The 71,598-nt window shown below is 42.8% G+C and overlaps 2 protein-coding genes across 3 annotated transcripts; both read right to left on the minus strand.

Moving 5' to 3' along the window:
* Positions 1 to 289: 289 nt before the first annotated feature.
* On the minus strand, positions 290 to 28,193 carry NKAP (NFKB activating protein). Of its 2 annotated transcripts, XM_080795829.1 has the most exons (10): positions 27,666 to 28,193; positions 24,875 to 24,955; positions 16,790 to 16,860; positions 16,457 to 16,597; positions 14,500 to 14,563; positions 12,986 to 13,095; positions 12,813 to 12,888; positions 11,676 to 11,825; positions 7,806 to 7,944; positions 290 to 402 (listed from the first exon to the last, which is right to left on the minus strand). In XM_080795829.1, the coding sequence occupies exons 1-10, from the start codon at positions 28,049 to 28,051 to the stop codon at positions 361 to 363; spliced, it is 1,260 nt and encodes a 419-aa protein (XP_080651955.1). In that variant the 5' UTR covers positions 28,052 to 28,193; the 3' UTR covers positions 290 to 360. The 2 variants fall into 2 exon arrangements, with proteins under 2 accessions (XP_080651955.1, XP_080651956.1); XM_080795830.1 differs by lacking the exon at positions 290 to 402 and having other exon boundaries at positions 4,963 to 7,944.
* Positions 28,194 to 56,731: 28,538 nt separating this feature from the next.
* Positions 56,732 to 58,329, minus strand: LOC308337194 (uncharacterized protein). Its single transcript, XM_080795300.1, has 3 exons — positions 58,100 to 58,329; positions 57,604 to 57,931; positions 56,732 to 56,997 (listed from the first exon to the last, which is right to left on the minus strand). The coding sequence occupies exons 1-3, from the start codon at positions 58,176 to 58,178 to the stop codon at positions 56,919 to 56,921; spliced, it is 486 nt and encodes a 161-aa protein (XP_080651426.1). The 5' UTR covers positions 58,179 to 58,329; the 3' UTR covers positions 56,732 to 56,918.
* Between the last annotated feature and the right edge of the window lie 13,269 nt (positions 58,330 to 71,598).

Genomic DNA, 71,598 nt, shown 5'->3' on the forward strand with positions numbered 1-71,598 from the left:
GGGAATAGGTACAATTATGTATTGCCAATGGGCACAATTAGTTTATTCTCTCAAGGAACACAATCTGGCAACAGGAATATACAAATAAGTTCTTTATATGAGAAAAGTTGGAAAATCCCCAATGCCTACCACCAAGTTAAAATTATTTTTATAATAAAATAAGACATTGTTAAAAACAAAACAAAACAAAACAAAAAATCTCCAGTGAGCAAAATGACACAAAGTAGAAAATGAAAGCTTCCCTTCGACCCCCACAATACCCAGTTCTACTCCCTCGAGGGTCACTTACCATTGATAAGAGTTTTGGGCATGTACTTCCAGGTGCCTGTTGATTTTGAGTGTCCAATAATATGTAATTGGCTAAGCCATCCATGGGAGAGTAGCACAATGAGAAATTGTTTCCTGGAAGCGAGTATATGAAGCAACGTTATGTAAAAATGACAAAATACAAGATTAACACACACTCACTGGAGCTACGTGAGAATCAGCTGCCTGAACAGTGATAAAACGGGGACCCTTCTGATGGTACAAGGTCTTTGATGGTGTAACAGATTAAACATTAGGGCTGAAGAAATACATTCATATAGGAAGGTTGGAAAGAAAGGCATGCTCCAGTGGGCCGCAAAGGGTTAACTAGCGGGCTCCTTCACTAACAGGAATGACAATCTGTGTAAAATACAATCCTGATCCCCAGGATTCTAGAGTCTGGGGCTCCTGTCTGGGTGACTGAATCAATCAACTTAAGTTTGAAAGAAAGTAAACTGAGGGAGAACGCCAACCTATTTTTTTTTTTTTAAGAGGGCCTGAAATCTTTTAGCCGTCTCCCTCTGACTGGCCCTCTGCACATCACTGAAACTGTTAGACTGGCCCACTTCCTTCCTTCTGTGGCCCTTCAACTCAATTCAGGTTTTTTGTGTTTGTTTGTTTGTTTGTTTGTTTTTTGCTGTGGAAGCTTCCTGTGCCCCCAACCCAAGGCGCTTCAGTCGAATTGAACTTAGGGCGCTGGGGCTGCACTGTGACTTCTCCGGGCCCTAAGCGCTAGTGAGATTTGTGCTTTTGAGAGAAAAACTTCTCCAAGGGGGTCAAATAGGAATCTGAGGGGTCTGGAGGATCCTAGCGCCTGACTCATTCCTTTCCTAAACTTACTTTATATACCACCGATGGCTGCACTGAAGTGAGTTGGATTTTCAGAAACAGCTTGTGAAATTGGCCCCATTACTTTCCAGTCACACCTTTAGGGCTCCCGAGGAGTGAGCAGAACACAGGTTCCGATCACATTCTCATTACTCTCCAGTTAACCACGCTTGTCTCCCAAGTTAAGAGCCCGGAGGGAGGTCACATGTGGTACGTGTGTGTGGCGTGCGTGTGGCGTGCATGCACCCCTACGCATCTGAGCGTGGCCTCTGTGTTCCAAAGCCTGATCTCCAGGGATGTTGCGTTCGACACTCATGAGGGCTCCACCTTTGCTCTCCTCCACTTGTGGAGATAATTGGGAGTTGACTCTAGTTTGAATCCCAATCCAAAACGGTAGAAATGGATTCCCGAAGCCAGGCTGTAACCCCTCCTGTTGTGTGTTGCCTTTACCTAGAGGACTCGAATGGGAAGTTTGCTTTTCTCCGTGTGCTCTTTCTCTTTTATATGAAACAGACGTGGGAGTATCAGGACCGCTGGGTGCACTACACACAGTTTATAGAAAGGGAAGACCTGATTCACAGCTACCACTACATCTACTGTGTACGCTGGAGCATCCCAACCGCTAAGAGACCCATGCCGCCAGTCACTGCCTCTGCCTTCTTCACCATCAAGATCACCAAAAACAAGCCTCCAGTAAGCTCTTCCTTTTCTCCCCCTTTCGCTTAGATGAGACCTCAATGAAAGTGGAGACGTCTCTTGTCAAGGTCATTGATGACCCCTTCTTTGTAAAACTCAAGTCCTATTTCTGTCCTCCTCTTGCTTGGCCCATCTATAGCACTCACCAGAGCTGCTCACTCCCGGCTTCATGAAATGTTCCATTTGGCTGCTAGAACCACACACTATCTGGGTTTTCCTTCTGCCTCACTGCCCATTCCTTCTCAGTCTCTACTGGTCTTGAACCTGTCCTCCGTACTCCTCTCCTTGGTGGTCTTACTGCCTCCTGGCTTTAAATGCCACCTCTAGCTTATGCTTCCCACCTCCAGCCCAGACCTCTGCCACTCGGATGTTTTTGTTTTTGTTTTTTTTTATAATTTTTTTAAAAGATTTTATTTATTTATTTGACAGACAGAGGTCACAAGTAGGCAGAGAGGCAGGCAGAGACAGAGAGAGGAGGAAGCAGGCTCCCCACGGAGCAGAGAGCCCGATATGGGGCTCGATCCCAGGACCCCGGGATCATGACCTGAACTGAAGGCAGAGGCCTTAGCCCACTGAGCCACCCAGGTGCCCCTGCCACTCGGATGTTTAATAAACATCTCACTTAAACTGAACTTCCAATTTTCCCTTCCCAACCTGATCTGCCCACAGACCTCTCATTTCCATTTGTGGCCCAAATCCTTGGCATCATCCCTGACTCCTGTCCCTCATATCCAACACATTAGGAAATCCTATTGGCCCTATCTTCAAAAATAGGTCCTGAATCCAACAACTTCTTACCGCTCCACTTCTACCACCTTGGTACAAGACACCATCATCCCTTACCAAGACTGTTCCAATGGCCTCCTAACTGGTCTCCCTGCTTCCACCCTCGCCCTCGTTGTGTAGCTTTCCAAAACAGCAGACGCCTGCCAGAGTGAGCCTGATAAAATGAAATTATGTCACTCCTTTGTTTAAAACGTTCCCAAGTGTTTCTCTAACTCCAAAGTGCATGCACGTTAGCTGATCTTGTTGAAAAGAAGATTCTGACTGGGCAGGTCTGGGGTGGGGCCCGAGACTCTGCATTGCTAAGAAGCTCCCAGGCGGTGCTGCTGCTGCGGGCCGGGAGTACACTGAGCAATGAAGGCCTACCGGGCCTTGCGAGGCCTGGTCCCTTGTTATTGCTCCTCCCTCTCCTCCCTCCCTCCCTCCCTCTCCTCCAGCTGCTGTGATCTCACGGCTCTTTAATAACCCAGATAGTCCCACCTCGGGCCCTCTGCACCTGCTGTTCCCTCTGACCTTCTTCCCTAGGGATGGGCACACCCCGCTCTCACGTCCTACATCACACTTTCTATCCCTTCCTCCATGCTTTCACTTTTTCTCCCTAACACTTCCTGACCTTCTGACGGTCTACGGAATTGTCTGTTCCACCTGCTAGAACGTAAGCTCCTCAAAGGCAGGAGTTTTTGTTTTTCGTTTTGCTGTAAAACGAGGCCTGGCAAGTAACAGGCACTCGATGAATACTTGAAGAAATGACTGCGTGTAGCCGCCAGGAAGACCATGAATATGAGATAGGCTGATAGCTGGTGTGAAAGGAGTCCAAAGAACATCCACGAATCCAGGGTTAGGATCAGCAGAGAAGCGGGTCTGGTTCCAAGCATGATGCCTGGAATACAGCCGACGTGAACACATTACTCTCCGCCTTGCCGTCCATCCTTTCACAGAAGTTATCTGGGGGCTCTGTCTGCCTCCATGAGCTCTTGCCACTCCCGGTCACCTATCCTGCCATCAGCTGTCTTGCTCACTGGCAAGGTTGGAGACCGGAAGTAAGGCTGCTGGAGGAAAGCAAGACCATGACCAGAGCCTGTACACTCGGGGCTTAGGAGAAAGGCTCTGGCTCGAAATTCCAAGCAGAATTTTGGAAGGGAGTATGGGAGGGGCCCACAGAGACAGTATTATAGCCTCCACTGCTGCTCTAAAAATGTTTTCAAACCTTGCTTATCTGTATTATTTCATTCTTATGCTACTCCCAAGAGGTAAATGCTACTCCCGAGAGGTAAATACTGTCAACTGAGCAGAGTGGAACATATAAAGAAGGTAAATGAGTATTTGCGAGGAGCACACGCCTTTCCTGACTTGTTTCCAATTTTGCAGTGATCCTTCAGGTATTTGTTGCCAAAAGGATCTTTTGGGGAACAGAGATTTGAAGTGACAAAGAACTACCACCTACAGACATCCCAGTAAGGAGGATGAATTCTAGCAACTTGAGAGTATACATAAGGACGAGTGTAGGGATGGAAGGAATTATGAGTTGGTATGACTGGTATAGGCTAACGGTTATCCTTTTCTCTCTTAGGATATGCCCATTGAGATCTCTTATATCTTTGAGGGCCTTTCGTTAGTTCACAGGTAATGAACATTTGGAGACATTTTTTTTTCTTTTGGTAATCTCTACTCCCAACGTGGGGATAGAACTCATGGCCCCAAGATCAAGAGTCGCATGCTCTACTGAGCCAGCCAGGTGCCCCAGGGAGACTTATTTTTTAAAGGGTGGTCACTTTTCTTCTTTGGCCCACCCGTCCCATCAAGATGGGCTTGAGGGATTCTGCCATTGTTCTAGAGAATTTTTTTTAATGTCTCGTTTTTCAGTCATTAGAAACTTGAGGATTAACCGCTAAAGGAGGGTGGGGGCAAAGTGGATCATGTCTATTGTTTCTATGGGAAATTCAGTTACACGGAATTAAGTCCTATATAATAATCTTTGATTTGTACAGCAGCCCTTTTAAAGAATGTTTACATAGAAACTCACTAATCCTTTTACTGATTGGGCCTATGGAATAGAGACAACCTTTGCTCCCCACCCCAAAAGACTTCTTGCTCACTAGGAATGTAACAGAATAAACAGGGAATCCCTGGCTCAATGTTTTATGTTAAAAAGTTTTGGTATGTTTGTTTTCCTTCCTCTGCAGACCAGGAATGACTCGCTTTCGAGAAAAATGGCTGAGGGACATTATTGAGGCCAAAAATATTTTAATGGAGTCAATTCCCTTCTAATTCAATTGTGTCTAATTCTTACAGAATGTTTTAGGATTAGACTTCTAATCAGAATGTATTAAAAATACGATACTGCACATCAAACCACAGAATATTTATTGAATAATAAACTTGTGGCAAACAATCCGGCTGCATTTTGTTGCATTTTCATTCACTTTCCATTTGGCAACTTCCATCACATTAGCAGAGTAACCAGTAAGCTGTTTTCCATTTCTAAGTGGTCTTTCCCATCACTGTCTATATCACTTGAGTCTTACAGGTACAGAAGCCAAGTTTAGAGATTTGCTAAAATTCACCTGTCAGGGTAAAAACTGAGAGTGTTACTTGGCTGCTTATTCCCCCATCTGAGCCTAATTCTCTAGGAGACACTCCTCTTTAATGGGCATACCTGGGGAAAAGAAAAATGGCGACAGTTCTGCAGCTCGTAATACAGCCAGTCTAAAGATTTGCCCACTCACAGACCCCTTCACGCAGGGTGACGTAAGCCTCACGGTTAGCCAGTACACTCCCACACCGACACTGGGTGTGCTGTGCACCACACAGCATCACAGCTGTGATGGCAGCGGGGCGGCTTCCTGACAGGCAGCAATCAAACAGGGAAGGGCTGACTGCCACCCTTCCTTATTTCTGGTCCTCTTTCCTTCCGTCCTCACACCAGATCACCACTTGTTCCTACCATCCCTGGGAGGCTGTCTTGCCTGACTGTAAAGGTTTAAAACACCAAAGACAAGATTACATTGTGGGTGATTACTTACAGGCATGTCAGAATACATATTTATGCAGACAAGCACTGGAAGGGAACACAGAATACTAAAGACAACTGTGGTAAGACTGTGGGTAATTTTTCTTCTTTAACTGTTACATTTGTGCAATAAACATAAAAGAAGGGAAAATCTTATCAGAACAACAGGCAAGGAGGTGGAAAACTAGATAAGTCTTCCTGAAGAACAAAACATACATTTCAAATACAATAGGTCCCCATTGGACTTATGGCTCAGATGACTCAACACAGTCTGAAGCAGTAACTCTCATGAGCTCAAAATAAAATACTTCCAGCCCTTTTATTCTACTCTTTTCTTTGCCAAAGAACATGCTATTGAAGCTGTTCTTTGGCAGATCTTTCCTGAACAAACCCTGATGAAAGAAATGACAAAGTTCTGAAATACATTAATATGCTTTCTTTCAGTTACTGAGTATCTACTCTGTGGAGGACACAGGAAAATCCAATAAAAACCCACAATAATCCTCTATCACAGAGTTGTTGCACTTAAACAGCTTTGCCTACTGAAAATAAGAGTGCAAACTCATTCAGTCTCTAGGAGCCAATAACAAAAAATAATGTTCTTAGAGAACAAAATTCTTAAACAGGGATTATAAATTTAGGTTTTATCATGCAGGGAAGTAGATGGATTATAACTCATAAATTTGGAACTTAGCTTCCTTTTACCTTTTGGAAACAAGATATTTATCAGGTTAGGCAGCAACGATGATAAAGAGAAATCACTTCAGATTCAGGGGTCATAAATGTTGCTACATGCCAAGTGGTTTAGTTCCTCAGCTGTGGGTTAAAGGCAGACACTTTCCTAGAACACATGTTAAATAGTAAAACTTCTTATCTATACTTTGAAATATGACTGCCTTATTTTAAAACTCGGGGGAAAAAACACCTTAAACTATTACAAAGAGAGGGGACGTTTTATAACCACAGAGTTAGAACTTCCCCATCCCCCAGGTAATTTAGACTTACTCTAGATACGTAACAACACAGCTCAAAACAACCTTAACAGGAACAGCCAAAGCTTCCACTGTCCCCTTTCCCTTCACCTAACAACTCAAATTGAACAAAATAATAGGAAGAAAAAAGATCACAAACTGCTAGTCCCATTTCTCCAAAACTTAAGTCAATAGCAGCCATTAAAAAAGTGATAAAGTGAGGGGTTCTATAAAAAGTTAAACCGAATGACAGATGTAAAAAGTAAACTGAAATGTTTAACAATGTTTAAAATGAAATATGCTTATTACATGAAGCACAGTTAAAATATATTTAATATCATTTTAACTTCATCCTTACAAAACTAAATTAAAACCAATGTTTCAGTATATTTTTCCTTATTAAAAGTCCTAACCATAGTTGACTCCCATTTATTTTCAGTATTCAAATCCAAAGCTTAGATGGATAATGTACTTATACTGGCACAACAGTACACCTCCCAATATTTTATATTTGAAGAACCATTTTTAAGAACTTAAAACACTAACATTCACATTTTCAACTCAGTAAGTCTGTGGGTTAGTCTGCTTTTTGGCTTGTTTGTTGGATTTGGGGTAGAGGTAGGGACTAAAACCAAAATACATTACTTCCAGGGCAGACTATATATTATACAAGTCGATTTTCAAATTCCAGATTTGCTTTTTTCAGCAATGCCTTCAACTTGTTAACAAAAGTGGACTCCTGTATGTTTCTATCAAGTCCATTTGTAACACATTCAACAGAGAGGAATGATGACTTCCCACCAGTTGTGTGGGGGTGGGGGTGGGGGTGGGGGACGGGCATCACGTAGAGCTAATAGGAGCACTGTCCCATGATTTGAGAGTTAAGTTTCTGATCTTACTGACACTTTCTCTCAATGCCACCTCCCCAAGTACAGTATGATTTTATTTGTAATTTGGATTTTTAAACCAGAAAGTTATTATGGTCAATCCAAAAATAACCCAAAGAACTTGCTAAAATTATATCAATAAGCAGCTTTTTATTGAAGGACTGAAAGAGTTTAATAGAAGGCACAGGAGCACTATAAAGCTTTTTCAGATCATAGTAATCTTTTTGTATGTATATATGGAACCCAGACTTTTTTGTTAAAAATGTCTGCTGAACAATCAGAAAATGCCTATTTGTCATCTTTCCCTTTAGTTTTTCTGTATACCATCTCTCGAAAACTGGCCAGAATCTTGTTTTCTCTCTTTCGCCTCTCTTCTTGGTTAAAGGACGCCAGGGCTCTCTTCTCATCAGCACTATAGATCTGGTTCTCTTTCCGCAGTCGCACGGCCTCCATTCGGCGATGCCTGCAGATAATTTTATTTTTGGCTTAATTTCTCAGTAATTATTCTCATAGTACTTCTGCACTTACCCTTCTTAATACAGAGTGGTCTATTTAAAGAACTGATAAATAGAAATTGTTTTGGTAATGGGCTGGATTTTCAAAGGATCATGCATTTTATCTGCCAACGTGTGCTCTGATTCGTTTCCAGTATTCAAATAATGATCTATTGTTCTGTCAACATCATGAATGTTATTAATTTCAAATACTAAGGTCATAAGTCTAGTTGTTGTTTCTACTAAAACAACCAGAAACTAGGAAATTATTAAATTTCCTATGTGCTATGTGGAATTTGCCTTTGGGGAATTGACAATAGGACAGAAGAAAGGTTTAAGTTGTCATCAATCAGGTAGAAGTTCCTCATGGTTCTAATTTATTGTACAACCAAAAGGACTAGGTCTAATACCGTAATAGAATTTTTTGATGAGTTTTGTGAGTGGATTTTATTTCCTCAGAATCCAGTAGCAGCTCAAAGAAGAGATTTATCACAAAGGCCAAATCAGGAAAGCATAGGGGGCAGAGGGAAACTATGACATTATCTTCAAAAGGGTCTGCTAAATTAGAGGGAAAACTCCATGAAACTCTTTTAGGTATATGTAACCCAATCCTACAAAGTCAGTTTGATATAAGGCTTGACCTATGTCTAGAAAAATAGAGAAAGCGGAATAAGGAAAAGAGGGGAAACTCATTCAAGATTAGTGTGAAAGTGGGGGAGCAGCAGGATGGAAAGACAAGGAGAGGACACTGTATTTCAGGTTGCTCACTATACAGTGAATAGAGGGGTTTGTTTAGAACATCAAGCGCTATGTGAACAATGTTGTAAAACATCTATGTACGTGTCTCCTAGTACACAGGAAAGATTTCCTCTCGGGTATCTAGGAACAGAGCTGCTGGGACATAAAGCTTACGAATGCTCTACTTTTCAAGATGATGTCAGACTGTTTTCCAGAGTCATTGTACCAATTTATATCACCACTAGCAGTATTTAAGAGATCCTGCAGATTTACATCTTCTCCAACGCTTGGTATTATTAGAATTCTGAACTTTTGTCCATCAAATAAATGTAAAATGGTATTTTAGCATGTTCTTGATTTCCATTTCCAATAATAATGAACATCTTTTTATATACGTGTAGGCCATTTTTCTTCTTCTAACAAATGTTTGTGTCCTTTTCCCATTTTTCCTTTGGGTTTTTTGTATGTATTCTTTAAATACTCTCAATACTAATTATCAGTTTTAAGATCCTATCCCAGCTTAAAACTTGTCTTTTTCTTATTTTAGATGTCTTCCGATAAACAAAAGTCATTTCTTTTAACTTCGGCAAATTATCACTATTTTATGATCAGTAATTTTTGTGGATTTTTCCTAAAGAAACACTTTCTTACCCCAAGATCTATTAGATATCTACTTAGACATTACACTAAGAGTGTTAAAGTTGTTTTTGACATTTAAGTCCTTATTCTAGCTGCACTGATTGTTTTTATTAAAAACATTTTTTTAAAGTAGGCTCCACTCAGTGTGGGGCTTGAGCTCACAACCCTGAGATCTAGAGTCGCATGGTTTAGTGAGCCAGCCAGGCACCGGTAGTAGCACTGGTTTTTAAATATGGCCATGCAGGGTTCTACTTTCATCTTTCTCCAAACAGATAACCATTTCTGTCCTGCTCCATTTACTGCAGAGCTCCTTCTTTCCCCAGTGATCTGACATGCAATCCCTTTCATACAACTAAGTTCACACATGTATGGCTCTGCCCGAGCTTCGTATTTTATCCCACTGAACAAGTCATTTGTTCTCCTATACTTCCTAAAGTTCTGTAAGCTTCATAGTAAGTCTTCATATATGGTAGGCCAAATCTCATCTTCCTGTCCTTCTTCAAAGGTGACAGGGCTATTCTTGGCCCTCTAGTCTAACACAAATTTTAGAATCATCTTATTGGGGCACCTGGATGGCTCAGTCAGTTAAGCATCTGCCTTCACTTCAGATCATGATCCCAGAGTCCTGAGACCAAGTCCCACATCGGGCTCCCTGCTCCACAGAGAGTCTGCTTCTCCCTCTCCCTTTGCTACTCCCCCCTGCTTATGCTCTCTCTCTGTCAAATAAATAAATAAAATCTTTAAAAGAGCCCCAAACCACCTTAAGTTTCACAAAAAGCTCTTCTGGGAGTCTGATTGGAACTACACTATATACAGACCAATTTGGGGAGAAATGATTTTATATACTATCTTCCTGTATGAACATGGTATCTCTCCACTTACGCCTTCTTTAATGGCTCTCTTTTTTTAAAAGATTATTTATTTGAGAGACAGAGAGAGGGTGAGTGGAGAAGGGGCAGACGGAGAGGGCACGAATCTCGGGCAGACTCCCTGCTGAGTGTGGAGCCCGACACGGGGCTCAATCTCACAACCCTGAGATCATGACCTGTCCTGAAACCAAGAGCCAGACGCTTAACCAACTGAACCACATAGGCGCCCCTTTAATGTCTCTTAATAATGTTTTCTAGTTTTCCCTGTAGAGGTCTTGGACATTTCTTGTTAAGATCTATTCCTAAATCCTTCATATTCTCTGATACTATTATAAATGTTGCTTCCTTTTTATTTAATTACATTTCTAACCGTTTCCTGGTACATAGAAAGGCAACTGATTTTCATGTATTAACCTTATATCCAACCATTTATTAAACCCTCCTATTATTCAGAATCATCTGAAGGTTCCTTAGGATTTTCTATGTAAAAAAAAAAAATCACATCATTCACAAAAAATGAGTTATATCCTCCTTTCCAATGCCTATGACTCTCATTTCCTTTTGCCTTTTCAAGATTTTATTTATTTGACAGAGAGATAGAGCCAGAAAGCACAAGTGGAGGGAATGGCAGAGGAAGAGCACTGAGCAGAAAGCCTGACACAGGGCTTGATCCCAGGACCCCAGGATCATGACCTGAGCTGAAGGCAGACACTTTACCATCTGAGCCACCCAGGCGGCCCTCATTTCGTTTTGTCTTACTGTGCTGATCCTCCGAATTCCGACATTCTGGAGGTGCTTCAGGGGTTTTGCAAATACCTGCTTCCAACTTTATTTTAAAATATTTACTTACTTTAAATAATTTATGAAGTTTTAAAAAATCCAAAATTCAGTTTGATCTTTGTACTGATGTCCTATTAGTTTACTCTCCTCATTCTTCCTGGTACTTTGCTTTTTCCTCCACAATTTTATATTCATTTCCCCATGCTGTCATAATCCTTTTCTGCTCTTCATTCTCAGAGTCCACAGAGAATTAGAGTCCATATTCTCTGCCTCTACAGAGAACTAGAGGCAAACTCCGAAAACAGGAAACACTGTCTCATGAAAATGATTTCCTACTACCAGAATGCCATATTCCTCATGGGGCAGTGATAAATAACTGAATTAACTATATCCTCCAGAAGACAAACTGTAAGTACCAAAATACAAACTAGGACAGGACAACAGAAAGACTGATTCTCTGAAGTTGGGAGAGACCGCCGATTTTGAGGCCGAGCTGCACATGGAATTCTAGCCAATCATGTTTGTATCAGTAAAACCAATATTAAACCAAAATTTATATTCTACTTTTCATTAGGAATGACCACTTAATGAAAATCAATTGCCAAAATATAATTATGGTAGTGAGAAAGGAAAAGAGCTAATCATGGAAACTGACCTCGGTGCCAATAACGTACCTGCTACCACTCATTACATAACCCGAACATTCAAATGATGCAATTTCTTCACTTGTCAAGCCAATTTCACCTCTTCTTGGGATACGCTTCCCCGCTTTTACATATTCAGCCATAGCTGCACCCTCACCAGGTAACAGCGCATGGCCATAGCTACAAAGTAATTCAGAAAAGGTTCATTATAAAAAGCTCATCATTATAAAAAGCTCATCATCTAAAGAGAGCACAAAAAGATTTTCTCTCAGAAAACAGCACAAATAACGGCTGCTGAATGGGAGCATCCTGGGAAGCCCAATGTGAATTACTTTAATTAGTGAACATTGCACTCTGATCTGCATAATGAACCCAGGAATACAGACATGCTTTGGAGGAACAAAAGAACTGATGTGAGTGAGTCTAGATTCATGGTTTACAATTATGGATCAATATACCCCTACGGGCACTGCCTATTAATGGCTTCTGCCTCCAGTGAATTCCTTTTTCCTTTCAAGAAAAAAAAGAGAAATAATATATCTCAAATTAACATACTTTTTAGAGTTGTAACGAGTAATAATGCTATACAGTAACAATTACCTATTAACTTTCACTTGAGAGGACTTTAAAAACTACCATCCCTTCCTTCAATTCATTCACTGCATCTTTAATACCTATTAAACTTAAAAGTTTTAACACAAAAATGATCTCTGTTAGTAAGGAATTTATCTACTGATGTGGACATAACTACAATACAAGGTAGAACATAAAAGACACTCACAAAAGAAATAGAAAATACTGTGAGGACTAGAGGATTAGAGAAGGGTAGGAATCCCATCTACTTGTGGAGGGAAGGTCCTGGGAATCAGCACATGACCCCTCCTTTTGAAAAGAGCTTTGAAAGATGGTAAGGATTTTAACAGGAAGAAAATGGGAATAGCAAAGAAACAGGGGCAGGGCAAAGAAGTGAGGGCATGCTGGGGGAAGACATAAGGTGAACAAGGCACCATGTGGGCAAGTGCACAGTCAATACAGGGAAGTCCTAGTTCAGCTCAGCTGGAAGCTGGCATGTAAATAAGGGTGTACAGGGGGATACAGTTGGAAAGGCAAGTTAGGGCTGTACTTTTAGGAAGGAACTTTAGATATTTTAAATACACTGTTACTTACTTCAAAGGTTTATCATCCTGAGAGGCAAGTGTTTTTGGAGCCTCTGGGCCAATTAAGTCTGAGGGTTCTTCAGGCTCTGCAGGAAAGACGTTCAGACACAGATTCACATTTTGACTAATCATTTAATTTAATGTTTTATCTGCTGTGAATCAAAGTCTACCAGAAGAACCTACTTGATCGATCCTTCCAAGGATTCTCCAGTAACTCTTCCTGGGAATCTTTAGAGCTTGAATCACTGGAATCTTTTCTATTCTTCTTAGACTTCTTTTTCTTGTATTTCTTCCTATAATTATAATTTGATATAAATACACTTAATAGTCCCACATTAAAGGGACTCTCATTTTTTAAGGCAATGAAAGACTGATGAAAGATTTAAGTTCTCAGCTGATTACAATTTTTAGAGCAGAATTTTAATTAAAAGATTTCAACTTATTTAACCAAATCATGTTTCACTATAAAAAAAGATCTCTCAAGGGGACAATGAAATAGTTCTCGTGTTGCAGAAAGATAATAAAGCAGTTTAAAAAACAGCTCTTACCAATTTGAGCATCAATAATTTGAAGTGTAATGGGTTAAAATACATCAAATATGTTTGAATCCACGGGTTCATAACAATACTAAAAAAGTCCAACTCATTATTTTGAAAACTCATAAAACAAAAAAAGTTACAAAGAAATTATCCTGCCTTCCCTATACAAACTGTACTTCAGAATAACCAAACAGTTGATGAGGGTAGGTTTCCCTTACAGAATTATTCTACCCAATAAATGAAGAGAGCAAGCCAGAAAGGGGAAAAAAAAAAGCCATAATTAGAGTATCACAACTCTGCAACCCCTAATGAAATAAGGGATCTAGGCAATGACCATCCATGGCTATTAATACGACAAAAGGAGACAACCAGACATTAACTGCCTCCTGACGAAGTACACAGCACTACCTATGCAGTATGTGCGCCAAAGACTCAAATCTGAACCTCATCAAGTCTCTAGACCTTACTATCAATATATAGGAAATAGACAAGACAAAGACTATGTTAAAACCACACCATAAAAATACAGTCAGGAGTGTTTGGCTGGCTGAGACAGTAGAGCACATAACTCTTGCTCTTGGGGTCCTGAGTTCAAGCCCCACATTAGGTGTACAGATTACTTAAAAAAATCTTTAAAAATAAAGAAATAAAAAATTAAATATAATCAGCAAAATCTATACTGCAGGAAATTCTATATGTAAATGATTTGGTTTCTTTAACAAATAAATTGCAAGAACAAAAATGGAAGGGAAACCAACTAATTTAAAGAGATATAGGAGACATACCAACCAATCATAATTTATGGGCATTATTTGGATCCAGATTTAAATGAACTATACGAAAACCTGCTGAGAATTGAGGAATTATTGCTAAATATCTTAGGCATGATAAGTATTGTAGTTATGATTTCTTAAAAAGAATGCCTATCTTTTAGAGAAACATGCCAGTTTATGGACAAAATGATATCTGGAATTGGTTTTGAAATAATGGCGGGGGGCAGTGGAGATTGTCCAAGAGTTGAAATTATTAAGCTGGGTGATGGCTACACAGGGGATCATTACACTATTTTATTTATCATTATTTACTTATTATTTTATCTTATGTAATTATTATATATATTTTAACTTTTCCAAAATAAAAATTTAAAAGAAAACTAACGATCTATGTTTCTTCTTCTTTTCCTTTTTCTTGGCTTTCTTTGTTCTTCTTTTTGTACCTTCATCTGCAAATTAAAGCACATTTTAATTAAAAACAAAAGTTTAATTTTAAAACCCCAGTAATTTTGAGTAAATATCCTACTGCTGGCCTATTTGTTGTTACAGAGAAATTAGCCAATTCAAACATTTATTGCTACTCATCAGGGTATGTACTAGGCACCAGGGACACAGAAATTAAAGTTATACTAAGTCTTCAGTGATACAGAGTATATTGGGGGAGATAATAGTATGGGTAAACAGGAAAATGTCCTTGTTTTTTAGAAATGGACACATTTCTAAATGTGTCCAGGGATATGCCTTCTAGGAGCTCAGTCTAACAGAGGAGACAGAAGTAAAGAGATAAACAGAATCCAGAGTGATACAGGGAAGCATGGGGTGCTCTGGGCATACAGAGAAGTCTCATTATCAGGCTGGTTTGGGGACGGTATTTAAGGAATGGTGACTCTTAAGATAGTTCTTTTTTAAGATTTTTAAAAATTATTTATTTGAGTGAGAGAGAGACGGAGAGCACAACAGAGCAAGCAAGCACAGAGCAGCAGGGAAGGGTAGAGGGAGAGGGAGAAGCAGACACCCCACTGAGTAGGGAGCCCAACGTGGGGCTCGATCCCAGGATCCCAGGGTCATGACCTGAGCCGAAGGCAGATGCTTCATTGACGAGCCGCCCAGGTGCCCCAAGCTAGTTCTCTTTAAAATCAGTTCTATTACAAAAGTACTGCATGCCCACTGTTGAGGAGAGTAAGCCAAGCCGCATGCAGGGAGAGACTGGCACGGCAGGCAGATGGACTCTCTGTATCGAGTCACAGAAGCAAGAGAAAGAACCTGGAAGACTGAGGAGACAGTCGTTCTCAGGCTAAGAGGATGTTGCAAGAGGGACAGGGCATGTGTGATCAGAGAGGGATCAATCAGGGTCCCAACTTTACCCTGAGGACGACAGAGAGCTGCCGAAGGACTTTTAAGTAGGGGACAGATGTGCTCACATCTGCGCTCTCAGAAAGTTCATCAGGGGCACCTGGGTGGCTCAGTCGGCTACGCGGCTGCCTCTTCATTTCAGCTCAGGTCACGATCTCACGGGCTGCGGGATCCAGCCCTGGGTCAGGCTCCATGGTCAGTGGGGAGGTCAGCTCCAGATTCTCTCCATCTGCCCCTCCCTCCCACCTGCACACCTACACTCCCTCTCTCTAAAATAAATAAATCTTTTTTAAAAAAAGGTAGTTTACTCTTCCAGCAGTGAGGAAGAAAAGTAACAACAGGAGCCAGGAAACCCCAGTGACATCAGGGGAAAAGATACCTTTATGTAACGTCCCCAGAGGCGGCACCCCCTGTCAATCATCAGCCAGGAGAGGGCACAAAAAGGTGGCTTTCTGTGAGGCACCACGCCACGGGGGGTGGGGGTGTCCTCCATAAATCAGCTGCCAGCCGGCAGGGGGTCCCCTGCGGTGTGCCTTTTGGAAAATGGCACAGAGGTGCCCCCTGAGTGTGAGGACAACACAAGAGAGCTGCTCCCCGGGCCTGAAGCAGCCCCACGGGGCTGGCTTTGCTGCCACACGTCTCCCGGCCCGACCCCACCTCAGTTCAGTTTGCTGCCACGACGTGCCTTGTACGGCTAGACACCACCCATCTGGGGTCGCAGCGCTCGGGTCTGGATCTCAGCTGTATAAGCCTGAGTGCGGTGTCGCAACCTGCTCTGCACCCCATTTCCCTATCTCTAAGACGTAGTCTGGAGCCACGTGTGGATTGAGCAGCACTGAGAACACCGAGCGCTTAGCGGGGCTCCTGGCACCGAGACAGCCAGTGCTCAACACCTCTCGGCTACTATCCTTAACCTTCCTCTGAAATCAGTTCTACGAAGTAAAACGAGTTTTGGAGCCAGGCTGGCAGAGCGATGCCGGTCTTCTTACCACTGGAGTCTGAGTCAGAGTCAGAGTCACTGTCGCTGTCATCAGAGTACTTCTTGCGTTTTCTTTTAGAGGATTTCTTCTTTCTCTTTTTCTTGGACCTCTCTTTCGAATGACTAGACTTCTTCTTCTTCTTCTTTTCTTCTACATGAAGTACAAACATAAAATTAACTTCTAGGCAAGTATTACGATTATCAATTTTACTGTATCTGAAATACTGAAAAAGAACAGGTGACAGGCAACTTGATTTGTAAAAGCAAAGTCTACTATTTGGCTATTTATAAACATTTTTTTCAACTTCTTAATATAGCAGCTCTGTAGTAGTTTAAAAAATACCTTCTGAAGTAGAAGCTGAACTGGTGCTTTTCTTTGGCTCATCGTCCTCCACTGGTGTGTGTTCATCAGAGCTGAATTTAAAGAAGACGGTTGTAAGAATTAGAAAACGGATAAACCGTGAATCATGGAGTATAAAAATACAGAATCAAAAAATTTCAGTAATGACCCCGGTTGTCCAAGAACCATTAAAAGCAAACACTGGAATAACTTTGTAAAGGTACAGTTCAAGAGTCTACCACCTTCAAAATAAAGTAATAATCATTTACATTTGCATGCTTTAGCATTTACAAAACACTATTCAAACTGAAAGCAACATGTAAGATTTAATTTTCAGAAGCCACAAGATGAATGTAAGGAAAGATGAAAAAACTAGAGACAGGAAGACCAAAGGAAGACTGCATTTTATTGTATGCGTATAAAGGACATATGGTAGAGCAGCAACCGTTCTGTCCCCAGAGCAAGAAGAACCTAACACACTACAATATAAGCAGATTTCATTCTATTATAGAGAATTCTGAAAACGAGTACTATTAAAATTCTATAATTGTTTAGAAGAGGATAGGGAGCCTGGGTGGCTCAGGCGGCTGAACGGCCAAATCTTGGTTTTGGCTCAGGTCATGATCTCAGAGTCCTGGGACTAAGCCCCACATCCAGCTCTGTGCTCAGCAGGGGGTCTGCTCCCTCTCCCTCTGACCCACTTGCTCTCTCTCTTAAAATAAATAAATCTTTGGGGGTGTCTAGGTGACTCAGTCAGTTGGGGGTCTGCCTTTGGCTCAGGTCATGATCCTGGAGTCCTGGGATAGAGTCCCACATTGGGCTCTCTGCTTTGCGAGTACCCTGCTTCTCTCTCTCTCTCATGAATAAATAAATAAAGGGCGCCTGGGTGGCTCAGTGGGTTGAGCCTCTACCTTTGGCTCAGGTCACGATCTCAGGGTCCTAGGATCAAGCCCCCCATTGGGCTCTCTGCTCGGCAGGGAGCCTGCTTCCCCCACCCCGCCTGCCTCTCTGCCTACTTGTGATCTCTGTCAAGTGAATGGATAAAATCTTAAAAAAAAATGAATAAATAAATAAAATCTTTAAAGAATATATAAAAAAATAAATGAATCTTACAAAAATAGTTTAGAAGAGGAATTTTCATATCATATAATCTTAATCTAAAGACCACATCTGGAGTAATTTAGGTATTGCCCAGAAAATTATTTGTAGTATTCCTTCCAACTCACTCTTTTAGTTCAAATTCTTTAATCATTTTCGACGGTATCTATAAGAACAAGTTTCAAATAATAATGCTATCACCCTGTCATAAAACACCAGTATACCTGTCAAGCACATTGTTTCAACTCAAAGTAGACTTGGAAATAGAGGAGAGGGAAGAAGAACCTTAGGAACAGCACCAAGGGGAAAAAAGAAAAGAAAAAAAAAAGAATTAGGCTGTCAGATACTATTTAATACACGAAAACTAACCAGGGGCGCCTGGCTGGCTCAGCTGGTGGAGCTTGTGACTCTTGATCGTGGGGCTGTAAGTCTGAGCCCCATACTGGGCATACAGATTATTTAAAAAAAAAAATCTTAAAAAAAAGAAAACTAAACAAAACTGTATTGGTATATTCATTTTTTTAAAATCCCTGTGGGAACAGACTAGAAAGCCCAAAAATAAACCCATGCATATATGGGCAATTAATCTATGACAAAGTAGTAACGAATATACAGTGAGTAAGAAGAGCCTCTTTATTAAATGGTGTCAGGACAACTGGACAGCCACATACAGAAGTATGGACCTGAGCCACTATCTTACACCATACACATACATTAACTCAAAATGGACTAAAGACTTGAAAACAAAAATTTACCTAGAAGAAAACATAGGCAGTTAGCTCCCTCACCTCTGCGTGGGAGTTGTGCAATGGTTTTCACATTTTTTAAAAAAAGATTTTATTTATCTGTTTGAGAGAGTGAGCGAGAGAGAGAGACAGCACAAGTGGGGTAAGTGGCAGAGGGAAGGGAAGAAGCAGACTGTCCCGCTGAGCAGGGAGCCTGATGCAGGGCTCGACCCCAAGACCCTGGGATCATGACCTGAACCAAAGGCAGATGTTTAACTGACTGAGCCACCCAGGTGCCCTGGTTTTTAGATTTCCCGGTAAGAATAAAGGTAAAGGGGCACCTGGGTGGCTCGGTGGGTTAAGCGTCTGCCTTCGGCTCAGGTCATGATCTCAGGGTCCTGGGATGGAGCCCCACAACAGATCTCCACTCAGTGGGGAGCCTGCTTCCCCCCCACCCCCACCTGCCTCTCTGCCTACTTGTGATCTCTGTCAAATAAATAAATAAAATCTTAAAAAAAAAAAAAAGAACAAAGGTAACAGGGGCACATGGGTGGCTCCATCAGTTAAGCATCCAACTCTTGATTTTGGCTCACGTCATGATCCCAGAGTTGTGAGACCAAGTCTGCTTTGAGCTTCGTGCTGAGTGTGAAGCCTACCTAAGATTCTCTCTCTTCCTCTGCCCCCCAACCTCCACCTCACACACACATGCTCTCTCTCTATTAAAAAAAAAAAGGCAGAGGATCTGAATAGATGTTTTCCAAAAACATATAAATGGGTAACCAATAAATGAAAAAATGTTCAATATTACTAATCATCAGAGAAATGTAAATCAAAATAAAAAATCGAGGGGTGCCTGGGTGGCTCAGTGGGTTAAGCCTTTGCCTCCGGCTCAGGTCATGATCTCAGGGTCCTGGGATCAAGCCCTGCATCAGGCTCTCTGCTCAGCAGGGAGTCAGGTTCCTCCTCCTTTCTCTGTGCCTGCCTCTCTGCCTACTTGTGATCTCTCTGTCAAATAAATAAATAAAATCTTTCTAAAAAAATTGATAACACCTCACCTGTTAGAATGGCCATACTTGAAAAGACAAGAAATAACAAGTGTTGGTGATGATGTGGGAGAGGGAACCCTTCCTTGCACACTATAGGTGGGAATGTAAATTGGTGTAGCCACTATGGAAAACAGTATGGAGCTTCCTTAAAAATTAAAAATATAACAACCACATGATCCAGCAATTCCACTTCTGGGTATTTATCCAAAGAAAACAAAAACACTAACTTTTAGATATATGTACTCCCATGTTCACTGCAACATTACTTACAATAACCAAGACATGAAAACAACCCAAATGTCTACGGAAGGATGTAGAGATGAGGAAAATGTAGTACAGGAGAGGGTAACAACATGGTGGAGTAAGAAATTCCTGAGCTCACCTCCATCCATAGACACACCAAAACCTACCACTACATACAGAACTGTCTTTGAGAATGAACTGAAGACTAGCAGAACAGATCATATGCAACTAAGGATATAAAGAAAAAGCCACACTGACAAAGGTAGGAGGAGCAGAGGCACAGTCTGGTTAGGATCCACACCCTCGGCATGGCGACCAGCAGCAGAAGGGATATCATAACTGTAGAGTCCCTCACTTGGAAATAAGAGATCTCTGTTTCACATCAGCCTCCAGAGCCTGAGGGACCTGTACCAGAAAGACAAGCACCTATAATGTCTGGCGTTGAACACAAGCGGGGCTTATGTCTGGGAGAGCGAGAGGACAGTGGGAAACTGAGACGTCCCTCTTAAAGGGCACGCCAGTGCAGAGGCATTAGTTTGAAAAGCATCTAGGTTAGAGGTGAAGGAGAGATCCAAAGAGACTAAGTTTAGGGATTGTGTGGAGGAGCAGGGATCTGCCTGAACATTCTCCAGAGAAAAGCATTTGCGGGCCCCATTTTCTTTTAACTTCCCTTACATCTAGCTGGTCCAGCGCTGGCAGGTGCCATTTCTGACACTCTCCATCTCCTGTGCTAGCAGTACTGGCACAGCCCAAGCAGACTCACCCCACCCAACCCACCTGCCCTGGCCTGGCACTCCTCTCTAGCAGCTCCGTACCCATCATACCCAGCAGGAATCCTCAGCCAAGACCAGCAGACCTTCCACCCTAGGGCTCCTGCCCTGGAGGCCCAATCTTACACACTAGAGTGCCTGCATCAGTTGCAGCTGGACCTTGCAGCCAGCTGCACGGAAAGCCTGCCCTATTCAGCAGTGTTCATGCCGCTCACAAGCAAGCCTTACAGCCAGCTGTGTCAAGAGCTGACCCCACACACCAGCATGCCCACAACAGTTGCAACCAGGCCTGTCAGTCAGACAGGCCAGAAGCCTGCCCCACTCACCAGCATCCACAAAATAGTCATAGCCAGGCCTAGCAGACAGCTGCACCAGGAAACAGTCCCACATACCATTCTACACCAGTCTACACAAATTATGACCAGCCACAAGAGGGAGCACACGACCTACATAGGAGACACTCCTGGGCTACCTGGCTTGGGTGACCTGGGGGGTTTGTGCTACTGAGCCCCACAGACACCTTTGGCTAAAGCCTCTCCTCCAAGACTGGGACAACAGCTAATCTACCTAAAACAGAAACAAACACTGTGACGCAAATGAGACAGACAGTATGTTCCAAGTGGAAGAAGACGACAAAACCTCAGAAAAAGAACTAAACAAAACGCAGATCTACCAGATGGAATTCAAACTAATGGCCATAAAGATGCTCCCTGAACTCTACTGAAGAATGGATGAACACAGTGAGAACTTCAACAAAGAGACAGAAAATATTTTTTAAATCAATCAGAGCCAAAGAACACAATAACTGAAATGAAAAATAGAGGGCATCAACAGCAGATTACAGGATGCAGAAGAACAGATTAACAATCTGGAAGACAGGATAGTAGAAACCACTGAATCCGAACAGCAAAAAGCAAAAGAACTGAATAAAATGAGGTTAAGTTTAAGGGACCTCTGAGGTAATACCAAGTGTACTAATAGTCATACTATAGGGGTCCCAGAAGGAGAAGAGAGAGAAAAGGACAGAAAGCTTATGTGAAAAAATAATAGCTGAAAAATTCCCTAACCTGGGGAAGGAAACAGACATCCAAGTCTAGAAAGCAAACACCCCCAAATGAGATGAACCCAAAGAGACCAAGACACATTATAATCAAAGTGTCAACAGTTAGAGATAAAGAATCTTAAAAGCAGCAAAAGGAAAACAACTAGTTGCATACCAGGAAACCCTAAGTCTATAAGGTGGTTGTTCAGCAGAAACTTTATAGGTCAGAAGAGAACAGCATGATATACACGAAGTGCTGAAAGGAAAAAACTTACAAGCAAGATTACTCTACCCAGCAAGGTTATCTCTCAGAAGCAAAAGAGAAACAAGGAGTTTCTCAGATAAGCATAAGCTAAAGGAGCTCATCAATACCAAACCAGCCTTACAAGAAATATTAAAGGGACTTAATTTTAAGTAGAAAAGACAAATCATAACTACAACTAAGAAAATTATAAAAGGAGGGGCACCTGGCTGGCTCAATCAGTGGAGTACATGACTCTTGATCTTGGGGTTGTGAGTTTGAGCTCCATGTTGGGTGTAGAGATTATTTAATAATAAATTCTTTAAAAAAATGGAAAATCATGAAAGTTAAAATCTCACTGGTAAAGGTAAACATAGAGTAAAGGTAGTGGATCGACCACCTACATAGCTAGGATGAAGGTTAAAAAACAAAAGCAGCAAAATCAGACCCACAATAATTAGTCAATGGAAACATAAAATAATAAGATGTAAAATATGATGTCAAAAACATAAAACACAGTGGGGGGATGTAGTGTTTTTAGAATGCATCTGAACTTCAGTGGGTGTTAACTTAAAATAGATTGCTATATACGTAAGATGTTATATATGAACCTCATGGTAACCGCTGACCAAATACTTATAACAGATAAACAAAAAATAAAAGAATACAAACATAACATTAAGGAAAGTCACCAGATCTCAAGGGAAGAGAGCAAGAGAAGAATGGAACACAGAAGACCTCCAAAAACAGAAAGGGCGCCTGGGTGGCTCAGCTGGTTAAGTGTCTGCCTCCGGCTCAGGTTAAGATCCCCGGATCCCGGGATCAAGTCCCACATCTGGCTCCTTGCTCAGCAGGGAGACTGCTTCTCCCTCTGCCTGCCGCTCCCTGCTTGTGTGCTCTCTCTCTCTCTCTGACAAATAAATCTTTAAAAAAAAAATCAGAAAAAAAAATCAACAAAATGGCAACAAGTCCGTACTTATCAATAATTTTTTTAACAATAGTTACTTTAAATGTAAACTAAGTGCTCCAATCAACACACACACTGTAGCTGAATAGATTAAAAAAAATACCAAATACCAAAAAAAACCCCAAAACAATTGTTTAAAAAAAACAATATGCTGCCTATAAGAGACTCACTTCAGATCTAAAGACAGAGACTAAAACCGAAGGGATGGAAAAAGATATCCTATGCAAATGAAAACAAACAAAAAGCTGGGGTAACAATACTTATATCATACAAAACATTCTAGAAAACAAAGCCTGTAACAAAACATGAAGGACATTATATATGATAAAGGGATCAATCCAACAAGAGGATATAACATTTGTAAATACCTATGCACCCAACATAGGAGCGCCTTAATACATAAATCAAGTATTAACAGACATGAAGGGAGAAATTGACAGTAATACAATAATAGTAAGAGACCTTAACACCGCACTTACATGAATGGATAGATCATTCAGACAGAAAATCAATAAGGAAACAGTAGCCTTGACCAACACATTAGACCAGATAGACTTAACAGATATACACAGAACATTTTATACAAAAACAGCAGAATACACATTCTTTTCAAGTGCACATGGAATATTCTCCAGGACTGATCCCATGTTAGGCCACAAGACAAGTCTTGATAAATTTAAGAAGACTGAAACTGTATCAAGCATCTTTTCATACTACAACAGTATGAAATTAGAAATCAATTACAAGAAAACTAGAAAAACACAAACACATAAAGGCACAACAACATGGAATTAACCAACCAATGGATGGGGGTGCCTGGGTGGTACAGTCGGTTAAATGTCTGACTCTTGGTTTCAACTCAGGTCATGATCTCAGGGTCATGAGATCAAGCCCCATGTCAGGCTCTCCACTCAGCATGGAGTCTGCTTGAGATTCTCTCTCCCTCACCCTCCGACCCTCCGACTTGTGCATGTGCTCTCTCTCTTAAATAAATAAATCTTTAAAACCAACCAACCAACCAATGGGTCAATGAAGAAATCAAAGAGGAAATCAAAAAATACCTTGAGGCAAATGAAAATGGAAACACAACAGTACAAAACCTATCAAATGGAGCAAAAGTTCTATGAGGGCAGTTTGCAAGCCCAACTAAAGAACCAAGAAAAATCTCAAACAATCTAATATTACAGCTAAAGGAACTAGAAAAAAACAAAGCCCTAAGTTAGTAAAAGGAAGAAAATAATTAAGATCAGAGTGAAAAATAAATGTAAAAGAAACTAAAAAGACAACAGAAAAGATCAATGAAATTAAGAGTTGGGGGCGCCTGGGTGGCTCAGTCAGCAAAGCATCTCCCTTCAGCTCAGGTCATGATGCCAGGGTCCTCAGATGGAGTCCTGCATCAGGCTTCCTGCTCAGTGGGGAGCCTGCTTCTCCCTCTACCTGCCGTTCTGACTACTTCTGCTCTTTCTCTGTTAAATAAATAAATAAAATCTTTAAAAGTAAATACCTCTTGAAAGAACAATTAATATGTTAAAATCCATTAGCAATATGTTTTATTTTTTATTTATTTATTTTTAAAAGATTTTATTTATTCATTTGACACAGAGAGAGAGAGACAGCGAGAGAGGGAACACAAGCAGGGGGAGCAGGAGAGGGAGAAGCAGGCTTCCCGCTGAGCAGGAAGCCCCATGCAGGGCTCGATCCCAGCACCCCGGGATCATGACCAGAGTTGTTAAGACAGCCGCTTAATGACTGAGCCACCCAGGCGCCCCTAGCAACATGTTTTAATTGTTAGGTATGTTCAGTGTTTTTAAAATTCTAAGGGGTAGAATGGCATAAATCACAAAAAGAAGAGAAAATGTGAGCTATACTTAAAAGTTCATTTAACAAAAATTTTGACAACAGTCTTTGGATTTAAACAAATGTTACATTTTTACGAAGTATTTTTTAATCACTTACTCTGGTTCTGGATTCTTTGGAGAAAGTCCCCATACTTCAGGAGCTCCCAGTTCTCCAATTCTTTCTCTCTCACTTAATCTCCTAGAAGATATAGGCATATAAATTATAACTCCATGGCTAAACTGTTTTCCAAATATATAATCAATTCAAAGGAGTCCAGTTAAGTCTTATTTTCCTTTTTTAAAAGTTAAATTAATAAATTAATACTCATTATAATTTGATGTTCTTAGTACAGACTACAGACAGCCTGAGGCCAGGCCAGAAATACAGCTTAAAAAGCCGTCAAGAGCATCTCTTCAGCCTACTGTATGACATAGTTCTTAACTGCTCATTTCATCTTCTGCAATATGTGACACAAACAGTTTACTATTTGGAAATAAATTCCTTTACACATATTTATGAGAGTAAAGAGCAGTCTCTACTTTTGATTTAGTCAAACCCGTTTTCAGAAACTCAGGAATTAATACAGAAAATAAAAATGAAGCATTAGAAATAGAAAATAAAGAGAGGTCTGAAAATGAAAGAAAAGTTTTATTTGACAAAAACTGTCCTCAATGAGATACAGGGTTTGTTTTCTCTGCTTTCCCTTTAGTTCCTTTTTTGGAAAAGGACTATATCCTCTATCTACTCTCGGAGGACAGGAAAAATTTATGTTTGTGATTTTTTAAAAATTTTGCTCACAAAATACAAAAAAAGAAGGCTCAATTCCTCAAAGTTTAGCTGCTTTGATTCCATTTGTTTAAACACACACACCAAACCCTTACAAAATAAATTGGTTTGATTGCTTGAATATACAATTTTTTACTTCTTTATTCAGGAGAAAAGATATAATCATGCAGAACTAGACTCAGGTTTCCCACCTGAAGAGCCTAAAAGGGTTATACTTACCACCCAACTTGGAATCCATATGCAGGGGGAAGAATGACAGGCTGTAAGAACAGTTAAGTTCTCATCCCTGCTGCCACCAGCTTCATCAGCACTGTCTTTTTTTTTAATGTTATGTTAGTCACCACACCATATTCATCTGCACTCTTAAGATAAATTATTCATCTTCTAAAGGTACAAATGCAAATTTCATCCAAGAAGTTCTGACATCTTTTGATGAGGATTGTCCAGTAGGACACTGGCTGCTTAGGAGGTAACTGTCTGAAAAATTTAATTTGGAGAGGTAGGTCTCCAACCTAACTCAGTACTGTTTTTATTGTTTCTGCTTCTATTCAGGAAGCCTAATGGCTAACACTCAAGTACTATTCATTATGTTCCAGGAGCTAAATCATCACAACTCTAAAAGCCTTGGCGCCAACTTTATCCCTTTTTAAATGTTTACAAAATAAAGCTCAGAGAAGTTCAGAAACTTGCTCAAGGTCACACAACCATTAGGCAGCAAAGCGTGGTTTCAAACTCAAGGCAGTCCAATTCTGGAGCCTGTCTTCTTCATCACTATCCTTTACTCCCATTCTTGGAAAAAAAGACTTATGGAGACATCTTCCAGCTTTGGAATCCTAACCTGCCCCTCAATGCCTGTGATACTCTTAAATTTCTTTTCTAACACAGGGGACATGTAGGGGCGCCTGGGTGGCTCAGGTGGTTAAGCCTCTGCCTTCTGCTCAGGTCATGATCCCAGGGTCCTGGGATGGAGCTCCTTGCTCAGAGGGGAGCCTGCTTCTCCCTCTCCCTCTGCCTGCTGCTCCCTTTGCTTGTACTCTCTCTCTGTCAAATAAATAAATAAAATATTTTTTAAAGAAAGAAAGAGAAGATTTTTAAAAATCTTTTTTAAAAAAGATTTTATTTATTTATTTGACACAGAGAGAGAGAGAGAGATCACAAGTAGGCAGAAAGGGAGGCAGAGAGAGAGGGGGGAAGCAGGCTCTCCACCGAGCAAGGAGCCCGATGTGGGGCTTGATCCCAGGACCCTGAGATCATGACCTGAGCCGAAGGCAGAGGCTCAACCCACTGACCCACCCAGGCGCCCCAATAAATAAAATCTTTAAAAAAAAACCAACAACAGAGAGGACATGTAAAGCCCCTAGCACAGTGCCTGATAGAATTTAACACTCAATAAGCATTAGATATTAAAACTTACATGGCAATAATTATAACCCTCTTCCTTTCTCCTCCTTAAACTACCCACTTGTCCACTCCAATACTCATTCACGAGAGTGAATATCTTTTTTCACAGTCGAATTAAGACCATTTAACAAGGCCTTTTTTCAACGGAGCTTAATCAACAGTTTGGCAGATCACTTTTCCCGCACTCAATCATCTGGTCTCAGAGGGTTTTCTCCCCTCGGATTTAAACTCTTCCTCTCCAGCCTTCCCGACTCGCCCCACAACATTTCCACTGTGCACATCCTGTGACCTCAGACCCGTCCGATCATGCAGCAAGCAACGGTGGCACGCCTACCAAGTGCTAGGCACTGCTAATTTTGTGATCAATAAAATAGGTCTCTTCTTGGCCACGAGCTCAAGTGCGAAATAAAAGCGCGCTTCCAAATAATAAAGACACAAGCGAGCGGGTACTGTAATTCGGGCAGGTCTGAGGCTCCCGACAGAACCGCTACAAGCCAGGAGGCAGAAGTAGCAGCGGACACACCGGAGAGCGGTACGAAGGGGCCCGAGGACGAGCGACAACCCAAGGGAAGAAAGGGGCGGAAAAAGGCGTGCTTTGCGGGGGGGGGGGGGGCGCTGAAGGGATGGATAGAAAGGGGCGCTGGGCAGAGGGCGAAAAGCGAAAGTCCGACTGCGAAGTCGCGTGGGCTCCCGCAAGAGAAGGTGTGCCCGCCTCACTCACTTCTGCCGCAGGCTCTCCTCCCTCTCCTTGTCCAGAAGGCTGGGCCACGGCTTGTCGCTCCCGTAGGGGCGCGAGTAGCCGCCATAATATGCTGTCGAGGAGGCTGAAGCGAAGGTGTTGCCCCGCGGCGCCGAGGGCCGCTCCCGGGAGCGGGACCGCGAGCGGGAACGGTAGGACTGGTTTCGCGAGCCCTGACCGAAGCCGCCCAGCTGATGGCTGAGACCATTCCGAGAGCAAGAGTGCGAGCGAGAGCTCGAGCGCGAGCGACGGCCCCGCGGGGAGCGGGCGGATCGGCTGGGCTTAGGGCTCCTGGACGAACTGCGACGCTTTCCCCCGAAGCCCGAGGCCGACCCCTCAGGGCTGCGCGAACCCGACACTGGGGCCATCGCAGCCGCTGGGTCCCCTAAACCGCTAGAGAAGGGGGCGCTCTCGCGAGCCTAGGAAGATCTCGGTCGGTTCGTGTCTCAAACCCGCCGTCGCGCCACCGCCCGAACCCCAGGAAACCTTGGTAACAGTTCCGGGTACGTCGGCAAATCCCTTCCCCCGACTTAGGTGATCCTGCCCACGGGACGGGGATGTGTGTATCGGTATAAAGAAGTCCGTGGAGCAACCGGATCCACTCATCCTTCCGGTCCCGAGTGAGGCTGCTCAAATCTCAACTGGATTTAGAGAGCGTGTCTTTTATCCTCGAGTTGAAATACCTGAAGGGAAGGGCGATAGGCTACAGGAGACCTTTCACTAAGCGGCCGTGTGAATAACAAAGCCAACGTTAAAAAAAAAAAAAATATATATATATATATATATATATATATATATATATATATATATATATCTGTGTGTAGCAGTACACCCACCTCCCCACACACAATTTTTTCTTTTTCTTTTCTTTTTTTAAGATTTTTATTTATTTGAGAGAGTGCACTAGCACGAGCTGGTGGGGGGAAGGCGGGGGGTGCAGAGGCAGAGGAAAAAAAAGCAGGCTCCCCGCTGAGCAAGGAGCTGGAGGTGGGGCTCTAACCCAGGACCTGAGGATCATGATCTGAGCCGAGGCAGTCGCTTAAGGGAGCCACCCAGGCGTCCCCACAGTTTTTTCTTTCTACGCTCAAACAAAATAAGTAGGGTTTATCGAAATTGGTGGTGAGCTATATGATGTCTAAGCCCCATTTTGCTCAGTTAGCTTAGAGGGCACAAATTCTTTGTTAATAATTTGAGCCTGATATGCTACAGTTAAGTTCGCAGCGGAGAGAAAACTGCTTATTTATTCCCCAGAAATTCATCACTACTAATATGCACCAACAAAAGGAATTTGTAACCCCCTTCTTGTCCAGCCCCTTAAACTAGTCCCATCATATGCTAGCTCAGCAATACATGGTTAATGGTTATCTATTCTGTTCATTTTATACTACTTTTATTTTGTTTTTTAAGATTTTATTTATTATTTGACAGAGAGAGACACAGTGAGAGAGGGAACACAAGCAGGGGGAGTGGGAGAGAGAGAAGCAGGCTTCCCACTGAGCAGAGAGCCCCATGTGGGGCTGGATTCCAGGACCCTGGGATCAGGACGTGAGCCTAAGGTAGCTGCTTAAGGACTGAGCCACCCAGGCGCCCTTTATGCCGCTTTTTTTTTTTTAAGATTTTATTTATTTATTTGACAGACAGAGATCACAAGTAGGCAGAGAGGCAGCAGAGAGGGAGAGAGGAGGAAGCAGGCTCCCCGCCAAGCAGAGAGCCCGATGCAGGGCTCGATCCCAGGACCCTGAGATCATGACCTGAGCCGAAGGCAGAGGCTTTAAACCACTGAGCCACCCAGGCGCCCCCTTTATGCCGCTTTTAAATGAAAGAACATTCGAACACTAATTCTATTGACTTTAATTTTTGAAGGTACAATGAGTATGCTACTGAAATTCAGAATCCAGTCTACTAGTAGCTAGATGGCCTTTTGGGCCTTTCCTTGTAAGAAGTAACTTATCAGACCATGAAAACTAATGCCACCAATTATTGGAAATCTCCTTTTTTAGAATTTAAGGGAAAGATGCTAACAGAGTGTAAATAGGAAAAGCGGACCACACTATTGGATATCTTCTATGTAAAAACAATTGATCATGGGATGAGGGCCAAGGACTGAATTGGGTAGGAGAAATTATATGATTTGGGATGGGGATTTGCAGAAATTTCTAATAAGAAATTTAATTAATCTAATTACCTAATCTAATTAATTGATTAAATTAATCTAATAAATAATTAATCTAATAAGTTTTGGATGGGGGCGCCTGGGTGACTCAGTCAGTTAAGCATCTGCCTTCAGCTTAAGTCATGATCCCGGTGTCCTGTGATCAGCCACGCTTCTAGCTCCCTGTACAGTGGAGAGCTTTTTTCTTTCTCGTTTGCCAGTATCTCTGCAGCCAGTATCTATCTATCTATCTATCTACCTATCTATCTCTGTCAAATAAATAAATAAATAAAATCTTAAAAAAAAAAAGAAGGAAGTTTTGGATGGAAAACCTACACCTAACTTTTGTGACACCAGGCTATATACTTTCACACCTACTGCCCACAAAAGCCAGCTTGGCAACGGCTCTTGGTATTACCTGCCCAATGGCTGGTAGGCATGCACTTTAGTTCCAATGACAAAACCCATACCCCAACACCTCTGGTCGGGGTGATACTAAAAAATAACAAAAAAGTTTAAAAAAATAACCCGTTTAGCGTGAAGTGTGAAGCCATCTGGTCCTGGACTTTTGTTCATTGGGAGTTTTTTGACTAGGGATTCAATTTCATTATTAGTAATTGGCCTGTTCAGATTGTCTATTTTATTTTATTTTTTTTAAGATTTTATTTATTTATTTGACAGACAGAGATCACAAGTAGGCAGAGAGGCAGGCAGGGGAGGGGGGAAGCAGGCTCCCCGTAGAGCAGAGAGCCCGACGCGGGGCTCGATCCCAGGACCCCGGGATCATTACCTGAGCCGAAGGGAGAGGCTTTAAACCACTGAGCCACCCAGGCGCCCCCAGATTGTCTATTTATTCATGATTCAGTCTTGGAAGATTGTATGTTTCTAGGAATTTATACATTTCTTCCAGATTGTGCAATTTGTTGACATATAATTTTTTGTAGTACTCTCTTACAGTTCTTTGTGTTTCTGTGGTGTCACTGGTAAGTTCACTTTCATTTCTGATTTGATTCACCTGAGTCCCCTCTCTTTTTTTCTTGTTGAGTCTGGCTAAAGGTTTATCAATTTTATTTATCTTTTCAAAGAACCAGCTCTTGATTTCACTGCTTTTCCTATTGCTGTTTTAGTCTCTATTTCATTTAATTCTGCTCTGATCTTTATTATTTCTTTCCTTCTATTAACTTCAGGCTTTGTTTGTTCTTCTTCTAGTTCCTTTTGGTACAAGCCTGTTTATTTGAGGTTTTTGTTCCTTGAGGTAGGTTTGTATTGCTATAAACTTCCCTCTTAGAACTTCTTTTGCTATGTTCCAAAGTTATCTATCTATCTATCTGACAGAGACAGTGCAAACGGGGAGTGGCAGGCAGAGGCAGAGGGAGAAGCAGGCTCCCCACCGAGCAGGGAGCCCAATGCGGGCTCCATCCCAAGACCCCAGGACCACAGCCCAAGCAAAGGCAGATGCTTAACCGACTGAGCTACCCAGGCACCTCTTTATTTTTTTAATTTTTCCTTTTTTTCCCTAAAGATTTTTAATGTTATTTTTTCACTCAAAGTATTTTTTATTTCCTTTGACCATGCTTTTGCCCTAAAGAAAGTTCCTACAGATGTCTGCCCCTCCAGCACATACCCTAAAATTTGTCAATAAATCCTCACGTAAGGCACAGGTGCTTTTCAAACTGTTGCCTCTATGCTGGGTCTGGGTTTAGGCACCGGGCCTTTAGTAGTAGAGCCTCAGTTTTCTACAGCCCTCTGACTCCCCTAGAGTTATGGCCCTCTGATTTTCAAAGCCAGACATTACATTGGTTCATCTTCCTGGTTCAGGTCCCCAGGGATGGAGGTGCCCGGATGATGGAGGAGCTCTGCACCTGTGATAGCCTCCCACTTGTGGGTCACTGTCCTGGGGGTGTGGGTCCTGAGCACCCTGCATCTCTGTCCTTCCTTCTCTTCTTGATGCGGCTTTTTCTTTATATCTTTAGATGAGCAAAAGTTGATCGGCTGGCCTTCGGGTTGTTCTCAGAGAGCGTAACTCTCTATGTAGATGCAGCCTTGCTGTGTCTGTGGGGGGAGCTGAGTTCAGGATTTCCCTATTCTGCCATCTGGATTCCCCATCCAGGGCACACATTTTTAATTCTAATGAAGTCCAAGTTCTCAGTTCTTCTTTTATGGATTGTGCTGTTGGCGGTGTATTTTTTTTTTTAAGATTCATTTATTTATTTCAGAAAAAGAGACCGAGAGCCAGAGTCCGGGGCGTGGGGGGTGGAGGGGCAGAGGGAGAGGGAGAGAGAAACTTTAGCAGACTCCTCACGCTGAGCATGGAGACCCCTGTTGCTGTTGTATTTAGAAATTCTTTGCCAGGGACACCTAGGTGGCTCAGTCGGGTGAGGCTGGACTCTTGGTTTCGGCTCAGGTCATGATCCCAGGCTCCTGGGATCGAGCCCCACATAGGGCTCCTTGTTCAGTGGGGAGCCAGCTTCTCCCATTCCCCCTGCTTGTGTTCCCTCTCTCGTTGTGTCTCTCTCTGTCAAATAAATAAATAAAATCTTTAGAAATAAATAACTAAATTTTACATTCCAATTGCTCGTTGCTGGTATACAGGAAAGTGACTGACCTTTGCATATTAGCCTCTGCCCTGCAATTTTGCTATATAACCATTTATGCGTTCCAGGAAGATTTGTTCGTTCGTTTTTTTTTTTTTTTAACAATTCTTTGGGAATTTCTACCTAAACAATCATGTCATCTGTGAATAAAGACTGTTTTATTTCTACCTTCCCCATCCACATACCTTTTTTACTCTGTCTTATTGCATTAGCTAGGACTTCCAGTATGATGTTTAATAGAAGTAGTAAGAGAGGACATCCCTGCTTTCTTCCTGATCGTAATAGGGTAAAAGCATCTAATTTCTCACCACTAAATATGTTAATAACCGTAGGTTTTTCATAGATGTCCTTTATCATGTTGAGGACCTTCCCTTATATTCCTAGTTTGCTAAGTGTTTTTTTCTTTTTTTAAGTTTTTTATTTATTTGACTGAGAGAGACAGTGCACATGCACAAGCAGGGAGAGAGATGGGCAGAGGGAGAGGGAGAAGCAGGCTCCCTGCGGGGCAAGAAACCCAATGTGGGGCTGGATCCCAGGACCCTGGGATCATGACCTGAGCCAAAGGCAGTCGTTTAACCAACTGAGCCACTCAGGAGCTCCTTGCTGAGGGTTTTTAATATGAATTGGTGTTGGATTTTGTCAAATGCTTTTTCCACATCTGATAATATGATCATATCAGTCTTTAGGGATTGTTGATGTGATGGATTACATTAATTGACTTTTTGGGTGTGACCTAGCCTTGCATACCAGAGATAAATCCTAGCTGCTCATAGTATATAATTCTTTTCAGACATTGTTGGATTTGATCTGCTAATATTTGGTTGAGGATTTTTGCATCCATATTCATGAGAGGTATTGCTCTTTGGTTTGCCTTTTTTATAATGTGTTGTCTGGCTTTAGTATTAGGGTAATGCTGACCTCAAAGAATAAGTTAGGAAGCATTCCGTTGCTCCTATTTTCTAGACCAGATTGTAGAGAATTCATATCATTTCTTCGTTAAATTCTTGGTAGAATTCCCCCAGTGAACCCATTTGTGCCTGGTGCTTTCTGTCTTGGAAGGTTATTAATTATTGATTCAATTTTAAAATAGATTTAGGCCTATTCATATAGTCTATTTCTCTTTTTATGAGTATTGTTAGATTGTTTTTCAAAGAATTGGCCTTTTGTTTCTAAGTTATCAAATTTGTGGGCCACAGAGTTGTTCATAATATTCTTTTATTATTCTTTTAATGTCAACAGAATCAGAAGTGACGTCCCCCTTTCATTTCTGATGATAGCAATTTGTGTCTTCTCTCTTTTTTACCTTGGTTAGCCTGAATAGATGCCTATCACTTTTATCAATATTTTCAAATACCCAACTTTTGGTTTCATTGATTTTTCTCTACTGTTTTCTTGTTTTCAGTTTCATTGATTTTTGCTCTGATTTTTATTATCTTTTCTTTTGCTTACGTGGATTTAATTTGCTCTTCTTTCTCTAGGTTCCTAAGGTGGAAAGTTAGATTATTAATATTACTATTTTTTAAGATTTTATTTATTTATTTGACAGAGAGAGAGACACAGAGAGGGAGGGAACACAAGCGGAGGGAGTGGGAGAGGGAGAAGCTGGCTTCCCGCTGAGCAGGGAGCCCAATGCGGAGCTCAGTCCAGGGACTCTGGGATCATGACCTGAGCCAAAGGCAGACGCTTAATGACTGAGCCACCCAGGCGCCCTGGAAACTTAGATTATTAATTTTAGATTTTCCTTCTTTTCTAATAGATGCATTCAGTGTGACCAATGCCCCTCTACGCACTAATTTTATTTGCATCCCCAAATTTTGACAAGCTGTATTTTCATTTCCATTTAGCTCAAAATCTCTTTTCCAGATTCTCTTGAGATTTATTCTTTGATCTGTGTGTTTTATGGCCCAGAATATAGTCTATCTTAGTGAATGTACCTTGTGAGCTTGCAAAGAATTTGCCTTCAACTGTTGTTGAAGTATTCTATAAATGTTAATCAGATCTAGTTTATTGATGGTGCTCTTAGTTCAGTTACATTTGATTGCACTGATATTCTATCTGTCGTCTTTGGCAATGAGTAATAGAGAGAGGATGAAGTCCTTAAGTACAAGAATACATTTGTCTTTTTCTCCTTGCAGTTCTGTCCATTTTTGAGTCACGTATTTTGACACTGTGTTGTTAAGCATGTACACGTTAAGGATTGCTGTCTTCTGGAAAACTGAGGCTTTTGCTGTTACATAATGCCCCTCATTATCGCGGATAATTTTCCTTGTTCTGAAGCGTGCTTTGTCACAGATACTCCAGCTTTCTTTTGCTTAGTGTTAGCATGGTATATCTTTCTCAATATCTTTACCGCTAAGCTATCTGTGTCTTTATATTTATTTTTTAAAGATTTATTTATTTATTAGAGAGAGGGAGAGAGAGCACGAGTGGGAGGGCAGAGGGGAGAGAGAATCTCAAGTGTACTCTGCGCGGAGTGTGGAGCCTGACTCCGGGCTCCATCTCACCACCCTGGGATCACCACCTGAGCCAAGACCAAGAGTTGGGCACGTAACTGCATCCCTTGGGCGCCCCTGCGTCCATTTATTTATTTATTTATTTGAGATCTTATTGGTTTATTTGAGAGAGAGAACTCACAATCAGGGGGAGCAGCAGAAGGAGAGAGAGAAGTAGCCTCCCCGCCAAGCAGGTAGGCCGACGTGGGGCTCGATCCCAGGACCCTGAGCCCAAGACAGACGCTTAACTGACTGAGCCACAAGGCACCCTGTGTCTTTATATTTAAAGTTGGTTTCTGGGGTGCCTGGCTGGCTCAGTCAGAGGAGGGTGTGACTCTCGATCTCAGGGTTGTGAGTTCAAGCCCCATGTTGGGTGTAGAAATTACTTAAAAATAAAATCTTTGAAAAATAAAAAAAAATTAAAAATAAAGTAGGTTTCTTGAAGGTGATATATAGTTGGTGCTTATTTATTTATTTTAAGATTTTATTTATTTATTTGACAGAGAGAAAGACACAGCGAGAGAGGGAACACAAGCAGGGGCAGAGAGAGAGGAAGAAGCAGGTCTCCCGCTGAGCAGGGAGCCCAATGCAGGGCTCAATCCCAGGACCCTGGGATCATGACCTGAGCCGAAGGCAGACGCTTAACGACTGAGCCACCCAGGGGCCCCTTATTTATTTATTTTTATCCAAACTTACAACCTCTATCTTTTATTTAGCGTTTTTAGACTATTCACATGTAAAATTGTGATTGGTATATTCTGATTAATATCTACCATTTTTGTAATCGTTTTCTGTTCTTTGTGATTGTTCTTGGCTTCTGTTTTGTCTTCCACTCTTTTTCTGCCTTCTCTGGTTTTAATTGAACTTTTTATTATGATTCAATTTTCTCTCCTCTCTTAACATATCAGTAACACTTGGAAATTTTTTTTAGTGGTTGCCCTAGAATTGGCAATGTACATTTACAACAAATAAGTCCACTTTCAAATAACACAAGATCATTTCACTGGTAGCATAAGTACCTTACGCACAGTATTCCCAGTTCCTGTCTCCTGTCTTTTATAACAGTGCTGTCATTCATTTCACTTATCCGTATGCTATAATCACTGAATACATTTTTGCTATTACTATTTTGAACAAACCATTATCTGTTAGATCAAATAAGACTATTATAAATAGGAGCACCTGGGTGGTTCAGTAGGTTAAGCTTTTGACTCTTGGTATTGGCTCAGGTCATGATCCCAGGGTCCCTGCTCAGCAGGGAGTCTGCTTCTCCCTCTCTCTCTGCCCCTCCCTCTCTCTAAAAATAGATAAGCAAGTCTTTAGAAAAAAGAGTATTATGAATAAAATATCTCATCTTACCTTCACTTATTATTTCTCTAGCACTTTTCCTTTCTTTATGCAAATCTGAGTTTCTGACCTATGTTATTTTCCTTGTCTCTAAGCACTTCTTGTAACATTTCTTGCAAAGCAGGTATATTGGTGACAAATTCAAAAGTTTTATTTGTCCGAGAAAGTCTTTATTTCTCTACACTTTTGAGGGATAATTTTGATGGATACAGAATTCTAGGTTAATGATATTTTCCCTCCAATGCTTTAAATATTTCACTTCACTCTTCTTGCTTGCATATTTTCTGAAGAGAAGTCTGATATGATTCTTACCTGTTCCTGTATAAGAACAAGGGTTTTTTTTGTTTTGTTTTGTTTTCCAATTTGGCTTCTTTCAAAATTTTCCTCCTTGTCTTTGATTTCCTCCACTTTGAATATGATAAGGACAAGTACAGATTTTTTTGTTATTTATACTGCTCGCCGTTCTTTGAACTTCCTGGATGTGTTTGTTTGGTGTCTGCCATTAATTTGGAAAAAGTCTCTGCCAGTATTACTCTTTTATTTTTTTTTTTTGAAGGTTAAAAAATTTTTTTGAGTATGGTTGACACACAACGTTTTATTAGTTCTAAGTGTACAACATAGTGGTTCAGTGCAATCCCTATCAAAATACCAACAGCGGGGCACCTGGGGAGCCCAGTCGGTTGAGCATCAGACTCTTGGTTTCCACTCAGGTCATGATCCCAGGGTCGTAAGATCAAGCCCTAAGTTGGGCTCTGCACTGGACATGGAGCCTGCTTAATATTCCTTCTCTTTCCTTCTCCCTCTGCCCCTCTCCCCTGCTTATGCTCTTTCTCTCTCTCTCTCAAAAGAAAAAAAAATACCAACAGCATTTTTCACAAAACTAAAACAAATAATACTGCAATTTGTATGGAACCACAGAAGACTCCCAGTAGCCAAAGCAATCTTGAGAAAGAAAAACAAAGCTGGAGGTATCTGGAACAGAACAGAGAGCCCAGAAGTAAACCCATGCTTATATGGTCAATTAATCTATGCCAAAGGAGGGGCGCCTGGGGGGCTCAGTCAACTATATGCCCAACTCTTGATTTGGGCTCAGGTCATGATCTCACAGTTGTGAGATCGAGCCCCAAATCAGGCTCCGTACTGGGATGTGGAGCCTGCTTAGGATTGTCTCTCCCTCTCCCCCTCCTCTTTCTCTCTTAAAAAAAAAATCTATGCCAAAGGAGACAAGAATATACAATAGGGAAAATGGTCTCTTTAATAAATGGTGTATGGAAAACTAGACAGCAATGTGCGAAAGAATGATAGGTGTAGAGATTACATAACTTAAAATTTCTTAAGGGACACCTGGGTGGCTCAGTGGGTTAAAGCCTCTGCCTTTGGCTCAGGTCATGATCCCAGGGTCCGGGGATCGAGCCCTGCATCGGGGCTCTCTGCTCGGCAGGGAGCCTGCTTCCTCCTCTCTCTCTGCCTGCCTCTCTGCCTACTTGTGATCTCTCTCTGTCAAATAAATAAATAAAATCTTTAAAAAAAATTTTTTTTAAAAGGTAATTTTCAGGGGCGCTTGGGTGGCTTAGTTGGTTAAGTGTCTGCCTTCAGCTCAGGTCATGATCCCGAGGTCCTGGGATCGTTCCAGGCTCAGCGGGGAGCCTTCTTCTCCCTCTCGCTCAGCCCTTCTCCCCCAACTCATGTTCTCTCTCGCTCACTCTTTTCTCTGTCTCTCTCTCTGTCTCTCTCTCAAATAAATAAATAAATAACCTTTTTTTAAAAAAAGGCCCTTTTCAGTTCTGTCACAGTGTTTTTGATTTTTAGTATTTCCTTTTGATTCTTTCTTAGTGTTTTTATCTCCTGGCTTATATTATTCATCTGTTCTTACATGTCCACTTTTTTCAGGAAAGCCTTTAGCGTATTAACCATAGTTATTTTAATTCCAGATCACATAATTCCAAGATTTCTGCCATATTTGAGTCTGCTTGAGAATGCTTTGTCTCTTTAGAATTTTTTTTTTCGGTTTTTAGCATACCTTACACTTTTTTGTTGAAAGCCACACATGATGTATTGGATAAAAGAACTGGAGAGTTTTCAGGAGGAGGTTTTCTGTTTATCTCGCTGGGAATGAGGCTGTGTTCACTGTTGGCTGTAGGTTTCAGAGGCTAAAATGTCTTTTGGTGGTGTTGGTTTTGTCTCCACTGTCTTGTTTGAGTTTTCCTAGACACTCGTCCTTAGACGGGGCCTGAGGCTTACAGTTCCTTTAGCTGCATCCCACTGTTATTATAGTGGAGCAATATTGATTTTTTGGTGATGGGTTAGGTGTATAGTCCTATGATTAGATCTCCGTCTTTTAGGCAGCCTGTGTCCCTAGGCTGGGGCCGTTATAGTGCTTCTCAGCTTCCCCATGCTTTCCTTTAGCTGAAACAGGAAAGCTAGCGGGGGCCAGAGCTGGGTATTACCTGTCCCCCCACCCCAACTAGGCTTTGGTAAAACCCACGTCCCTGAAGCTCTGGTTAGTTTCCCTTCAGGGCAGGCCTTGGTTGAGAAAAAGAGAGCACTTTAGACATGTTTTAAAATATCTTTCCCCTTGGGCACCTGGGTGGCTCAGCCGGTTAAGCATCTGCCTTTGGCTCAGGTTATGATCCCAAGGCCCTGGGATTGAGCCCTGCATCACGTTCCCTGCTCAGATGGGAGTCTGCTTCTCCCTCCGCCTCTGCCTTTAATTCCCCCCACCTGCGTTATCTCCCTCTCTCTCTCTCTCTCTCAAAATAAATAAATAAGTAATATCCTTAAAATATTTTCCCTCTTGGGGCGCCTGGGTGTCTCAGTTGTTAAGCGTCTACTTTCAGCTCAGGTCATGATCCCAGGGTCCTGGGATTAAGCCCTGCATCAGACTCCCTGCTCAGCAGAAAGCCTGCTTCTCCCTCTCCCACCCCCTACAAACAAATAAATAAAATCTTTAAAATATTTTCCTTCTCTCCTAGCTATAAGCAAGAGTGGATATTTCTCCAATTTTTACAGTGATAGCTCCTCCAAACCCTTCCCCCACCAGAGTATTAACTCTTTAAGGTTGTCCATACTGAGCTTCTCAAATTCACCAATTACAGTTTAATATGTCCCAGCTCATACTGGCTCCAACTGTGGGTTTCTGCTTGGGCTTCTTCTGCTCCTGGGTAAACTGTGTTTATCTGTCTTCTCTCTATTTTTCAGGGGAACAGTTTGCCCCTATGACTTCAATTCTTTGACAGATCTATGAAGAATTATTTTTTAGATTTTTTTTTTTAAATTTGAGAGAGAGAGAGAGACAGAGAGCACAAGCAGGGGGAGCAGCAGAGGGAGAGAGAGAAGCAGACTCCCCACTGAGCAGGGAGCCCGATGTAGGGCTCCATCCCAGGACCCTGGAATCATGACCTGAGCCAAAGGCAGACCCTTCACCGACTGAGCCACCCAGGCACCCCTAAGAATTGTTTTTAGTTTATTCCATTATTTTTCTTGTTATGAAGATTTTTTTGTTATGAATTGCTTCCATGCTTTTTATGTGTTGGACTGGAAACTGGAAGCCTTTGTCTCGCTTTTTAAAGTGTGAGATTTCAGGGACACCTGGATGGCTCAGTGGGTTAAGCGTCTGCCTTCAGCTCAGGTCCTAATCTTGGGGTCCTGGGATCAAGCTCCATGTGGGGCTCCCTGCTCAGTGGAGAGTCTGTTTCTCCGTCTCCCTCTGCCCCTCCCCCTGCTTGTGCTCTCACTCTCAAATGAATAAATGAAATCTTAAAAGTAAATAAATAGGGATGCCTGGGTGGCTCAGTGGGTTAAGCCTCTGCCTTTGGCTCGGGTCATGATATCAGGGACCTGGGATCAAGCCCCACATCCATCAGGCTCTCTGCTCAGTAGGGAGCCTGCTTCCCCCTCTCTCTGTGCCTCCCTCTCTGCCTACTTGTGATCTCTGGCTGTCAAATAAATAAATAAATTCTTTTAAAAAAGTAAATAAATAGGAGGAGGAGCAAGATGGCAGAGGAGTGGGAGACCTAAATGTCATCAGGTCCCAGGAATTCAGCTAGATAGTTATCAAACCATTCTGAACACCTACAAACTCAACAGGAGATCGAAGAAAAGAATAGCAGCAATTCTAGGAACAGAAAAGTGATCACCTTCTGGAAGGTGGGACGTGTGGAGAAGTGAATCTGAGGTGACATACAGGAAGATAGACTGTGGGGGGTGGGGGAGGTGGGAAGAGAACCTCTGCCATCAGGCTCCCAGCAAGTGATAGAGCAGCAGAGCACAAAATTAGAACTTTTAGATGTCTGCTCCCCGGAGAGATGTCACTCCACCGGCTAAGCGGTGGGTGGAGTCCTCATGGGGACAGTGTGGTCTCAGGACCCGCAGGGTCACAGAAAGACTGGGGGTGTCTGAGTGTAGCAGAGCTGACAGGTATCAGAGCGGGGAAGCCAGCTGCAAAGATGGAGCCGAGGAGGGGGGGCTCGCAGCTTGAGGTTACCTTAAACCATGATTCAAGGCAGAGTTGGGCCACTACTCTTAAAGCAGGGACCCACAAGTGGCAGATCCGGGGAGACTCACCTTCCTTCTCCGGGAGAAGCAGCACAGGAGTGCACTGCAGGAATCTGCTGGGTTTGGAGACTCCAAACGGGGCCGTGCACCAGAGATAGAGATGCTCGGTCACAGGCCGGATGAACATGGAGTGCGGCCGGAGACTAGAAAGATGGGAGGAATTGACTGCTTTTCTCTGAGGGTGCACTGAGGAGTGGGGCCCTGAGCTTTTGGCTCCTCTGGGCTGGAGATTGGGAGGCCGCCATTTTCATTCTTCTCCAAAGCTGTGTGGAAAGCTTTCAGGGAACAAAAGCTACAGGTTCAAAGCCGAACCGATTGCTTAGCCTGGCCCCCGGAAAGGGGGGTGCAATCCCACCTCAGGCAAAGACATTTGAGAATCACCGCAACAGGCCCCTCCCCCAGAAGATCAGCAAGAACATCCAGCCAAGACCAAGGTCAGTGATCCAAGAGAGCTGCAAAACTCCAGCACTAGGGGAATACAACACAGAGAATTCATGGCTTTTTCCCCATGATTCTTTACTCTTTCAAAATTAAGTTTTTAGGGGTGCCTGGGTGGCTCAGTGGGTTGAGGCCTCTGCCCTCGGCTCAGATCATGATCCTGGGGTCCTGGGATCGAGCCCCGCATCGGGCTCTCTGCTCAGCGGGGAGCCTGCTTCCTCCTCTCTCTGTCTCTGCCTGCCTCTCTGCCTACTTGTCTGTCAAATAAATAAATAAAATCTTTAAAAAAATTAAGTTTTAAAATTTTCTTTAGTTTCTCTTTTTCTATTTTTTTCTTAAAAATTTCTTCTTTCGTACTTTAACCAACATCTCATCTTATCAATTCCTTTTAAAAAATCTTTTTTGGGCACCTGGGTGGCTCGGTTAGGTGACTGCCTTCAGCTCAGGTCATGATCCCAGAGTCCCGGGATCAAGTCCTATGTCAGGCTACCAGCTCCATGGGGAGTCTGCTTCTCCCTCTGACCTTCCCCCTCTCATGCTCACTCTCTCTCTCTCTCTCTCTCTCTATCTCAGATAAATAAAATCTTTTTTAAAAAGATAAAATCTTTTAAAATTTTGATTGTTATATTCTATCCCTTCATTGTATTTAACCTTATTTTTTGTATACATATATAAGTTTTTCTTTCTTTAAAATTTTGGGATATGGTTTCTTCTAACAGACCAAAATATACCCTAAATCTAGTGTATGGCTTTGTTCTAGTCTCCTACCTGATCAATCTCCCCCCATCTTTTTAAAATTTTCTTTCTTTTTTCAACCAACCTCTTATCAATTCCTAAAATACTTTTAAATTTTCATCTTTACAGTCATATTCCGTCCCTTCATCATATTTACCTGTATGTGTGTGTGTGTGTGTGTATGTGTGTGTATATATATATTTTTTTCTTTTCTTTAAAATGTTGGGAAGCAGTTTCTCCTACCAGATCCAAAATACACCCAAAATCTAGTGTGTGGCTCTGTTCAATTCAACAGCCTGATAATATTCTTTTTTTTTTCCTTTTTCTTTTTTTCCCTTTCATCGCCTCCTACCCAGTTTCAGGTTTCTTCTGATTTTTGTAGTGTATATTTTTCTGGGGTTATTGTTACCCTTTTAGTGTTTTGTTCTCTCTTTCATCTATTCTTTTCTGAACAAAATGACAAAATGGAAAAACTCACCTCAAAAAAATGAACAGGGGGCAGTACCTACTGCCAGGGACCTAATCAATATAAACATTAGTAAGATGTTGGAACTAGAGTTCAGAATGATGATTATAAAGATACTAGCTGGGCTTGAAAAAAGCATAGAAGATACTAAAGAATCCCTTTGTGGAGAAGTAAAAGAACTAAAATCTAACCAAGCTGAAATCAAAAAAGCTATTAATGAGGTGCAATAAAAAATGGAGGCTCTTACTGCTAGGATAAATGAGGCAGAAGAGAGAAGAGAGACCAAATGATGGAGAATAAAGCAGCTGAGCAAAAGAGATAAGCAACTACTGGATCACGAGGGGAGAATTCAAGAGATAAGTGATACAATAAGATGAAACAATATTAGAATAATGGGGATCCCAGATGAAGAAGAAAGAGAGAGAGGGGCAGAAGGTATTTTGGAGCAAATTATAGTGGACAACTTCCCTAGTTTGGGGAAGGAAACAGGCATCAAAATCCAGGAGGCAAAGGGAATCCCCCCTCAAAATCAACAAAAATAGGTCAACACCCTGTCATCTAATAGTAAAACTTACAAGTCTCAGTGACAAAGAGAAAATCCTGAAAGCAGCTCAGGACAAGAGGCCTGTAACCTACAACAGTAGAAATATTAGATTGGCAACAGACCGATCTACAGAGACCTGGCAGGCCAGAAAGGACTGGCATGATATATTCAGAGCACTAAATGAGAAAAATATGCAGCCAAGAATACTATATCCAGCTAGACGCTCATTGAAAATAGAAGGAGAGGTAAAAAAAACGTCCAGGACAAACAAAAACTAAAAGAATTTGCAAACACCAAACCAGCCCTACAGGAAATACTGAAAGTGGTCCTCTAAGCAAAGAGAGAGTCTAAAAGAAATATAGACCAGAAAGGAACAGAGACAATATACAGTAACTGTCACCTTACAGGCAATACAATGGCACTGAAGTCATAGCTTTCAATAGTTACCCTGAATGTAAAATGGCTAAATGCCCCAATCAAAAGACACAGGGTATCAGAATGGATAAAAAAACAAGACCTGTTGGTATGCTGTCTGCAAGAGACTCATTTTAGACCCAAAGACACCACCAGATTTAAAGTGAGGGGGTGTGGGGCGCCTGGGTGGCTCAGTAGTTAAGTGTCTGCCTTTGCTTCAGGTCATGATCCCAGAGTCTTGGGATCGAGCCCCACGTTGGGCTCCTTGCTCAACAGGGAGTCTGCTTCTCCCTCTCCCTCTGCTTGCCACTCTGCCTACTTGTGTGCTCTCTATCTTTCTCTCAAGCAAATAAATTTTTAAAAATGTTATAATGAACTGAGAATGAACACACAACTTATGTTTTTCTTTTATTTATTTCCATCTTTTCTGTTGAAGAGAAAAATGAAAACATACACAGTACATTTTTCTCTCAAACTCAAAGAATTTATTGACGTGAACTGAATATTTAAGTCAATGAGTTTCATTATGGCCCCTTGTGAGTTGTGTGATCTTGGGGATGCTATTCAACCTCTGTCTGTGCTAGTTTCCCTGTCTGCAGAAAAGGTTCAGGGTGATTTGTGCATGTCACTTAGCATGGTAGCAGTTCACAGTGAGCCCTCAGAAAACTGTGGCTCTTATTACTGTCCATTCATGTTACATGTGAAACACCACCCAGCTGTGTGGGGGGAAACAAAAAATGTGGAAGACTCAATCTTGTGCAAAGGACCCTGAAATGCCAAAGAAGTGTTGAGAGTTACTCAAAATATCATTTGTTGGGGTGCCTGGGGGGCTCAGTCAGTTGAGCAACCAACTCTTGGTTTCAGCTCAGGTGATGTTCTCAGGGTCTTGGGATCAAGTTCTACATCAGGCTCTGCACTCAGTGGGGAGTCTGCTTGGAATTCTCTCTCTCTCTCTCCCCCCATCACCCTCCCCCTGCTTGTACATTGTCTTCCTCGCTCTCTCAAATAAATAAATAAACCTTAAAAAATTATATATATATAATTATATATAATATTATATATATATACATATATATGTATATATATATAATTTGTTTCTTGCCCATGGGTTAAGTTCTTCTCCTGGTTCTCAGGGGAAGGAATGGTGAGAAGGAGCAGGGTGAGGCTAATGGACCTGGATCTCTGACCTTGAATTTGGTTGCTACTCTTGGATGCTACCTCATAAGCATGAGCTCTTTCTTCATTTTTTTCCACCCTCGTCTCAGCCAGGATGGTGGCCAGCTTTCTTATTTCTTGCTTGGAATGAATGGACTGAACACTCTTTTCAGCTAAAGGTTACGGGGAGTTTTGAAACTATAGAGTGCATTCATCTAAGGGAAAGATAGGTTTGGCTGTGGAGACCCCTGAGGGCTAAGTCTCTATGTTAAATAGGTAGCAGAAGACCCAATTTAACACCTTGAAATTTTTTCATTTTTTATTTTTAAATTTATTTTAGAGGGAGAGTGTGTGTGTGAGCAAGCACAAGTTGGGGAGGGGGCAGATCGAGAGGGAGGGGCAGCGAACTTCAGGCAGACTCCACGCCAAGTGTGGAGCCCAGTGCTGGGCTTGATCTCACCACCCTGACATTGTGACCAGAGCTAAAACCAAGAGTTGGATGCTTATGGACACTTAACCAACTGAGACACCCAGGCTCCCTGCCTTGAAATATTTTTGTCTGACTCCCTGTTTGAATCGAGGTTTTGATGTGGAGGGTGGGCCTACAGAATTCATTGGATATTCTTGGAAACGTCTTCTGCTTAAATGAAGAAATAGGACCCTTTTGGATGTTTCTTGGGGCTTTGGGGTTAGATGCCTTGGCCAGGGTCAATTGCATTGTGAGACCCCCGTCCTCCCTCCTCCCTGTTTTGACTTTCCCTCCTTTATGAATATGTCAATCCTCGTGAAATTCCTTAAGGTGACCATTTGGGTTAAAAGGAGGGTAGGCAGAAACCAGAGATACAGTAGAACGTATCAACGAAACTAGAAGCTGGTTTTTTGAAAGAATCAATAAGATCGATAAACCATTGGCCACACTAATCCAAAAGAAAAGAGAGAAAGCCCAAATTAATAAAATTATGAATGAAAAGGGAGAGATCACAACTAACACCAAGGAAGTAGAAACAATCATCAGAAGCTATTATCAACAGTTATATGCCAATAAGCTAAGCAACCTAGATGAAATGGATGCATTCCTGGAAAACTATAAACTCCCAAAATTGAACCAGGAAGAAATTGACAACCTGAATAGACCGATATCTAGTAACGAGATTGAAGCAGTGATCAAAAACCTCCCAAAAAACAAGAGCCCAGGACCTGACGGATTCCCTGGGGAATTCTATCAAACTTTCAAAGAAGAAATAATACCTATTCTCCTGAAGCTGTTTCAAAAAATTGAAGCAGAAGGAAAACTTCCAGACTCTTTTTATGAAGCCAGCATCACCCTGATCCCCAAACCAGGCAAAGACCCTACCAAAAAGGAGAATTTCAGACCGATATCACTGATGAATATGGATGCTAAGATATCAACAAGATCCTAGCAAACAGGATCCAACAGCACATTAAAAAGATTATCCACCATGACCAGGTAGGATTCATCCCTGGGTTACAAGGATGGTTCAACATTCGCAAATCAATCAATGTGATAGAACAAATCAATAAGAGAAGAGAGAAGAACCACATGATCCTCTCCATTGATGCAGAAAAAGCTTTTGACAAAATCCAGCATCCGTTCCTGATTAAAACGCTTCAAAGTATAGGGATAGAGGGAACATTCCTGAACTTCATCAAATCTATCTATGAAAAACCCACAGCAAATATCATCCTCAATGGGAAAAAGCTTGCAGCCTTCCCATTGAGATCAGGAACACGACAAGGATGCCCACTCTCACCACTCTTGTTCAACATAGTATTAGAAGTCCTAGCAACAGCAATCAGACAACAAAGACAACAACCTTGCCAAATTGGCAAGGAAGAAGTCAAACTCTCTCTCTTCGCAGATGACATGATTCTTTATATGGAAAACCCGAAAGACTCCACCTCCAAACTACTAGAACTCATACAGCAATTCAGTAATGTAGCAGGATACAAAGTCAATGTCCAGAAATCAGTGGCTTTCTTATACACTAACAATGAAAATACAGAAAGGCAAATTAGAGAATCGATTCCATTTACTATAGCACCAAAAACCATAAGATACCTCGGAATAAACCTAACCAAAGAGGTTAAAGATCTGTACTCGAGGAACTACAGAACACTCCTAAAAGAAATTGAAGAAGACACAAAAAGATGGAAGACCATTCCATGCTCTTGGATGGGAAGAATAAACATCGTTAAAATGTCTATACTGCCCAGAGCAATCTATACTTTTAATGCCATTCCAATCAAAATTCCACCAGTATTTTTCAAAGAGCTGGAGCAAATAATACTAAAATTTGTGTGGAATCAGAAGAGACCCCGAATTGCTAAGGAAATGTTGAAAAACAAAAATAAAACTGGTGGCATCACGTTACCTGATTTCAAGCTTTACTACAAAGCTGTGATCACCAAGACAGCATGGTACTGGCATAAAAACAGACACATGGACCAGTGGAACAGAGTAGAGAGCCCAGATATGGACCCTCAACTCTATGGTCAAATAATCTTTGACAAAACAGGAAAAAATATCCAGTGGAAAAAAGACAGTCTCTTCAATAAATGGTGCTGGGAAAACTGGACAGCTATATGTAGAAGAATGAAACTTGACCATTCTCTTACACCGTACACAAAGATAAACTCGAAATGGATAAAAGACCTCAACGTGAGACAGGAATCCATCAGAATCCTCGAGGAGAACATAGGGAGTAACCTCTTTGATATCAGCCATAGCAACTTCTTTCAAGATATGTCTCCAAAGGCGAAGGAAATAAAGGCAAAGATGAACTTCTGGGACTTCATCAAGATAAAAAGCTTCTGCACAGCAAAAGAAACAGTCATCAAAACAAAGAGGCAACCCACGGAATGGGAGAAGATATTTGCAAATGACAGTACAGATAAAAGGTTGATATCCAGGATCTATAAAGAACTCCTCAAACTCAACACACACAAAACAGATAATCATATCAAAAAATGGGCAGAAGATATGAACAGACACTTCTCCAATGAAGACATACAAATGGCTACCAGACACATGAAAAAATGTTCATCATCACTAACCATCAGGGAGATTCAAATCAAAACCACATTGAGATACCACCTTACACCAGTTAGAATGGCCAAAATTAGCAAGACAGGAAACAACGTGTGTTGGAGAGGATGTGGAGAAAGGGGAACCCTCTTACACTGTTGGTGGGAATGCAAACTGGTGCAGCCACTTTGGAGAACAGTGTGGAGATTCCTCAGGAAATTAAAAATAGATCTTCCCTATGACCCTGCAATTGCACTGCTGGGTATTTACCCCAAAGATACAGATGTAGTGAAAAGAAGGGCCATCTGTACCCCAATGTTTATAGCAGCAATGGCCACGGTCGCCAAACTGTGGAAAGAACCAAGATGCCCTTCAACGGATGAATGGATAAGGAAGATGTGGTCCATATACACTATGGAGTATTATGCCTCCATCAGAAAGGACGAATACCCAACTTTTGTAGCAACATGGACAGGACTGGAAGAGATTATGTTGAGTGAAATAAGTCAAGCAGAGAAAGTCAAGTATCATATGGTTTCACTTATTGGTGGAGCATGACAAATAATATAGAGGACAAGGGTAGATGGAGAGGAGAAGGGAGTTGAGGGAAATTGGAAGGGGAGGTGAACCATGAGAGACTGTGGACTCTGAAAAACAACCTGAGGGTTTTGAAGGGGCGGGGTGGGAGGGTGGGGGAACCAGGTGGTGGGTATTAGGGAGGGCACAGATTGCATGGAGCACTGGGTGTGGTGAAAAAACAATGAATACTGTTACGCTGAAAATAAATAAAAAATTAAAAAAAAAAAAAAAAAAAAGGAGGGTAGGCGTGCGAGAAGCCAAAGCCATGGAAGGAGAGGTAAAGAACTCACTTGCATATGAATTCTGAGTTCTGTTTTTCCTTTCTCTTACATGCCCAGCTGGTCAGAGCCATCTCCTTGTGCCCCACCACGTGCCTCCCAGAGGAAGTGCTGAGCCGCCTGGCCCCCTCACTCCCCAGCTTCCTAATCCTGATCAGTAGCTCTGGGCCCAGCTATTGACATGGATTTCTTCCTCCCCTAGGTCTCCACAGTCTCCTTTTCCACTTACTATTTAAAAACAACCTTTGTTTCATCCTTTGTCTCCCTTGTTCAAGGGACAAGTGGACAGAGACTTTTCCTTGCCTCATGGATTTCTTCCTCCCCTAGGTCTCCACAGTCTCCTTTTCCACTTACTATTTAAAAACAACCTTTGTTTCATCCTTTGTTTCTCTTGTTCAAGGGACAAGTGGACAGAGACTTTTCCTTGCCTCCATCTTTTTTCCCCTAAACCAAGTTTCTTGGTCCTGGAAGAAGAGAATGTTGTGCTCCAAATCTGTAATTCACATAGTAGCTCTAATTTTATCTGGGTACTGTGCTGAGGATGGGTCTAGGCATCTTGATCTCAAGGTCGTGAGTTCAGGCCCCACATCGGGCATGGAGCCTACTTTAAAAAAAAAAAAAAAAGATGGGTCTAGACATATCAGTTATGTACCCATTCCCTGAATGCCCACCCTTCAATCTCTTGTGTCCCTTGATTTTAAAAGCAAGGGTGTGTGTGTTTAAGAGGTCCTTATTGTATTACTAGAGTCTAAAATATTGGCATGTAAATGTTGGGAATTCAAACCTTCACCTTAAGACCTCCTCTTTGTGTGTGTGTTTGTGTGTGTGTGTGTGTGTGTGAGAGAGAGAGAGAGAGAGACAGGGATAGAGGTGGAACACAGCTCATGGCATCTGAAAATTATATTCACACCACTGCACCCAGGGTCCTTTTCCCATAGCTCCATGATGACATTTGAGAAAGAGCAAGTGTGACATTGATCAAAACAAACCATAAATGATCCATTTCAAAGTGAAAATCAATTGCTCCATGACAGTTCTCAAGCCATCAGCCTACTTTGCTAAAAAAGTTAATTCAACGCACATGCAGAGCTGGCTTTGGCTCACAGGTGGTGCCACGGGTTGGTAAACTTGGCTTTGAAAGGAGATTGGGAGAAATGAGGGTGGCTCTAAGCGAAGTACACTTGGCCTTTTGTGAAAAGGGTACCAATGGCATCACTCTCTCTGGGTCTGAAACTGTAAACACCAGGAGCCTGAATGCCTGCAGGGGAGGTTGCTTACTTTTCCCAAGAGACAGAATGACTCAGTGATGAGGCTTTGAGGGGGAGCTTTGAGTCTTCAGTCCTTTGAAGATCAGAGTTCTAGGCCGGATGGAGGTGGTAAGCGCTGAGGCACTGGACCTGAGCTGGCGTGTGCCATGCATGGCTGCATGACGCGGGTCTCAGGGGAGGGCACGGCCGCCAACAGGCTGATCTTCTCTGGGAGAAACTCTGCACAATTTCTTGGACTGGCCATTCCACTGCTTTGGGCCTGTGTCCCTAATCTGTAAAACGAAAGGAGTGTGCTTGGTGACTCCGAAAGCCCCTTGCAGTGCAGACACCACTGAGGTTTCTTCCTTGACAGTGGGTGCAGAAGAGGGACACCTGGGTGGCTCAGTCGGTTAAGCGTCTGCCTTCGGTCCCAGATTCCTGGGATGGATTCCTTCATCAGGCTCCCTGCTCAGCAGAGAGTCTGCTTCTCCCTCTCCCTCTGCCGCTCCCCCTGCTTGAACTCACTCTGTCTCTCAAATAAATAAATAAGATCTTAAAAATATAAAGTGGTTGCAGAAGAGAAAGGTACGTGGCCTGGAAGAGCCACATGACATGATGGGACCAGTTCTCTGTGGGTGCCAGCCTTTTACTGCCAGGCCAGTGAATATTTGTCTCACTTGCCAAATTAAGAAATCCCATGAGAGAGGTCCACAAAGGTAGAGGAGAATATGCTTGCTAAGAAAGATGATCTGGCTGAGGTAAGGATTGGCTCTCACTGGAACACCTTATTGCTTTGGCTTAATGGGAGGAGGGAGTGTAAGGAAAGTCTCAGAGGAATCCCCACACAAAAGTAATGGCACGTGGCATTCCTAGGACCAGGGGTGTGTTACCATAGCAATTGACTCCCGAGGTGTCCACTCAAGGTTTTGAGAACCCCAATCTCCATCCTGGGCTACAGCAAGTCATTTCGCCTTACCTACCAGGAAAGGCCGTGAAGGACTCTGTTTTAGCTCCATTATTCTAGGGAGGATCCCAACCCTCCCTAGAAATGTCACATCAGCACCAAATGACTGCATGCTAGGTCAGTCCATGCATGGGGTGCTCAGAGTGAACCCAATGATAAGCACAGCACCCCATGATCAGAACTCTGGCAAGGGCACATGCGTTTTCTCTCTCTCCCGGACAAATAAATAAAATAAAATCTTAAAAAAAAAAAGAACTCTGGAAAATGGGGACACCTGGGTGACTTAGTTGGTTAAGCGTCTGGTTCTTGATTTCAGCTCAGGTCATGATCTCAGGGTCATAGGATTGAGCCCCGTGTCAGGCTCCGCACTCAGCACAGAGTCTGCTGGAGAAGCTCTCTCTCCCTCTGCCCCTCCTCCCACTATCTCTCTTTTTCCTCTCTCAAATAAATAAATGAATCTTTAAAAAAAAAAACCTCTGGCAAATGTATTTCTGTTCTTTTGAAGACAACTCAGAACAAACCCCGTTCCCCAACTTTGTATACAATTGCAGTAACTCTTCTCTTCATTGAAAAACTTACTTTTCACACTTATCTCGAGGGAGACTCTAATTGTTTGACATGAAACAACTTTAGAAAGCAAGATCAAGAATTTTTACACTACTGTAAAATGTTGAAATGACTGCACTCTTCCTGAGATCGTGTTTATAACTTATCAGCCAAAACTAACATCCCAGAGAGTGGGAAAGGTCCTCATTCCTCTTCGAGGCCCTCTGAGCATAAAACAAGAAATTCTGGTAGCATCTCAGACTAGACCCAAGTGTGAGGTGCAGGATTTGAGCTGAGGGCTGTTGGGCCTTCAGTCTCAGCATGGCAAGGCCACGTGTTTGACTAAAATTGTTGCTTTTTCAGAATCTTCTGGTGAGGATGGCAGTGGGCACGCACAGGTGCATTCCAGAATGTTCCTCTCGGTCTGGGGCCTCAGGGTAGCATTAACCTCCTCTCTGCAGACTGCACACATGACAAACAACTGCTTTGCTGACATCTGACACCCACACATGTGAAGGGAAGAGCAAAAGGAGTGGACGACACAGCACAAAGCTCATGCTTTCCCAAAATGAACCAGAGCCTCTCTTTCCACTGGGAATGTATGGGCTCTGTGAAATTGGTCTTTCATTAACCCCAGTGAGAGGAAATCCTGAGGTAGCGATGGTCCCTTCACTTGGCAACCACTTCATAGCAGGACCTTGGTGTCATGATTCCCCCCTTTTTTTGAAAAAAGATTTCATTTACTTGACACACAGAGAGAGGTAGTGAGAGAGCACAAGCAGCCACTTTTAACTAAAAACTCCCTTAAAGAAGCCTTGCCCTGCTCCAGCCAGCTTACGGCCAAGTTTGTACTGAGAAGAATGCTTTTTAAAAAGCAGGCATGGGGGACTTGGGTGGCTCAGTCGGCTGAGCGTCCTGGTCTCCGTTTCAGCTCAGGTCATGATGTCAGGGTCCTGGGATCCAGCCCTACATCCGGCTCCCTCTCCACTTGTCCCTCCCTCCCCCTACTCCTGCACATGCGCAAGAGCTCTCTCTAAATAAATAAATAAATAAAATTAAAATAAAAAAAAAGAAACTCCCATCCTGGGGCGCCTGGGTGGCTCAGTCATTAAGCATCTGTCTTCAGCTCAGGTCATGATCCCAGGGTCCTGGGATTGAGCCCCACAGCAGGGAGCCTGCTTCTCCCTCTCAGCACCTCCCCACCGCATGCTCTCTTTCTCTGTCTCTCTCAAATAAATAAATAAAATCTTTTAAAAAATCATCCATATGATATTAAAGCCATTCGATGCACAGACACAAACATGCTGAGAATCTACCTCTTTACTGAAACATACAAAAATGTGCCCTACTCAAAAATGGGTTGGGGGGCTGTGTGGCTCAGTCGGTTAAGCATCTGATCCTTGGTTTTAGTGCAGGTCATGATCTTGGGGTCAGGAGACTGAGCCCGTGCTGGGCTCCATGCCCAGTGTGGAGCCTGCCCAGGATTCTGTCTCTCCCTCTCCCTCTGCCCTTCCAGCTTGCATGCGTGCGCTCTCTCTCGCTCTCTCTTGAATAAATAAATAAATTTTTAAAGAAAGCAACAAGGCACTGACTTTTTTCCTTTATTCACTCACTTAACAGGCATTTGAAGTACTCTCAACGCTGGGCTATGCACAATTAGAATCTGGCAGAAAAATACTTTGGAAAAACTGTCACGGAGACCATACCTTAGTAAAGAGGGACTACAACATGGCTGCTGCTGATGGGGGCCCATTCCAAGCCAAAGGAGGCCAGGCCAAAGGGAGGCCAGGGCAGAGGAGAAAAGGACAGCATAGGCTGCCCAGGCGACAGTGGCTCCAGAAAAACCCATTTCCAGGTGGGCTCCAGAACAAGGAGGCATTACAGAGTCCATCCAAGATCATGCCCACAAGGTGGCCCAACGTGATGGGGGCCATATTTCTATATATTAATGCCCTCTGACATCTCCACTTGACCCTTCTGTTCTTAAACCAAACCTTCAATCAGAGGGGGGAAAAAGACTGGTTTAGTATATTGAGAAATTACTTTCATAATTAAAAAACCCTGGGGTGCCCTGCTGGCTCAGTCAGAGGAGCATGTGACTCTTGATCTTGGGATTGGGGATCATGAGTTTGAGCCCCACAATGGGTGTAGAGATTACTAAAAAAATAAAAATAAACTTTAAAACCCCATAGGGGCACCCTGGTGGCTCAGTTGTTTCAGCGTCTGCCTTCGGCCTCAGGTCATGATCCCAGGGTCCTAGGGATCAAGTCCTGCATCAGACTCCTTGCTCATCGGGGAGCCTGATTCTCCCTCTCCCTCTGCCACTTCCCCTGCTTGTGCACTCTCTGTCTCTCTCTCTCAAATAAATAAATCTTTAAAACCAAACCAAACAAAACAGGGGCTCCTGGGTGGCTCAGTTGGCTAAGCGTCTGCCTTTGGCTTGGGTCATGATCCAGGGTACTGGGATCGAGTTGGGCTCCTTGCTCAGCGGGGAACCTGCTTCTCCCTCTCCCTCTGCCTGCTGCTCCCCCTGCTTGTGCTCTCTCTCTCTGTCAAATAAATAAATGAAATCTTCAAAAAAAAAAAAACAAAGAACAACAACAACAAAAAGACAAACCCACAATATACAGCTCTTTATGCCGTTGAGATATTAAACTCCGGGAGGAAGCTAATTTTTTTTTAATCAGTAAAATATCTTAGGAAAGTTACCACTGCAGCCCCTTCCCTTCGGTTTACCCTTAGTGAGCATCTACTATGTGCTAAGCTTTCGACTAGACTTCCTGCTTTATCTCTCTCTTCCCGCCTTTAATATTCTTTAATGGTTTTTCCAGCTCTTGGATGTGGGTCCAGCTGATGAACGACACCTGGTACGTGCTGCTGCTAAGCCTGGTAACAAGACAAAGAAATGTTGGTATCTTGACAGCAGTTCACCAGGGACCCACTGCCCCTGCCCCCGACTCTCTAGGGACGGTGTTGCCCTGGTTGTGGGGGAAGCTGAACGTGGTGAAAGCTTCCAGAGTCGAAAAGTAAATATTCAATAGGAGCAGGTTGGATTTTTAAACAGGTTTCCCTCCAAGGTATCGAAGGGGTTATTCATTCTCTGAAACCTCTTTTGAGAGTTAAAAAGATGATCTGACAAGGAAGATCTGGGCATTGTGACTTCTTACTAGAACATAAGAGTTGCTGATGCCCTGAATACTGCCTTGATGAGTTAAGGGCAATTTAGATAAACTGGGTCTAAATTCACTAAAACTCAATACTGCCAGATCTGCATCCCATTTCCATGACTGCACTCTTACACATACCATGGAACAAAGCTAACTCATCCTGCATTTTGGTTTTCATCTGTACTCTCTTATAACATACGATTTTCTCTGGTCTCAAATGGTAATCTTTTGACCTACAAATCAGACATCACTGCCTGAACAAATGAAAAAGTATTTTATTTTTAAAGATTTTATGTATTTATTTGACAGAAATCACAAGTAGACAGACAGGCAGGCAGAGAGAGAAGGGAAAGCAGGCTCCCTGCTGAGCAGAGAGCCCGATGCGGACTCGATCCCAGGACACTGAGACCATGACCCGAGCCGAAGGCAGAGGCTTAACCCACTGAGCCACCCAGGCGCCCCTGAAAAAGTATTTTATATTGACACATGTAAGACTCTGGCCTAAATTGAAAGCCTCTCTACCAACACCAAATTTCATAAAACCCATCTCTTCAAAATAGTACTGTCAAAAAAATATGTCCTTAGGGGTTAGAAATTCCATGACAATATTCACTCCAAGTTCGATTTGTGCCGTATCTGCAAGGTTATGTTTGTCTGCAATTCTTCTCTAACCTTTTCACCCTGCTTAGCTCAGTGAAACTTTTTTCAAAACTGTTCTTATTTCCCAAGTTTTAGCACCAAAAGAAAATTGTTCTCATTTGCTTCCATTTTTAGACAAATGTCCAGTTTCCTCCAACCCTCCACTATAAAGTGAGTATTTTAAGCAATGTTTTCAGGCTGACACATTAAAGTATTTCAGAAATTTAAAAGGTAGGGCTACCACTGTCTACAGTGCTTTACCCAGACTAAAATAAGAGGAGAACTAGGCACTCGGACTTTAAAAGCTTTCTCCCTGTGGGGCACCTGTGTGGCTCAGTCAGTTAAGAGTCTATTGGTTGGTTGAATCTTGGTTTCCACTCAGGTCATGATCTCAGGGTTGTGAGATGGAGCCCCACATTGGGCTCCAAACTCAGCCGGGAGTCTGCTTGAGATTCTCTCTCACTCTCCTCCTCCTTTTGTTCGGGTGCTCTCTCAAATACATAAAGTCTTTATGGGCGCCTGGGTGGTTTGGTCGGTTGGGCATCTGCCTTTGGTTCCGGTCACGATCCTGGAGTCCCAGTATCCCTAGATGAGCCCCATGGCGGGCTCCCTGCTCAGCGGGGTGTCTGCTTCTCCCTCTGACCTTCACCCCTCTTGTGCTCTCTCTCAAATGAATAAATAAAATCTTTTTAAAAATGAAGTCTTTTTAAAAATAGGAAATAAACCTATTGCCCTGCATCAGTCTTGGTGTAAATGAACAGACATTACGCATATAATGTGTTGTCTGTGTGTGAATACTTCCCTCACCCAAAGCCCTGAATATTTATAAATCCACTTTTTTTGTGGATTTGGCTAAGAACTTATGCCTGGTTTTAAATATTTGAAATAACAATGCAGGGGCACATGGGTGGCTCAGTGGATTAAGCATCAGACTTCAGCTCTGGTCATGATCTCGGCATCCTGGGATCAAACCCCATGGCCCCAGGCTCTAGCACTCAGTGGGAAGTCTGCTTCTCCCTTTCCCTCTGGCCCTCCCCCTGCTCTCTCTCTCAAATGAATGAAATCTTTTTTTAAAAGATTTTATTTAGGGGCACCTGGGTGGCTCAGTGGGTTAAAGCCTCTGCCTTCGGGGTCATGATCTCAGGGGCCTGGGATCGAGCCCCGCTTCGGGCTCTCTGCTCAGCAGGGAGCCTGCTTCCCTTCCTCTCTCTCTCTGCCTGCCTCTCTGCCTACTTGTGATCTCTGTCAAATAAATAAATAAAATATTAAAAAAAGATTTTATTTATTTATTTGACACAGAGAGACAGAGATCAGAAGTAGGCAGACAGGCAGTCGGAGAGAGAGGGGGAAGCAGACTTCCCGCTGAGCAGAGAGCCCAATGCAGGGCTGGATCCCAGGACCCTGAGATCATGACCCCAAGGCAGAGGCTCAACCCACTGAGCCACCCAGACGCCCTATCAAATGAATAAAATCTTTTTAAAAAATTAAAAATAAAATAACAATACAGTCTAATCCTCTCCTAACCTAGGTCTCCCATGTGTTAATGTGCATACTTTCCAGATTTGACCCAGCCCCCAACATGACTCCACCCACAAATGCTCCCTAAACCACACACCTTAGAAGAAGTTGAACTTTATTTATATCTAATTTTGTACAGAAAACAGGACAAGCAGTTTCTTTTTTATTTTATTGCTTTCCTTTAAGAAATCAAGATCCTTCTGGTAATGGGCAATTTCCATAAAGTGGGGTTTACTTATCCCATTTCCCACTCACCAAACCCCTAAAATTCAGAACTTATTTCCCAAACTTGGAAAAGGCAACTAAAACAACAACTTGAGAACATCTAGAATTAAAGTGTGTTAACTCCTGAAGCAGGTTTTAGAATGGCTTCCCAGGTGAATTGCTTTTTTCAGGTTTACTGACTTCCATCACATCCATGGGTATGGCAAGCTCCTTTCTGAGGGAAGAAAATTGCAAATATTTAGTATCTGGAGTTGTGGATGAAATGAGATATACATGTATATTTCATGCTTGTTTTTAAATTTATATTTTCCCCCAATTCCCCAGCACAAATTTCTTTAATACCCAAGGCCAAGCTTGCTTTAGGGACAATCTTCTTCTATGTACAAAATTTAAGGGTACCCTGAAAAACTCAAAATTCAAGATTAACAATTTTAATGTAGTATTTAACAGTCAAGACTGATGCACAAAAAACTCCAGGATGACCAAATTATCAAAACTTTAAATATAGGCAAGATCCACCCCTGCACTCGCACAACAGCGCCTGACTCTCCATCCTGATGGCACTCTTAATCCTGATTGCAATCCTGATCCAACAGAATGTTATTTACAAAAACAGGGGCCCTGCCCGAGTTTCCTGACGATTTGTTCATATACTGCATGAAAATATTTACCTTGATGCCCCCATCCGGCATCGCCCCCACCTTGGACGGAGCTCAAGAACCCTCCCCCCAGGTAGTTTTGGCTCAGGAGGGGAGGAGAGAGACCTGGGCGTCCCAGCCGGCTGGCAGAGATCGGGGTGCCTCCCGAGCAAGCCACTCACCGCGCAAACACGTCGGGGTACTGACTGCGTTGGAAAATGCTCTCCAGCTCCTTCAGTTGCAACCCCGTAAACGTGCTGAGGTGGAAGCGTTGCTGCCTGCCTTGAGGCTGCGGGCCCTCGGAGGCCCCCAGTGCCTCGTCCTGCTGCTGCTGCTGCTGCAGAGGCTCCTCCCCGTCACCGCCACCACCCTTCTGGTTCTCGTCGTCTTTGGGGCCGGCAGCTCCCGCGCCGCCGTGGCTTTCTTCTTCCGCTGCTCCCTGCTCAGGTTCGGCCCAGAGCGCCTTCGCGACGTCTCCTCCCATTACGGAGACCACGGCAGGAGTCATATCTGGAAAAGAAAAGAGAGGGCAGGGCGCTGGAGCCCAGGGTGCGTGGGACGGGGACCTGAGAGGAGCGACGTCGGCCGCGCCTCTGCGGCGTCCCGTCCCCTCGCCTCCCCCGGGGAAAGGCCGTTTCCTAGGCTTTGCCAAACCCGCGTCCGGGTTCGGGCACTCACCCCACGGTTCTCCTCGAAGCTCATCGACTAGGCCGTGGTAAGCGGTGCCTTCTTGGCTGCCCTTGGGCGGAGGCTCCATGTCCAGAGCGCCTCCACGGACTCTGCGCTGCGGCTCCCGGCGACTTCCGGGTGGGGTACTGTTCCCGTGCGGGGTCCGGGTTACCGCGCTTCCAGCTCAGCTTCAAGGTCCGCACGCTCCTGTTTGGACGCCGGATACCCTTCCGACGGCCGGGCGTGTGGTGGGCGGGACTTGTCGGGGCGAGCACGCGGCCGGGGCGTGGCCACGAAGTAGGCGGAGCGTTTGCCGAAAGAGCGCTGCCTGCTAGGGGGCGCGCGCGGGGCTTCTAACTCGCCGCTTAGTCGACTCCTTCCCGCTCCCGCCCGGTACCGCTTTGGGGAAGGGGCTTTGGTGGGTGGTGCCAGCCAGCCGGGGGCGGGGACGGGGTGGGGAATGAAACTTCCCGCTACTCCCCCGAGCCCTGGGACACGGGTTAGGAGAACGTCTCACCGCCTGCCCTCGCTGCACGCGGGTCGGTACAAGGCTATCGCCCTAAGACCCTCCAGGGCGAGAGACCCAGAGATAGGGATGGAGAAGGCGCGGGGGGCCCTGGCAGCCCCGGCACCGAAGCGACGGTATCCCCCTCGCCGTGTGGGCTCAGAGCACGCCTCTCTCCTCCGACAAGTCAGTAAATAATGGATGCCACTCTTTGGTTGGTTTCCGTTCGCCCCCAGAGTCCACGAACCGGGCTAGTGATTCGGACGAAACGATTAGCTCGGGGGCTGCTTGCTTGCTCTGGGTTTTTGCCATAACGCGCTGAAAACAAAGCCCACCAAGCTCCCCCGGGGGTGGGGGTTGGGAGCGGGAGCTTGAGGCTGGGTTTGCAGAGCACTGTGGGTGCTCGGATGCACGCTCTAAGAAACCCAAGCCCCTCTCGGGAAAGAAACAAATACTTCAGATTCGTAGTAAGGAACTCACATCAAGAGTACAAGTGTAGGGACGCCTGGGTGGCTCATTTGGTTAAGGGGCTGCCTTCGGCTCGGGTCATGATCTCGGCGTCCTGGGATCGAGTCCCGCATCGGGCTCCTTGCTCAGCGGGGAGCCTGCTTCTCCCTCTGCCTCTGCCTGCCACTCTGTCTGCCTGTGCTCACTCTCTCTGACAAATAAATAAATAAATAAAATTAAAAAAAAAAAAGAGTACAATTGTAGGACCCTGCCCACTGTTCCGTGCATCGAAAAATGCTTACGCTGTACGCTGCACGCGACGGTGGGGCTTAGGACCTCTGCATGCTGAGCTCGGCTACCGCGCCTCCCGCAGCGGGTTCTCTGCAAAAGCGCGCGTGTTTCTGGGCTGGGCGGGTGCTGGGGACTTGGGTTACTCCCCACTTTTTTATTCTCCTCCCGCTCCTGTTCCTCCTCGTTGTCTTCGTCTTCGTCCACCTCCCTTTGTTTAGAACTATCTTCCAGGGTTTTTGCTTCCCACTGATAAATATCAAATAAAAAAGGGCCAGGGCAGATCGAGCACTCTGCTTCTCCCTTAAAGAGATGTTTTGCATAGTGGTGAATACCGCTAAATGACAGCCCGCGGGCTCCCTGCTACTTCCCTCTGGCTAGGGTTAGAAAATATATAGATGTATATACCCAGTGCCCAATAACTTGCTGGACCTGGTGTGAAGGAAAGCTAACTTACACCCTGGTGAAAGATCCTCAAGCATGTAATGATCCGTATCAGAAGACGCTAGCATCCTAGTCCCTCAAGGAACATATTAACTAATCAGTGCTGCCCTTTTGGATGATAAGATCCAGAGTCATCGACTTCTCGTAAACACCTTTCATTCATAAAATCCAATTTTTAAGAAGTCCAATTATTTTGATGGTTTTCAATTTTACCCATTTCTCAAGGATGGGCAAAGAATTCATAGAATTTTGAAAATGATAAAAAGTCATCCTTTTAATTGTGTCCCTATGATTTCTCTTTAATTTTCATCAAGCCCCAGCAATCAGAGCTCTGTCTCTGGAATTAAACACCATCAAGCTCTCCTATGAATAAACTTAATTTAGATTTCCTCCCCAAAAGAAATGTTTTGTAGGTGGGAACGTGTTAGTATCCTAAGTATTGAGAATAGCTTCCAATAATGGGCCCCATGTTTGACAATGCACATGATTTATCCTACTTTTACCTTCACAAAGTCCTTTGGCATCGGACCCATTTAATAAAATAAGCCATTTTCGTAGGCCCCTAAAAGTATGGGCGAGCCCTATTCACCTCATCTTATTGTTATCATTACTAATAATTATCACCTACTGTGCATGACAAATACTGATACATTCTCAGTGCCTCTTGTTCCTGGAGGGTGAGTAGAAAAACCAGTTATTTGGTGATAGCAAGTGGTTGAATTCACTTTGAAAAATCTGTCAAGCAATTTCATTCACACGGCCTCCCCCTAACTAATCCAGCCTCCTCAGGCTGGCTCTTGCTAGATTCTGCTGGCCTCCCCCTCTCTTGGCTAGATAGCCTGCGATCAGTTTTGACTTGGGATCAGTTACAACGTGAGGGAGCTACCGTGGTTAGGATCGCGGTGTGCGTTAGCCTGGCTAGAACATTCATTATAATTTATTTGGGTGGTGTGGTCTCTCACATTTGAGATTTCCACAGTTTCCTCCAGTGCTTTCTAAACTTCAGTCATTTACGTGCCCCGTTGGTGAACGTTGCCTGTGTAGGCATCGGCCAAGGTAGTATTTACTTAAAACTTTCAGTTAAGTTGATCGATTCCTGAAAACCTCCCGTGCTTAACTGAGCCTCATCTAAGTAAAGACAGGCAGGAATTGTGGGTTTGCTGTACCAAATTTACGAGGGCAGAGACCTTTGGAGTCAGACTGCTGGCATCTGTATACCAGCTTTGCTTTGCTTTTGCTAGCTAGCTAACCTGGTGGTTTCTTTTTCTTCCTATGCCTCAGTTTCCTCGTCTGTAAAGTTGAGTAATAATAGTACCTACCTTGCAGGGTTGTTGTGAGGATTAATTGAGTTAATAAAAGTAGCTCACACTTAACTGGTTCTGACTGTGTTCCAGGAATGGTCTAAAAGATTTATCTGCGTTTAATTCTCTTAATCCTATGGACTTAGAGCTGCTATTATCTTCACTTTACAGGTGATGTTATTGGGCACAGAGATATTAAATAACCTGCTTACAGTTGCTCACTTGGGAAATGTCCCAGCTGGGATTGGAACCTATCTCTGAATACCATCCCTCGCACAGAGGATAAGCTCCGTGACATTCGCTATTATGCTGTATGCTATTGTACTTTTGTAGTTAATAAGAGATAATCAGAGATGGGATCATTTTCAACTCAAAATTCTCTTTCCTTGATTAACTAATGAATTATTACCATGGGTATCTAGTGGTACCTCAGTCATTAGTAACCAAAGCATAAATGGTGATATCCAGAATAATGAGCTGAAACCAGGATGCTGAAGAAAAGTGGTTGAATTCAGGAAGCCAGATAACCCTTCTCAACACTACATCCTTGTCTATTGTTGATACCCAGGAAACCAGCTAGTTGGAGATAACTAGAGATCTGTAGGTGAAGCCAGAGAATGGACAACACATTCTTCTCAGAACTAACTTTAAGGGGCGCCTGGGTGGCTCAGTCCGTTAAGAGTCTGCCTTTGGTTCAGGTCATGATCCCAGGATCCTGGGATTGAGCCCCATGTGGGGCTCCCTGCTCCGTGGGAAGTCTGCTTTTCCCTCTCCCTCTCCCCCTGCTTGTATTCCCTCTCTCTGCGTCTCTGTCAAATAAATAAAATCTTCTAAAAAATTTTTTTAAAACCCCTAACTTTAAAAAGAAAGATTTATTTACTTGTCAGAGAGAGAGAGAGAGAGAGAGCAGAAGCAGGGGGAGCGGCAGGCAGGGGGAGAAGCAGGGTCCCTGCTGAGCAAGGAGCCCCATGCAGAACTTAATCCCAGGACCCCCGGGATCATGACCTGAGCCCAAGGCAGTTACTTAACCAACTGAGCCACCCAGGCATCCCCCTTTTCTTCTAAAGATTAATTTATTTATTTGAGCGAGAGAGCACACGTGAGTGGGGGTGGAGGGGCAGAGGTAGAGGGAGAGAATCTCAAGCAGACTCCTCCCATCCCCTCCCAAGCGTGGAGACTGACAGGATATGACAGGACACAGGACTTGATCTCACGACCCTGAGATCATGACCTGAGCTGAAATCAAGAGCCAGATGCTTAACCCCCTGCACCACCCAGGCGCCCCAGAACTAATTTTTTATATCTTGTTAGCATAATAAATTAGTTCTGTATAACTAGTAGTATCTGGGTAACTACCGAACTAGAAACAATTGGAGAAAACAAAAACAAAAACGAACAAACAAAAAAACCAGAGAAGACCAGAAGCTGAAAAGCCCATCCTTCACAAATGTAAATTCTTATTTTTGTTCAGACAATGAATTTGTACTATAGACATTAAGTGGTATCTAGGTCCATAGTAAGTAGAGTTAACATGAAATAACCAAGAAAATAAATATTTGAAGCTATGAGGTTTAAAAATCATTCTTTGGGGGCACCTGGCTGAGCATGGTACCATTGGTACCATTGGTAGAGCATGCAACTCTTTTTCTTTTTTAAGATTTTATTTATTTGGTGCCTGGGGGGCACAGTTGGTTAAGTGTCTGCCTTTGGCTCAGGTCATGATCCTAGGGTCGCAGCATTGAGTCCCGAATGGAGTCCTGCATGGAGTCCCGCATCAGGCTTGCTGCTCAGCAGCAGATCTGTTTCTGCTCTTCCCCCTGCTCACGCACTCCCTCTCTTGCAAATAAATAAAATCTTTTTTTTTTTAAATAGAGAGAGACAGAGAGAGCACAAGCAGGGGGAGGGGCGGAGGGAGAGGAAGACGGACAAGCAGACTCCTCACTGAGTGGGGAGCCCGACACAGGGCTCCATTCCAGGACCCCGAGATCATGACCTGAGCCAAAGTCAAATGCTTAACTGACTGAGCCACCCACGTGCCCCAAGCATGCAACTCCTGATCTCAGAGTCGTGAGTTCAAGCCCCATGTTGGACATAGAGCTTACTTAATTAAAAAAAAAATCATTCTTCACCACTCCAACTTCTTATCTCTTCTTAAAGAAAGGAGTTAGTAGCCTAGATCTCCAGTGATACCCATTTCATTAGTTCACTAGAATAAACACGAGGTAATTAGAACAAGTATTTGAGACCTGCAAGCTGAAAACCGGTCTTACAATACTGGGTTTTTATTCCTTGTTTGAATTTTCTTTGAAACTCTAGATAAGGGCTGATACCTTAAACAAACAAACAAACAAACAAAAAACCTAGATATCTAGAGAAAACTTAGAATATTGACCAGCATAAGCCAGGAAGCCAAAACTCATTCTTCTGAACTCTGAAATCATGTTTCTTGATGGCATAATGAGTTAATATCATAGATGATTCAGGATTCCTAAGGAATGAGCGAACTAAAGATGACTGTACTAGGTAGAATAAATAGTTGAATCCAGGAAGCTGAAAACCATATTCTTCTCACCTCTACCTTCTTATTTCTTGTTGAAATGAACACGTAATACTGCAGTTAACTAAGTGTTCCTAGGGCACTAGATATCTAGAAATAAGCAGAGATAAGGAAGAAAAACTTGTAGACATCCAGAACCTAGATAACACATTTTTTTTCAAATCTAAATTCAAATTACTGGGGCGCCAGGCGGCCTCAGTTAGAGGAGTAAGCGACTCTTGATCTCGGGGTGGTGAGTTCATGCCCCATGTTGGGTGTAGAGATTACGTAAAGAAACAAAACAAAATTAAAAAAAAAAAAATAAACTCAAATTACTTGTGGACAAATTAGGGAATGATACGGTTATTTACCTAGGTAATTAAATGAAAGTGACTTGCAATAACCGAAATAAATAATTGAGACAAGGGTGTTGAGGAAAACATGATTCTCAAATGTAAATTTTATTTCTTGTGATAATACTGAGTTAGTATTGGGGCTGACTCAGTTGGTGGAGTGTACGACTCTTGATCTTGGGATTGTGAGTTCAAGCCCCATGTTGGGGCTTGAAGAGTTTACTTTTTAAAAAATCAGTTAGTATTATCCATAAATAGTGACATTTATTTACTTATTTACTTATTTATTTAATGTGGCACCTATTTATTTATTTATTTATTTAAGGATAACTAGATATTCCTAGAAGAATACTTTAAAGTCATGAAACTGAAAATCCATTGTTTCACACTAAATATTAATTTCTGTTGCAATAATAAGTTAGACTATAGATAACTATTGGTCCTTAGGTAATTTGTTTACTATTAATAGCTAGAGAAACCAGGAATTTATATAAATCTAGAAGATGAAAAACTATTCTCCATCACACTAATTCTTATCTCTTGTGGGAATAAGAAAGATTAAGTACTATGGTTAACCACTGGTCACCACATAACTAGATAACTACAGACAACTGCAGATAAATAATGGTAGCGAGAATGTGGAAACCACTGTCTTCTCAACCCAAAATTCTTATTTCTCATCGAACTCATGCATCAGTAGTATAGATAACTAGTAGTACCAGGTAACAAGTTTACCAGGTATCTTAGAACACTTTGAATCTAGGACACTGGAAAACACTCTTCTTAATTCTTATTTTTTAAGAAGAATTTACTTATTTATTTATGACAGAATGAGAAAGAGTGAGAGAGCGAGCGAGCACAAGCTGGGGGAGCAGCAGGCAGAGGGAGAAGCAGGCTCCCCGCTGAGCAGGGAGCCCCATGTGGGGCTCAATCATGACCTGATCTGAAGGCAGACGCCTAACAGGCTGAGTCACCCAGGCTCCCCTCAATTCTCATTTTTTGGATATTCAGTGAGTAATGTAGATAATGGTAGTTACGTGAAAAGATTTAAATAGAATTAATCATATAAAAGCAGAATAAATATTTGAAGCCAGAAGGCTAAAAACGTATTTTTCTTACATATTAGTCTTAAGCAGAACCACAATGAGGGGTGCCTGGGTGGTTCAGTCGGTTGAGCATCTGACTCTTGATTTCAGCTCAGGTTGTAATCGCAGGGTCGTGGATCAAGCCATCTCCATGCTCCCGCTCAGCGTGGAGTCTTCTTGTCCCTCTCCCTCCCTCCGTTTGCACACACATGCACCCCCTCTCTCTGAGATAAATAAATAAAATCTTAAAAACACACACACACAATGAGATACCATTTCACACCCAGCAGAATGGCTATTATCAACAAAATGGAAAATAAGAAGAGTTAGTAAGGATGTGGAGAAATTGGAACCCCATGCATTACTGGTGGGGATGTAAATGGTGCAGTCACTGGGGAAAATGGTATGACGGTTCCTCAAAAACTTAGAATTATCGTATAAGCCAGCAATTCCACTTCTGGATATACACCCCAAAAAACTGAGAGCAGGGACTTAAACAGATATGTGTATACATACGTTCAGAGCAGCATTATTCACAATAGCTAAAAGATGGAAACAACTCAAATGTCCATTGATGGGTGAATGGGGAAATAAAATGTGGTATATACATACAATAAAATATTATTCTGTTAGGTCCGTTATTAAACGAAACGAGACTGAGACAAAGTGGAAGTTATTTAAAGCTTTATTTTATGATAAGTATTAGAAGTCAGACTGATCGGCCAGGGGAACGAGACTGAGACAAGGTGAAAGTTATGCAAAGCTCTATTCTATGCCAAGCATTAGAAGTCAGACTGACCGGCCAGGGCCATCTCTGAAGAGAACGACCACCCCCAGCTTACAGGCTCAAGAATCGACTGACTGACCGGTCAGGGCCGCCTCCGAAGAGGGCGACCCCTCCCCATCTCACAGACTACCTTTTATAGAGCAAAAGTCTGGCCACACATAGGTGGCCAATGAGATTGTAGTCATGTTAGGTCACACGCAGGTGGCCAATTGAATTACAATTTACCCTATAGTAGCTGTTTGAACTAACCTATTACTCTGGTCAGAATTGGTGCTCAAGGTTGGCGCCCAAACGGTGGGGTTTACATTCTTTGGTGGTTAGGGAAAAAGTATGTGTGTTTCTTGTGGATGTGGATGTGGATGTTTCTTGTAGATGTGGATGTGGATGTCTCCACCTGGCCCAACTCATCCTTGTATTCTGGGCTCTGTTATCAGGAACTGGCCAACCTGGCCTTGTATTCTGGGCTCTGTTATTAGGAACTAGCCGACCATATTTTACTGGTTTCCCAGACTTGCTTCTAAGTAAGTTTCTCTGGGGGGGAGGGGGGCAGGGTCCATTTAAGTTTTAGTGTACAAACAACAAAATGGCTTTTAACCAAGATGGAGTCACTCTGGCTAAATAGGCCCTTACAATTCCACCTTAAAGAGGAATGAAATTCTGACACACGCTACAACATGGATGAACCTTGAGGGCATCTAGCTAAGTGAAATAAGCCAGACACAAAAAGACAAATATTGTATGATTCCATTCATTTGGAGTAGTTCAATTTATAGAAACAGAAGGTAGGGGCACCTGGGTGGCTCAGTCAGTTAGGAGTTGCCTTCAGCTCAGGTCATGACCCTGGAGTCCCAGGATCCAGCTCCGTCGCAGCAGGCTCCCTCCTCAGTGAGGAGTCTGCTTCTCCCTCTGTGCCCCCACCCTGGCTTGTGCTTGCTCTCTCTCTCACTCCCTCAAGTAAGTAAATAAAATCTTTTTTAAAAAGGAGGGGTGTGCCTGGGTTGCTCAGTCATTAAGCATCTGCCTTCGGCTCAGGTCATGATCCCAGGGTTCTGTGATTGGGCCCCGAATCAGGCTCCCTGCTCAGCAGGAAGCCTGCTTCTCCCTCTCCCACTCCCCCTGCTTGTGTTCCTTCTCTTGCTGTATCTCTCTGTCAAATAAATAAATAAATAAAATCTTTTAAAAAAGTCATTTACTTAAAAAGAAAGAAAGAGGGGTGCCTGGGTGGCTCAGTGGGTTAAAGCCTCTGCCTTCGGCTCAGGTCATGATCCCGGAGTTCTGGGTTCGAACCCCGCATCAGGCTCTCTGCTCAGCGGGAAGCCTGCTTCCTCCTCTCTCTGCCTGCCTCTCTGCCTACTTGTGATCTCTGTCTGTCAAATTAAAAAAAAAAAAAGAAAGAAAGAAAGAGAAGAAGAAAGGAAGAAAGAAAATAGAATGGTAGTTCCCAGGGGCTTGGAGAAGTGGTACTGGGGAGCTATTGTTTAATGGCGGTGGAGTTTCAGTCTGAGAAGATGAAAAAGTTCTGGAGATGGATGGTGGTGATAGTTGGACAACAATGTGAATGGACTTAATATCTCCAAACTGCACCCATAAAAATGGTTAAGATGGTAAATTAGCTTTATCTGTATTTTATACCAATAAAATAATACTAGTCTTAATTCTTTTTTAAAAAGATTTTATTTATTTGTTTACTAGAGAGAGAGAGCGCGCACAGGCAGGGGGAGCAGCAGGAGAGGGAGAAACAGACTCCCTGCTGAGCAGGAAGCCCGATGCAGGGCTCGATCTCAGGACTCTGGGATCATGATCTGATCTGAAGGCAGATGCTTAACTGACTGAGCCACCCAGGTGCCCCTATTAGTCTTAATTCTTGCTGGAATAATGATTCTGTACTATGGATATTGGCACTATCTGTCTAGTTACTTAGAGATAGGGAGGGATATCTAGAATAAGTAGTTGAACTTAGGAATTTTAATGTAGGTTCTTCTGGACTTTATAATTTTTATTTTTAAAATGTTTTATTTATTTGGGGCACCTGGGTGGCTCAGTGGGTTAAGCCTCTGCCTTCGGCTCAGGTCATGATCTCATGGTCCTGGGATCGAGCCCCACATCGGGCTCTCTGCTCAGCAGGAAGCCTGCTTCCTCCTCTCTCTCTCTGCCTGCCTCTCTGCCTACTTGTGCTCTCTCTCTCTCTCTGTGTCAAATAAATGAAAAAACAAAACTTTAAAAAATAAATAAATAAATAAATAAAATGTTTTATTTATTTATTTGACAGAGAGAGAGAGAGCACGGGCAGGGAGAGGGAGAGCCAGGCTCCCACCAAGCAGGGAGCCAGATGTGGGACTCGATCCCGGGGCCCAGGGATCATGACCCGAGCCAAAGGCAGACATTCAACTGACGGAGTCACCCAGGCAGCCCTCACCTGGACTTTAAATTCCTTTTTTTTCTTGTGGCGGATTAATGAGTTAATAATGCAGATGCATAATGGTACTTAGGTAACTGATTACCTAAAGACTATTAGTATAAAGAGTTGAAGACTTGAATTGGAAAATATTTCCTTCTTACTCTAACCTTGTATTTCTTGTTTTTCTAACTTTATATTTCATGTTGAAAGAACAATAGATAACTAGTGATAACTAGAATAACTGGTCTAAACCACAATCATTTCATGTCTAAAAACCACAATGCGGCACCTGGGTGGCTCAGTCAGTTAAGCGTCTGCCTTCAGCTTGGGTCATGATCCCTCCTGCTCTGCGGGGAGCCTCCTTCTCCTTCTCACTGCCCCTGTTTGCGTGCTCTGTCAAATAAATAAAGTCTTTAAAAAAATAACCACAATCATTTCATGTCTAAATACTTTTTTTTTTTTTTAAGTAGGCTCCACACCAACATGGGGCTTGAACTCACGACTCTGGGATCAAGAGTCAGAGAGTTGCTTCACCGACTGAGCCAGCCAGGTGCCCCTCATGTCTAAATTCTCATTCCTTGTTCTAAAAATGAGTTAATTGGGGGGCACCTGGCTATCTCAGTCAGAAGAGCTTGGGCCGCTTGATCTCAGGGTCGTGAGTTCGAGCCCCATGTTGGGTGTAGAGATTACTGAAAAAGAAAAAAAAAAACTTAGAAAAAATGAGTTGATTGTGTAGCATCCAGTGAGATCTAGGTAAACCAGAAAAAAAATGAGTTATAAATGTTCAAGAGATTTCTGGGCTGATGAAAGAAAACTATATGACCACAAGATGGCAATAGGATACACAGAATTTATTGGGGTGAGGCGTTTTGTTTTGTTTTGTTTTGTTTTGACAGTTTTGTGTGTGGCCAAGGTTTGTGTCTGGAGGCTAAGGCTTCTGGTTACCACTATTTGGAAGGGGGCTGTCGGGGAAAGGCAAGTTAACTCCTGCGGGAGAAGGGAGTCAGTGGAGAGGGACTTATGGTCTAGGTGATGTTATTTAGCAGCACCTTGGAGAGAGTCTGGGTCAAAAACCACCAAAGGGCAGCAGTGGCTTGTGGTCTTTATGGCCCAGGGCTTTCTTTATCTCTGTGTTGGGCCCAATGTCATGGGGTTTGTAAAGCAGCCAGGCTCTAAATGGCTAAAAACGTGGTTGTGGCTTGTGGGGGTGGGGCTGGGCTGGCTGGCTGGCTCAGTGAGTAGATCGAGCAACTCTTGACATCAGGGTAATGAGTTTGAGCCCCACGTTGGGTATAGAGCTTATTTTAAACATATATATGGCCATGGTTATTTCAGATAGGTTTAAAGAAATTGGATGCGTAAAAATTTAAGTTTGGCTCCAGCAGGCTTTTGAGGTAATGGGTCTCGGCGGGCAGTAAAGAAATAAGACAACCTAGGGGTCAACAGACTGAAGCTATTTTTGGCTCATTTGTATAATGTAAATTGAAGTCATCAAGCCAGAAAAACATCATCTTCTGAACCCAAATTCGTATTTCCTGTTGGAATAAAATATTAGTACTGGAGATAACTAGTAATGCTTCAGCACCTACTTTGCTAGAGTTAACCAGAGGTGACTAAAAAACTTGGCGAATCCAGGAAATTGTAAAATCACTCTTCTCAACACTAGCTTCTTATCTCGTTTGAATGATGAGTATTAATACAAGAGATAGTTAATGGTATCTAGGTAGCAAGTTAAGCAGAGATATAAGGCGGTTGTGATAGGAGACCGAGAATTGGAAAACAAATTATCCTCACATCTAAATTCTTCTGTGTTATTGAATTAGTACATTAGTCCAATAGGAGATTAATCATCACCTAGATATCTATTTTATCAGAGGTATCTAGGTATAACAAGATGCAATGGTATATTGATGATGTTGAAAGAAAACATTCTTCTCACATCTAAATTTTCATAACTTTTTAGAATGTGGAAGTAGTACTATAATTAACTAGAATTATCGTGTTGGGTTTATATAGAGAATTATACACTCTGAATGAGGAGGTGAAGGCAGGGAGCTGAGAAACAGATATTTCTCAATTTCTCTTTTCTCATTGAAATGCAATAGTAATATAATTAGTGGAAATTGGATAACTTTATCTAAAGACAACTGGAAAAAAACTGGAGAAGTAATTGAAATCAGGATGCTGAAAAGCAGATTTTTCTGAATTGCAACTTATTTCTTCTTGAAATAAGATATTGGAAATGTAGGTAAATTGTAAATAAGTGAGTAAGGCATGGAGTGTTAGGTAAAATTTAACTAGAGATAACTAGATACAACTGGAAAACTTCTTGAAGCCCAAATGCTGAAAAACACATCGCATCTCTAAAATCTTTTTTTTAAGAAAGAATGAGTTATTGCTAGTAATAATTAGTAACATGTAACTATATAGTGTAAACCATGGGTATCTAGAGATAACAATAACTAGTTAAGGGGTGCCTGGGTGGCTCAGTCGGTTAAGCGGCCAACTCGATTTCAGCTCAGGTCATGATCTCAGGGTCCTGGGATCGAGCTCTGCATCAGGCTCCCAGATCAGCAGGGAGTCTCCTTGAGGATTCTCTCTCTCCCTCTCTCTCTGCCCCTCCCCCCTGGTCTTGCTCTCGAGTGCGCGCTCTCTCTCTCTCAATAAATAAATATTTATTTATTGAATGGCTGAATGGCTCAGTGGGTTAAGCCACTGGCTTTGGCTCAGGTCATGATCCTAAGGTCCTGGGATTGAGTCCCACATCGGGCTCCTTGCTTGGCGGGGAGCCTGCTTCTCTCTCTGCCTCTGCCTGCCACTCTGCCTGCTTCTGCGCACTCTCTCTCTCTGACAAATAAATAAATAAAATCTTAAAAAAAAAGAATAATTAAATCTGTGGATGTGCAAAACACCTTACCAACTACAAATTCTTCTCTCAGAAAAATGAATTACTTCTGCAGATTTCCATTGTACTTTTGTAAATACTTAACTAGAGACAACAAGAGAGAATCAGAATAACTAGTTGAAGGTAGGAAGCTAAAAATCAAGTTCTTTGCAACTCTAAACTCTCTTTACACGTCAGTGCCCTATATTTCTAGTAGTACCTTAATCTTTTGTAATCTAGGGGTAAATGATGATATTCTGAATAATAAGTTGAAACCAGGATACTGAAGAAAAGTGATTGAATCCAAGAATTTGATAATAATGCTTCTCAATACTACGTTCTTTTTTTTTTTTTTAAAGATTTTATTTATTTATTTGACAGAGAGAGATCACAAGTAGGCAGAGAGGCAGGCAGAGAGAGTGAGAGGGAAGCAGGCTCCCGGCCGAGCAGAGAGCCCGATGCGGGACTCGATCCCAGGAC

This window comes from Martes martes (assembly GCF_963455335.1).
Source record: "Martes martes genome assembly, chromosome: X".
NCBI lineage: Eukaryota > Metazoa > Chordata > Mammalia > Carnivora > Mustelidae > Martes > Martes martes.

Excerpts from the sequence above, each read along its gene's own strand:
- NKAP (XM_080795829.1), bottom strand. The coding sequence starts at position 28,051 with ATGGCCCCAGTGTCGGGTTCGCGCAGCCCTGAGGGGTCGGCCTCGGGC. Across the intron at positions 11,826-12,812 it reads CAGGATGATAAACCTTTGAA|CTATGGCCATGCGCTGTTAC; the intron begins GTAAGTAACAGT and ends ATTACTTTGTAG. Across the intron at positions 403-7,805 it reads TGGCCAGTTTTCGAGAGATG|GAAACAATTTCTCATTGTGC; the intron begins GTATACAGAAAA and ends ACTCGCTTCCAG.
- LOC308337194 (XM_080795300.1), bottom strand. The coding sequence starts at position 58,178 with ATGGAGCCTCCGCCCAAGGGCAGCCAAGAAGGCACCGCTTACCACGGC. Across the intron at positions 57,932-58,099 it reads GCTTCGAGGAGAACCGTGGG|ATATGACTCCTGCCGTGGTC; the intron begins GTGAGTGCCCGA and ends TTTCTTTTCCAG. Across the intron at positions 56,998-57,603 it reads TACCCCGACGTGTTTGCGCG|AAAGGAGCTTGCCATACCCA; the intron begins GTGAGTGGCTTG and ends TTCTTCCCTCAG.